Source organism: Lethenteron reissneri, chromosome 21, assembly GCF_015708825.2.
Source record: "Lethenteron reissneri isolate LAM-NWPU_2019-01 chromosome 21, ASM1570882v1, whole genome shotgun sequence".
Taxonomy (NCBI): Eukaryota; Metazoa; Chordata; class Hyperoartia; order Petromyzontiformes; family Petromyzontidae; genus Lethenteron; species Lethenteron reissneri.
In genome coordinates this window covers 20,029,447-20,083,429 of record NC_083799.1, presented here as the reverse complement: position 1 = coordinate 20,083,429, position 53,983 = coordinate 20,029,447, and the positions used below count along the sequence as shown (strand labels likewise).

General features: G+C 43.2%; 1 protein-coding gene across 3 annotated transcripts; it reads right to left on the bottom strand.

The window, feature by feature from the left end:
* Nucleotides 1-7,565: 7,565 nt before the first annotated feature.
* On the bottom strand, nucleotides 7,566-33,945 carry WAC (WW domain containing adaptor with coiled-coil). Of its 3 annotated transcripts, none has more exons than XM_061556062.1 (15): nucleotides 33,693-33,945; nucleotides 33,376-33,409; nucleotides 32,079-32,253; nucleotides 30,778-30,875; nucleotides 30,375-30,440; nucleotides 29,771-29,886; nucleotides 29,230-29,351; nucleotides 23,459-23,806; nucleotides 21,321-21,518; nucleotides 15,449-15,529; nucleotides 14,707-14,861; nucleotides 13,308-13,444; nucleotides 12,332-12,521; nucleotides 11,522-11,649; nucleotides 7,566-10,563 (listed from the first exon to the last, which is right to left on the bottom strand). In XM_061556062.1, exons 1-15 carry the CDS (start codon nucleotides 33,731-33,733, stop codon nucleotides 10,494-10,496), a joined length of 1,959 nt encoding a protein of 652 aa, XP_061412046.1. In that variant the 5' UTR covers nucleotides 33,734-33,945; the 3' UTR covers nucleotides 7,566-10,493. The 3 variants fall into 3 exon arrangements, with proteins under 3 accessions (XP_061412046.1, XP_061412047.1, XP_061412048.1); XM_061556063.1 differs by having other exon boundaries at nucleotides 23,459-23,803; XM_061556064.1 differs by lacking the exon at nucleotides 30,375-30,440 and having other exon boundaries at nucleotides 33,693-33,944.
* Between the last annotated feature and the right edge of the window lie 20,038 nt (nucleotides 33,946-53,983).

Below are 53,983 nucleotides of genomic sequence, written 5' to 3'. Positions count from 1 at the left end.
CTCAGGGCATGATATAATGGATAAAGTCATGCCTTTCACGATTAAACGTGGGGTTAACATGACATAAGTAACTAGGTGTATACTATATACGTTGCAGATAATCATATTTACATATAACCAAATCATACGGAATGCGCCCTATCTCGTCACATCTCGGAAGATAAGCAGACTTGTACCTGGATAATGTTTGGATGGGCGGCCACCACGCATGACAGACGTTTTCAGTTACTGGGCGACGTTGTTTGCATCAGACGGCAGTGCAACAAAATAAATTGTTGTACTGTATATATATGCGTCAACGTCAGTTTAACACGTAGGCACGTAATCACGTAGAATAATCCACGTATTTTGGATGCTTCCACGTGTTTGCTTCCTGCCTTCAAGCGATCTTCGCGATGAAGCATCGTCAAATAGCCCCCACGGGTGCGCACGCCGGGGGGATGCCGTTCTCATCCAGCAGTGGATTTTATGAAAAGTTGGATTTGCACAACAAACCGCGGAGAGCTGTTGTCAGATTGTGAGTCACAATCGGGTTGCGAGTTTTCATCACGGTCACCATGCTGTCGATCTCCGCTCATTCAAATCGGCATTACATCCATCTATAGTTCTCCCGCCAGCCAGCCAGCAAATCTTAGTTTCAATTGCAGTATTTAAAAAACAACACACACACACATACGTAAAGATACTCATTCGCCAGTCGCTACTTGCCCGCTGCCCGCAAGTGCTCCGTTGCCGACAGCGGCAATTATTTGTGGGCGCGCGTCTGCTGCACCTGTGCACCGCGGAGCGCACACGCGCGTGCATCACCCCCGCAATGCCGGCTGAGTTTTCCGCGTCGCAACAGCAGCATTGTCACACAGAGAGCACTGCAGTCAAATGTGCCTCCCGGGATCATCACACGTGCTCTGGACGGAACATATCACTGTGTTTTGTCGGAGGACGCACGCCAGGGGCCGCACTAAAGGCCACCAGGGGCCGCTAGTGGCCTGCGGGCCTTGCACTGAAGTACACTGCTTTATTTTCCTCCAGGCTAGCGAGTCACTCCACACGGTACGCATTTCCTCCTCCCCCCCCCCCCCGTGTACCTGCCTCTTACACCCGTCTCATCCACACACACACAAAAGAATTCGTTACACGTTGCACGCTCCGACACGTTCTGCGAGAGAGAGCGCACTCATTCAAATTGAGAGGAGCGTTAACAACGTCACGTTGAACACGAAGACCCCCCCCCCCGTGTACTCAACACAGTGGTGGGGCAAGTGCTGATAGCGACGAGCATTTATGAAGGCCGGAACGACACACGAAGGCGTGGGTGTCCAGCACCGCGTCCGGCCGCCTTTGTCTCCCTAGTGGCGATATTTACATTATCGCACAAGCTAATCATTTGAGGCTGAGTCGACCTGCAGAAGGTCCAGGATCGGTTCAGATAATCCTCACTGGTGTTGGTTGTGAGCGAGAATCGAACTCGGGTCGCCGGCTTCGCAGTGCGGTGCGTTAACTGCAACACTACCGCTCCCCCACACACTCCCCAAATACGCAATGTGCGTAATCGTTGCCAGTATCAATGATTCTTATGTGTCTGGATTAGGCACGCAAGTAGTTTTATGCCCAAACCCTTGCCAACATCCTCCTCCACCCGACAATATCGTCGCGTCTACAAAGGCATAATTTGTGCCTGACAATGTACCGAGTCAATTCTCACCTGAGCGTTATTGATTTCATAAGTTCAAGGTGCAGGAGGATTGAGATGGGACGGTCGTGGTGCTGGATTGTCGGGGGGGGGGGGGGGGTGGCGACGGTGTGGGTGGGAGGCCTTCACCCAGGAGTGGATAGACAGATAATGATGACTTACTGCTTGCCTGTCGCTCTGTACAGCTCATACTTTTGCTCGGCCACCCGGGGCGTGACGCCTCGCCTGCAGTTACACACCTGGGCGCGGTGGCGGCGTCACACGAGGCTGCAGCGCCTTGGCATCAACCAACACACGCACACAAAGACACCGTGCCGCCCCACGTCGCCTTAACAGGCTGCTTGGGGACAAGTGCTGTTAGGGAGCACCTATGAAGGCCTGCACGACGTATAGGGCGTTGGTCGTGAGCGGGCATCCAACTCGCGCGGGGCACTAACCATTGCGCTACCGCTCCACACGCGGGACGCTGGGACTCGTTACATCTCGCGGAGGACCGCTGCAATGAACGATATAGTCACCGCGGTTCAGGTCGCATGTGCGAGTTCGCGTTCACAAATCGGATGGTTAAAAAAAACATAAATATCTTATGGTATTCATCTTCTTGGTTATTTCGGTAAAGTCACGTAGAAGGGAAATAATAAAATAATAAAAATAAAACATAATAAAATAATTCTCACGACGTTTCGGCCACAACGCAAGCAGCCGTCCTCAGGTGAAGAACAGGTCTGTCGGGAAGACATTCAGGCGCTGTCTTCCCGACATTATGTTTATTTTTATTATTTTATTATTTCCCTTCTACGTGACTTTACCGAAAGAACCAAGAAGATGAATCCCTGCAGACACGAAAGCTTTAAATCGAAATTTATCTTATGGAAGTTCGTTCATAAGTACGCGTGTTCGTGTCGGGCGTTCGCAAGTCGAGGACTTCCTGTAATTGCAACTGGTCCTGGGGATCGAACTCAGGTCGCCGGGTTTCGTAGCGCAGCGTGCTCACCTCTCCACTGCTGCTTCCAACACAGATCCCCCCGTATAGCCTGAACCAGACTTTTGGGGTAAGGACTGTTTGTAAGCACCTATGGAGGCCGGCACGGCACAAAAAGGCAGTGGGTATCCACACGACGCCCAGACGCTCATTCCTCTCCCCGTGCTGATGTGTACACGCCACACCAGGTACTCATTTGAGGCTGAGTCGACCTATGAGAGGTCCATGACCGGTTCAGATAAGCGCCACTGGTGTTTGCTGTCAGCGGGAATCGAACTCGGGTCACCGGGTTCGTTGCGCAGCTACACGACCACTCACAAACACTCACGCAATGAAACACGCACCTCTTGTCATGAGGCTTTCGCACAGCTGGGAGCTGGGTGCGTGTTAAAATGGGCAAACACACATTTAGAGGATCACAGTTTTACCGCGATGAATATTTAAGTAAATGTACCATTCGGCACAGTTTTTTTTTTTTTACACTGACCGTTTAATTATATTATCGATGGCTCATATAGGCATGCTGGAGATGAAAATTATGGTGGATCTGATTCAACCCTGAATGGGAGCACGATTACTCGAGAAAAATGCCCAAATGGATTAAAGGGTTTCCGAAGACATTGAGACGCAAACGCACGTTTGAAAGCGGTTAAAATCCATGCTGTATGCACGCTTTTTCTTTCATTGTTAACCAATCCTTTGCTGAATGAGGAGTATCGTAGTGGCTCCGCATTAGCCAATGATGGAAATTTCACTTTTTAAGGCGGTAGCCAATTAAGCTCATGTAACAATCACTGCCTTAATCGCACAAAGCAGGATCTGTATTAGCAACCCCCGGAATGAGGGTAGGTAAGATTTTACAATGACCAGAATTATGAACTCGCAATATATACTGTGTGCACATTATGCAATAGGCAACTATACAGCAAAGTAGAGAAACACAGTCACCCTCTGTGGTTGCTCCGTAATCCCTACATCGCCAGCATCACGAGGATTTCGTGCAAAAGGAGCGAGAGAAAAGCTAATCGCAATGTTGGGTTTAACAAAAATGCGAGCAATGCGGGCAGGCGCCTGTTTATCAGGCGGTAGGGCCGGCGTCACTCAGTCAAGCGGGCACCCCGCGACGTTAAGCATCGGACACGCAACACACGCACTGCACACAGTCTGTTTATAGTCAGGAGTCAGCATCCGCACGTTCCGGTCCCACTGGTCTCCGTCTACCGTTGTGAACCAGTGCTGGAACTTCAACCTTCCTATGGCCGAGGCTAACACATTTATAGGGTATCCAGCCCCGGAAGAATGACGGAATGATATGACACCAACCCAGGATGTTACCTGGTAACCTTGTGAGACGAGCGCTATTGACATGTCATCAACATCAGCAGCTATGTTCCAACCACTGCTGGATAAATGTTTCCCAACGTCTTTACCATCAGGCGTGATTTGGATTGTGGAATTGCTGTGGACATCATTCAACGGGCCTCTTGAATCAAAATGAGTTGGACTTGTTTACTAAATGTTCACACGGAAATAAAGTGTGCGTATTGTGGAATTCCGGAAACATTCCCATATTCAAAAAGGGAAACATAATTACATAAACATTAGCCTCTTCTCGCACGTATATAAACTGTTCATGAAAATCATAAAAAAACTAAATAATGGAAAATGTAGAGGCCAACCTAACACAATGCCAGTTGGTTTTAGAAAGTGTTTCGATCATTGACCACATACATACGGCCAACCACATTCTAGACAAGACAAATACAAACTATACCTATTGCAAATAAGGCATTTGATGCATGACACCGACACAGATATCCAAGCTGTCACAAACGAAAGCCTTATTAGCACGTACTTACTGTAATGCACACTAAAGTAAAACGATCAAAAGTGGAGTCAAACAACGAGATACACCCTCACGAACGCTATTCATTGACGCTAAAACGCATTTTCTAATGATTGTACTGGAGCTATGAAGGCATATACACTGTGATCAAATTCAACTTCTCACATTTGGCCTGAAGGCAGCAATGTTAATGTAGAAATGTGCCTCTGTGTGGTTTAGCATAAGACATCTTACAAACGCTTGTGTAGTCCATTTCACCCTTCCATTCATTGAAAACTTTTGTCTGGTCAGTTCTTGATGCTCGTATAAATTTAGTGATGCACATATGCAAACCAGCGAGTTAGAGGTGAAGATAGCGGATCATGAGAATATTCAGTCATCTAGAGGCACTTCTAGAATATTTTGCAAAAAAATGGGTCTACCCATTCTGTACCGGTACGATTGCTTGCGGCACAATAATTGGGTTTTCTTTACTCTCTAGTGTCCACCCACACGCAGCACACTGCTCAACATGAATTAGACAATTATCACAAAGACCATTCTGCAGACGAGTCTGGAGACTGTGAGCTTGCCTAGGTAAATAACATTACATTGCTTAAAGTTGTCGAGAGGGGCTGTGGCAGAGCGTTCCATTTAGCTCATCACTTATCCGGTGTTAATAATATAAATCGGTCACACCATTTTGTTGGTAGTCAACAGTGATTGTCTTATGAAGTATGGCTCCTTCATACAAATGTGGACAATTCCACCACTGGCGCAGGACTGTAAAGGACAGGAGGCCTGATTGAGACATTTAATTAACTCTTATAGGGTTATTACGCATTATATTCACTTGTCTGTGCAGCGTTAAACCTGTAACTATAATGGTCGTAATAAAGCATCCACTGCTGATACGGGTTAAGAAGCCAGATGAGGTTTATACTGTGTACCGAGACTACACATGCCCAGTGGGTAGACGCACTCTGCACATGGGTGACGGGCTTGGGTTTGCTTGTGGTCGGGAAGGCGGCATCACGAGGAGGGTGCCTGGGGTAACCTGAGAGGCCACAATTACAGTAATTGGAGGTAATGCTGCGCGGGCGCCACCGGTGGATCTGCTTTCCATCACATCAATAGGGCGCATTGAGAGTGCTGCTGTCACCACAACACCGGCTCCAGCCCAGACCATCGACAATGAATTATTCAGTTTGATAAAAACAGACATCCTCTCTGTTGCGGGAGGTTATCATTTTTTTTATTTCCATCTATCCATTCACTCTCAACCAATCCTTCCTTCCCAGCCACATTGTCAGAGCGAAGACAAATGGTGACCTTCCCAAGTGATTTCTGGCCGTTTAGCACATCCCAGGTTTGAAACCCAACGCTCAAATTGGCGTCATTTCAGCTCCAATAACAGGAAGCTTTCTTTGTGAGCGCAGTCGCTATTCATGAAGCTTACCTGTCGTGTACCAACACTGACATTTCAAATTGCATGTGCAGACAGGTCCGGTTATGTGTATGCAAAATGGATGCTTCTGCAATAATGAGAACATTTACATGCTGCTCATGCACTATATTTATAAATGCACACAACCACTTAAGTTAGTTCAAATGCTGGTCGAGAGCGGACAGCTCATTAGCCCTCCGGGATATTTGGATTATAACTGTTGGAAACCAAGAGGGCATACTACCCCTGTAATTGGAATGTGAAAATTTGCTAATGGCCCTGAGCCGCCAATACAGATAATCAATGCCCAATGATAGTATGATTGTGAACTACGTTTCGTTTTGCTTCAAATTCATTCGACACAGCACATTTATTTAAAGACGGCAAGGAAACGTGCATTGTATTGCTGGTTCAAACACGCCTCCTACTGAAAATGAATATGCCCTGCATCCTAATGTTTGAGACTCCTTCGGGTCACTGCGACGGCAGGTGGCTAAAATTCAGTGCACATGCTGGGCGGGGAGAGGGGGGGAAACCGAGCTTGTTAATTTGCGCTATTGTCCAAAGCACTACGACTGCTGAGTAGATGTGACCTCAGAGCGAGCCTCGTGTATACGAGTTGTTTTAAAGCGAGGGTGGAAAAACGAGGGTCGGCATGAAAATAGCTGGCGAGCGCACCAATGTCATCACCTTATATGGCCATCAGCCATAACAACTTGTCAACACCATTTGAGCCTATTGTAAAAGCTATGCTGAGCATGAAGTGGCAAGCTGCTGTGACCCATTGCTTGTTCGAATTTAATGGAATAAAAAAGTTCATCTTCAATGTCAGTCCGGAAATACATCTCTCGAAACTTAAATGTTTGCACAATTGTATTTGACAGGACAATGAACATATCTTCCATGACATTACCTCATTGTTCAAATTCGGATTACTTGAAAACAAAAACTCAACGTCAGGCCAGTCTTCCTCATACGAGCATTGGGGCAACGTTTCTTCGCAGTTAGTGGCCCTGAGCCAGTGGGTGCAATTGCAGAGCATCAACTGTGACTTCTCAACGTTGTACACCTTTTCTAACCTCGATGACTCGAGTCGACACCCCAGATTGGGCTTTGGACCCACAATCTTCTGTGAATCGACGACTGATTCTGTTGCGCAATCTGGAATGTTTTAGGTATTCATAAAATACTTCCATAATTAAAATGTTCGTGCAAAAGGGAGATGCTTAAAAACATTATCTGCTCGATCTCACTTGCTGTACTGCTTTCTACAAGCCACCTCAAGCAGGGTGTTAGACGATCCATTTACTGCATTCCATTTGAAATGCACATTTCTATATTGTAATTCATATCAAACTACGTAATTTTACTTTAGCATTTTTTAAACGTCATTTAACCAGTGAGAGCACACCAATATACTAAGCCGCTTTGGTGATACGCACCTGGTCAACAATACAAAATAAAGCACACTTATTTCCCTCAAATTCTCCGAGTGTAATTACAAGCACGAGTCTTGGATTATGACGGCGCAATGCCCGACTTGTCAAGGTCACTGGGTCTTCAACGTGCACTATACGGTTTGAAAAAAGTCATGTTAAAACACGAACATATTGGCATTAAGTATGGGCTTAGCACGATTTATTATTTTGCCGCAACGAATACACACGGCGACAGTTGAAACATCAGTGATTCATCATCTCCGTGTTTTCACCTCCTGTTGAAAATATGGGTAACTATCGCCCACTCGTGGCTACCTCATGAACTGTGCATGGGTCATGATTACCAACCCGCAAGGATTGCGCTGACAAAGTCCACCATCATAAGGCCCACAAACCTAGGCTGACTGCACTTCCACATACCAGATATGGCAGGCAAGACACGGTACTATTTAAATTGGCTCATATAAACGCCTTGATGCTCTCCATTGAAACGTCATGGGTTCATAACGAGTAAGCATGCAGTCATGCTAGGACGGAGGCAAAATACTCTTTTAACAAGTGCAATAGCCTCATGCTTTGCAGTGGATGCTTGTGAAAAATACAAGGCTCCAACGAAAAATTTAACCAGCACTTGTTCGTAAAATTGGTTTCTCTTGGCAAGCGCTGACGGAATTTCGAGCCGTGCAGTTGGCGACCTCAACTTTATTGGCACACAATCTTTACACTCACCACCTTTAATGAAAACACGAGTTATTTCTTGTCATCCCACCAATAATTCAGCGATGGCATCACCACGATGTCCTACGTAAAAAAAAAATACTAACCAATGATGAAGACCTTACATATTGTGTTAAAGCTTCTAAAGGGCTTGGAAATTAAAATAAACCCAAAAGGCACCACCAGGCGCAAAACTATGGAGGTTTTGGGTGATCAAGATGGAGACCAATAAAATTATGACAATGCATTACACACATTAGGATGTCCTTATGCACATTTCCCAAATTGCACAAAATAAACTCTTCACATATAAGCAAAGAGAAAAAAATCACATTTATCGTGACAATCTAAATTACAAATGAATGAGTTAATTCCCTTCTCATCACTTTGCTGACCCTGTAAAAAAAACAACCCCTCCATCCTACCAAAGCTTTATCATGAATAGATATACTGCACAGCTGCAAGACGTTAAGTGTGTAAACTTGTGTGGGTGAGCAGTTACAGACGTGCTGCCAAGGCTCTAAGGAGATTACCCCTGCAACTTATAAGGTTTTACTATGTCTACAAATTACCAAAGCCAAACCATAGGAATCTACACTTTCTGGAAAAAAAATAACTAACCAGAGCCATAACTTAAATGTTAAAGGTAGTTATGTCCAGAGTAACTGATTGTGAAACACTATTGTATTCCTGCATTGTGTCGTAGCAGCATGGTTATAGGTGGGTATGGATTTAATGAGGGTGCTTGGGTGCATGCTTTTTTGTTAAGATAGCAACAAATTTGGCAGAATATATTAAAAGTCTACAAAAGCATATCCGCACATTATAAATGTATGCTTCGTGACATTGTGTATTAATCATATAATGCTATCTATCGGTGAAGTGTGTTTAATCATTGGCGATTTTAAACAAAATAACAAAAGTGCAACCACAGGATGGGGGTGTGTGAAGGGTCTGCAGGTAAAAAAAAAGAATGTCTTAAAATGTAACGATTGTTAATTTGACTTACGTCGACATCTCAATGAGGGCATCCAAAGCTTAAACAAAAAAATGGTGAGCTTTTTAAAAAGTTTAAATCTACACGTGTCCCATTGCCTGTTGATACCAGCATTACTAATTGTTAGAATTGAAATAATTAACCATAAAATGTTTGGTAAAACAAAACTCTAATTTAAGTGTGGTCATTTTTTTTTTACTATAATGAGCATCAGTGTTACTTATTAAGCCATTACCATATGTAGAACAAAAGATGAGCTTCAAATTGGACACCAAAATGAGTGCACTGCGGATGGGACATGAAACTTGTTGTATTGTCCTTGTGGAGAAACTTTAGTATGTGTAATACGTGGAAAAAAAACTGAATAAATTAATCAACTTCTATGATTACGTGCACATTGCAGCACAAGACACTTCTGGAAATGATACCGACATCTGAAGTCAGCAAAAACAATACCCAAAGCTAACAATAACTTAAAGGTTTAGAAAACTAAAATCCACAAACACAACAAAGGTTAACATGTCTGGACGTCACCCAATCATCTGCACCTCAACATGGACCACAAGCACAGCTCATGAATAGTGCCGCAAATATTTAGCATGCCACCAGTTGGTACATGCAAAACACCTGCTGCGTTTAGCAGTATCTTAATTGCACAAAAGGCAGCCAACAAGTGGTTTTACAAAGCACACCAATTACTCGCTATACACCAATACTGAGCTTAAACCAATGTGATTAATGTTTCTCTACATTCAGCTTTTGTTTTCACGATTCAGAATTCACCATACGTGTTAAGATTTTTTTTTATATTCTCCGCTTACATCCATTACAAATGAACCTGGGAATTCAGTGATGTAAGCCGATTGGTAACACCAAGGCTGATTAATTATCACAAGTCCATGCCATTTGTATGCATTATGCAAGCAGCTTACGGGAAATTATTGAAATGCATTGTCCTTTTTTTCTTTCCTTTTTTTATGAAAAAAATGCAGAATGTGAAACAAAACTTAAGGGAGGAATTTTTTTTTCGTAACACAGGAAAAATGACAAAATACAATTAAAATAATAAACATTTAAAATATTACAACTTGGTGTCGAGTGATGTGATTACTCACAAGGTTAACATCCTAATCAGCTGCTGTATCACCCATCAAGAGTCATCCAGTCTAGAAAACGTTTATATATACAAGTGGACCTGCGCATTCACTTGGGAGAACAAAAGTTCTTGTAGTCCTTTTCCAGCATGTCTCACTCAGCTTTAGAGACAGTCTGTACATGTGAACTGAGGCATATGTATTTTCAAAGCATTTGGCCATATTGGTCGCTCAGAAGTGAAGGAGTAATCGAATCTTCTCAAATAGGCAAACGCGTTTCTTCGTTAATTACTGCGAGATTCTCACATCATGAAGGAATTTTGATTCTTCAGTTTTTCAAGCTCTTTATTCTGCTGCCGCAAGAAGAGTATCCTGTAAGACATCCATTGTTAGCATACCAAACGGTTACCTAATATTAAAAAAAAAATTGCATCATTCCTACATCTGAACAATGCATATTAAGATATTAAGTTACACAGCTTGTGATTTGTTACAATTATACACTGCAGGTATTTCTACAGTATAAGCAAACTGTTAAGCCACTCCGTTTCATCGTAAACAATGTATATCAAGCAACGGGCCTTCCAGATCAATGTCCGAAAATTGCATTTGTTGAAACAAGATAAACTATGAATTCTGTTTTTCTTTCACCGAGGCGCATGGCCTGCATGCTATTCTGAAAATAAATTGGAAGGTCCACTTGGTCATTGGAGAGATGGCTATTAGATTCTGGCAATGAAACTATACCTATCCATTTCTGAAGATAAAATATACCCACGATTTTTTATGGAAGTACAATTGTTTACCATTTTTTTTTGCAGAAGAACCTTGTTTGCCGTTTGTGTTGAGGCATAGTGATGTAGTCATTCATTACCATCAATAGCTTGCAGAACAAAACAACATCTATTGGGGAACAATTCTGGAACAAACCATGACGTTTCTTGCGTGGGTTTGCTGTGTTATACATCTACTTATTTTTAAGAAAACAATCCATTAGAGTTGGTATAATCCAAATAGCAAAACCAAATAAATATATGACAATTTGTATCGGGCGGTATCTGAACCTTTTCACTTGGAGAAATGGAGGCCGTGTGTGTCTCACCACACACAGCCCCATGTAGTGCAAAGCTGACCTTAATAAGTTCGCTTACAGCATGTACCCCATCTTTAAAGTAAAATTGGAATTCATTTTGTCCTTTTCTAAATCACTTATTAACCAACACCTTGCCTTGACAGTAAAATAAGAAAAACAGAGGGGATGTGTTTTGTCATGTTTGGTATAATAACACTGCAGCAGGTGTGTTTGCAACTCCTCAATGCGAGTTGTTACCGTTGCTCCCGTAGTGTGGCTTGGATTTCTGATACCCGCACCAGCGACCTGGCGTTCTTCAGTTCAGTACAAATTTCAGACATTTGTAAGCACCCCAAGCTGTAACTCTCTTCCCGTAATCTTGCTGCCTAAAACAATGACGAAACATTTAGCACCCATTATGTATAGAAACGTATACATAACGATTTAACCATTATGCAAATACGGTGCAATAACAGAGCGCTCGACTTGCAGTAATCAACAAACATTGTGCCAGAGAGTAGCATATGAGAAATTGAAATCATAGTTAGGAGTCTGGAAATATTGGTCGCAAAAGCCTACGTGCTAAACTAAGTAATGACAACTGTCATGTGTTTCTTAAATACAACGAATTAGCACTTAAGTAAAACCAATCAGTTATTAAGGACTGCACAATACATGGGTGGTGTATCTTTTAAAACATCATAAAACATCTAAACTTAAATCCCAATCGTGCTATAATAAAAACTAAATCAGGCAATGTTCCTCAAAAAACATTTAAGTCATTTGAGCCACCTGTTACAAATATTTATATTTTTAAGTTTAGACATTCAAATGTAGTCCATGAGCCAAAGTAGATTTCAGTCCCACCACGACTACCAAGTGGTTTCTGTATGTGACTTACAAAGAGTGGATTATGTGATAACATAATTCATAAGGTCATTGCAAAATTGTCATTGACAAATTTTAAATATTGGTACAAGTTTTCTCAGGTGTACCGACACATTAAATATTTGATATGGGCATATTGACAAATTGAATCCTGCAAATAATAAGGCACACAAGGCAGACCTGTTTCTCCAAGTGTTCAGCTGGCCATCCCTGGACATGCTTGGTGAGGTTCTCGCAGTAATGGGAGGACAGTCCAGGTGACAGGGAGCTGAGGCCAGATAGGGACTGGCACGCATTGCTGTGGGAGCTCACAGAAGGCTGTGCACTTCCAGCATGTGACCCAGACATAGTGCGGGCAGGGCTGGGATGACTGCACACAGCCAGATCGCAAGGAAGAACTTTACAATTCTGGTGCATTTATTATTTTAATCTTTAGGTTTGAAATTACTAATTATATTATGTTTGTGTTAATGCCACCACATTGAGATAACACTTTCTATTTCTAATCTGGCAGCAACCAGTAGCTGGTGTCAGAAAAAAAAACCTGGAATAGGAATATTGAAATTCCTTTAGTAAGCCTCTTATTCACACAGGTGGTATACCCGTATATGTCCGAATAGTATTCTTCACCAATGAGTCAAAGCAAACTAATAATTTCTTGCCAAATTCAATGAAAAACCCATTGTGATAGGTTTTGTTTTGTGCAATGGTGAATGGGCTAAGATCATCCACTCATTACACTTGAGATGATCCACTCATAAGACTTATAATAATGGCTTAATTACATGTGCATGCTGGGATACAATAGCAGAATCACAGTATTACTCTAGCAAAGTTATTTCGAGCCATCTGAGCCACCTCCATCACAATGTAATACAATATAATACCTAACTCAGCTGCAAGTTACCCCAGAAGTCCAAAAATGGGCAACTGTAGCAATTTGCGTGAAAATAATTAATGGTTCAATTACGGAACCCGCCTGCTAATTTCTACTCGGTAAATTGGACGTTAAATATCCTAAGACCAAATTACTAAATAGTAGACCATTGTGTGCTGCTAAAGTTTGAATTTGCTTAAATATAAGATATGTGAAATGTATTGTATGGTTTCCATCAACAAAACAAGCCAAACCAGTGAAGATAATTTAAACACTTACCCTCCTGATGGATGATGCCTGTGGCCTCCGCTGGTAGCAGGAGAACCTGGACTGGTGTAATTGTGCCTCTCTGTGCCACCCGTCTGTTGAGACCCTTGGCTCTGATGGACACCACACTTTACAGACATAGCACTGGCCTGCACAGAAAAAAAAGGAACCATGAAATGAAAGCCATAGCAATGCTGCGATGTTCAATAGTCACACCTTCATGGGAGGCAAACTGCCTAATATGGTTATTTCAAAAGACTGCAAGAATTAACTTATTTGATGAATGTTTAATTATTACAATACGAGCATACATTTTGAGAATGGAGACTCAAAGGACTGTTAAATGTAAATTGCAGTATGCATATCTTAATTCAATCAAAATAATAACATCCTTTGCAGACGGCTAAATCCATATTCTTCAACTTTTCTGCTCCAAAATATTAATGTTTTCTTCTTTTGATCAGAGCACACGCATTGTTATTTGCAGATGTAAAAAAAAATGTCTATGAAAACAACACACTGGCACATTAGGGCTGCAAATAGTTTTTTTGATATTGATCATATCTAAAAACGATATAAAAAAGTATTATTGATTTGCCATACATATGATCATGTCAAATGAGGTCTGCAAAGGATAGAGATTATAAGATAAAAGGTCATGTACAAGTTCAAAAAACAAGTGGAGATACGGCACAGGGACACAATAGGAAAACATGGCAGTATGCATACCTAGGTATACCTTTTTGAAAGCAGACCACGATCAAAATGATGAAATACAAGCAGACCATGGTAGGTTGGAGTGTTTTGGAAAGGTTAATTGGATAATCAAAAACTACCTATCAGATGCAAAGAAAATGTATTTTAAGCAATGCTGTGACTTATGGGTCAGACATATTGACATTAACAAAGAAGTTGAAAACTAAAAAATGTGCCAAGAGGTGAAGTGAGATGCATGCTTTGAATTACACTGACAGATACAGAACATTTATTAGAGAGCATACACAGGTTAAAGATATCAATTTGATTGTTAAAGGGCTTAGGCAGAACACACCACTATTAAGGAATGAAGAGTGCTCCATAACATAACAATTTGTGAAGTTATTTCCATGTATTTTATCCAGAATAGGTGGCACACACATTTATGGCCTGCATAGTGTAAAATGGCAACTGTTGGTTGTATTTTTTTCCTATTATCACCTGTTAGATGTGCAATATTCCTTAAGGACCCTGGTACTCATTCTCTGCAAGATGAAATTAATTTGTCTTTTGTTTTTCTTGCTCCTGTGAATCACGCACCAAATATATCCGTTGTATAATAGCTGGGAAACTGGCTAAACAGAATCATCTATTCATTTGATAGTGCCTCTTGGAGCTCAATGGAAAAACAGTCACAAAGATGCATGTGTCCCACCTTTGACTGCGCAGAGCTGTGACTGTGAGGTGTGGTGGCATGGGCCCTGGTCTGGCTTCCACTCGTCTGAGGTGTTGCCACCCGTGGGGAGATGTGGGAACGAGGAGAGGACACGTCCGATGTTTGGGATGCAGGCGATTGGCTCTGCTGGTGAGCTGAATACGAGGGACAGGGCATCGGAGCAAGGAAATAATGATTAACATCACAAGGAAACTAGCCTTACAGGATGGGCATTATATTTGACATTCCATTTAATAAGCTGGATATTTCACCAATTGTGCTATCGATATCATCGTATGAGATGGAGACATACCCACTCTGTTAAATAACTACAGGTAAGAGGTTCATGTAGCACACCGGGCAATACCATTGGAAGACACTGGATCACCACTCCCAGAATCTCGTCACGAACCATGATTCACCACAGCCACTCGACAATACTTTGTCATGCTGGGCAGGGTGACAATACATGTAAATCGTAAAGTTCTAATCTGTAAGCTCCAGAAACCCTATTTTTGATCTTAATAGAGGGTGATAAATCTAGAGAAGTATCATTTTATTCAAGCAATAACATACCTATTGAAATACAGCTGCAGATAACAACATGCGCACACCAGTACACTCTACAAACAGGAACATCGCTTTCTGGCCGACAAATGTTCGATAATATAAAGAAAACAAACGCAATTTATTTCATATGGTATCATTACACTGAGACAGAATAACTTTTCAGTTGGTTTACCTTGGTGTGCTGCCTGCACTGCTTGGGGTAGTAGCGTTGGGGCTGCTGCAAGCAGGATTTTGGAAAGTGTTTGAGTGAAAGCTGTAAAATATGGGAAGGGGGCATAGAACATTACTTTGACTTTCAGACTCATAACTACAGGATATATAATAGATTACATAATCGTTTCCGTTCATATTGATTGTTGTTGTACGCATCCAATTGTTCCTAGCATCCATGTGTGTATGTAATGCATTTTGGAAAATAAATATACAGTAAAACCTTGGATTGTGAGTAACTTGGTCTGCGAGTGTTTTGCAAGACGAGCACACATTTAAAACAAATATTAATTTGATAAACGAGCGAGGTTTTGCAATACGAGTAGTACGTATACGCTGTCTGCCAAGCTTCATGTGATCACAACTGATATACGAGTGCTTTGATAAAGGAGTGCTTTGGATTACAAACATGTTTCCGGAACGAATTATGCTCACAATCCAAGGTTTTACTGTATAAGGGAAATGTGTGAATGTGTGTCTGTTCGAAAAGTTTAACATACTTTCCAACATGCAACAAACTTGAAATTTGGCATGTGGCTAGCTTCCAGACTGTACACAATGCAAAAAGTATAATCCAGATGTACCAACTTTGGTAAAACACCGTCTTACCAACACATACTTCACCTGGAATGGTACATTCTACAAACAAAAGGAGGGAACCACAATGGGTTCTCTCCCTTATCGCCAGTGGTAGCGAATGTTTTCATGGAGAAATTTGAGACAGATGCCATCCAGACATCCACCCTACGTCCTTCCTTGTGGAAGAGACACGTAGATGACACGTTCATCATCTGGCCACATGGCCTGCCAGCACTGAACCAATTTCTCAACCACATCAATTCCATACACCCATCTATCAAATTCTCCATGGAAGCTACCATTCCTGGATATTTTGATCGAGAAGAGACCTGATGGCTCGTTGGGACATTCGGTCTACAGGAAAGCCACCCACACGGATGCCTATCTAAAGCCTGACTCCCACCACCATCCAGCCCAGAAGAATTCCCTCATCAAAACACTACACCATAGGGCCCGTTGTATCTCCGACCAGCACCACCGAGCCAGTGAGTTGGAGCACGTACACCAAGCCCTCAGGATGAACGGATACTCGAACCGTACAATTAGCAAAGCTGTCTCCCCAGCCATGCGGAGACAACCTTCTGAGGATCCAACCAAAACCATCACTTTACCGTACATAGCAGGGGTTACCAAAAAGATTTACAAAATCTTAAACAAACACAAGATCCAGGTTCGTTTCAACACAGTACACAAAATCTGTGATTTAATCCCATCTGTAAAGGATGTGATTCCAGACATGCAATACCCTGGTGTCTACAAACTGAGTTGTGGTTGCGGCAGCAGTTACATTGGGGAAACGAAGCGACATGTCTCGGACCGCAGTTCGTGAACACAAGGCAGATCTGAAACACGGTAGGACTAATACGCCGTTGCCGATCATTGTTTTAACGCTGTGGGCTCGCACGAATTTTTTTTTTCCAAGACGGTGGTACTCTGCAAACCTCCTGGCTCCCTTCAGAGATTTGTTCATGAAGCCATCCAGATATATAAACAGACACAACCTTCAACCGAGAAGATGGGTACAAACTGAGCAATCATTGGAAGGATCCTATTAACCAGGTAAAGTCTTAACTGACTGTGATGCTTCCATCCTACCTGCCTATGTCAGCTGTTATTTCCGACTCTGTGTCTCTCTCTCTCTATGCCTTTCTCTTAGATCTCTCTTGCTCACATGTCCTTTGCATTACACTCTCATGCCTTTGGATTGTACTCTCATGCTCACATGTTCTTTGGATTGCACTCTCATACTCACATGCCCTTTGGATTGCACCCGTTGGGTTGAACTCCCTCGTCGATGAGGCCGCTCTCCTCCTATCTTACAGCTACATACTAATTTCTCACATTAACATCACTAGCCCCGGCCACTTCTTTATGACCCTTGGGCTACACCCATTTCAAACCTTTTAAAACAGTCTGCCTCAGCAGCAGACCATGCTTTCCCACCTGATGACGGAACGCTTGTGTTGCGTCCAAACGTCGTGATTTATTTTATTTTATACCTATGTGACTTTACCGAAAGAACCAAAGACTATGAAAATAGACTTTTATATTTTGGGGGGCGGGGGGAGGCGCAATAATGGATATATTTTGCACGGCAAGTGAGCGGTGACGTCACATCTGTGATGTCACCCGCATGCGGCAGTGTTACGCAGTGTGCCTGCTGACGTCACACATCCCTCCCCACCCTCCACGTCGGCGTGTATTAATCCAAGACAAGAATCCAAGTCTCGGGCAAAGCCGGGAAGTAAAGCTAGTCATACAATAAATGTCAGTTTATTATTACTCTCGTTTTTCCGTATTGTAATAGTGATGTAGCCATTGTATTACTATTGCTCAAAGCATTGTCGCAGTTGATGCACTAAAAAAATGGTATCAGTTGCTGGAATCTGTAGTGCATCCTCATGACATTTGTTACCAGAGGACGTCTAGTTTTGTTGCCTTTGGCGTCATCTTGTCTAACACCGTTTTGAAACTAGGCTAAAAAGAAAGCCGTCTCTGGTGTGGACCAATCAGTTTCAAAGGCAATGCATATATTAACAGAGGACGTTTTTTGTTTGCATTCTGACCACAAGTATTGTGGTTAATGCAGACATGATTCCTTGTAAAAGGTTTCAGTTTGGTGTTTTAACATTTTAACACCTGTTTTGTTGCCGGGAAAAAGGGGAAAACCTATTCCCATATTTTGGTACTGGCAAAGGAGGTCCCATGATGTAGATGCTCACCCAAGCCTTCATTACTCTGATAATGCTTGTCTTTGTGCTGTACGCCTTTTGGCGTCCTCTGGCCTAACAAAGTTCAGTTTGGTGTTTTAACATCTTAACACCTATACTCTTTGGTTCTTTCGGTAAAGTCATGTAGGTAGAAAAATAAAATAAAAATAAAATATATATCACGACGTTTCGATCGCAACACAAGCGGTCGTCCTTAGGCGGAAAAAATAATCCAGCAGTGGAATTGCTGAAACAGCGAGAGAGCTGTTACAAGGTTAGATTTTTGGCGATGGGCAAGCAAGCAGGGTCCGAGAGCTGGAAAGGAATTCCATCCACGGACGCAAGCACGTCAGTTGTGTTAATGGGAGAGATTAGGGAGAGAGATTATCATGAATGAGATTTTGTCGCCGCATAAGAGTATCATCCCCGCATACGCGCACAACAGCAGTGTTAATGAGAGATTAGCACCATGAGAGTGCTATCCAAAGGACATGTGAGCATGAGAGGTGCAATCCAAACGGCATGTGAGCATGAGAGTGCAATCCAAAGGGCATGTGAGCATGAGAGTGCAATCCAAAGGACATGTGAGCATGAGAGTGCAATCCAAAGGACATGTGAGAGATCTAAGAGAGAGGCATAGAGAGAGAGACACACAGCCGGAAATAACAGCTGATATGGCAGGTAGGATGGAAACACTACAGTCAGTTAAGACTTGACCTGGTTAATAACGTCCTTCCAATGATTGCTCAGTTTGTACCCATCTTCTCGGTTGAAGTTGTGTCTGTGTTTATATATCTGGATGGCTTCATGAACAAATCTTTTCTACCTACGTGACTTTACCGAAAGAACCATGTGAGTGCTCGCTTATTCTGTTGAGCGCATACTGGTGTACACTGGGGCTTACAAGTTCTTTATCCATGTTGTACTTTTTCATTCTTAACAAAGATTGTGCATAATGCTTACTAACATAGTATGCATATTATGCTTACTAGCATAGTATGGACTAGTGCTTACTAACTGATCTTACTACATCACTTGCTAATGTTACAAGCAGATTATAAAAATTGATACTTTTACCGTAGTTATTTCTGCTACTTAATACAATAGTTAATGATTACTACAGTGCATACTATTGTGTGCATTTGTGCTTACTACTTCTAATTGCAGTGAGCTAGAGTATCTTAGTGGTATAGACTACTGAATATTTCTGAGAATGGGGTTCATTTATTGCGTACAGGCATGTCTTTTACTTATTAGTATTTTGGGGGAAAAGAACACTGCACACATGCTTCATCATTATGAAATACCCAGCTGCGTATACATGCACTAGCAGGTGATGGCATCATGTGTCATGTCTGCTGCACTGCTACAAGTGGTACCAGGTATTCCACTCTCCAATGTGCACCTCTCCAGGGAGGGATGTGAAGTGCAACTAAAAACGTAGAACCAATTCTTAAAGTTTGCTGCGTAACTTTTGCGGTGTACGCACACATTAGTGGTTTTCATGGTGAACTGGAAAAGGTCATTGGAACAGCACTACCGTGTGTAGAGATTGTGAAGATTATCATTGGGCTCAAATTACATCCTTTAAGATGTCAAAGTTACATAACCAATACACTACACTCTTTGCAGTGTAACCAATACACTACAGCGAAAAAGAGTTGTGTGATCAGCATGCATCATACCTGCCAAAGGGACACTCCAGACATAGCCCAGATAAATTGCAGTTAAAAGACACTTTGAATTGTGTTAATATGCTCATGCTTAACAGCCTAAACTCACGATTGATCAACAACATCCTTGCTAGTTCATATTAATATGTACAGGCCTTTTTGTCGATCCACTGTTCAGCTCATGGGAGATTATTTGATCAAACTTCACCATGCTGGTCAGTGTGGGTTGAAGTCGGGGACCAAGAAGTATAGCAAAATAATTTTCTGAACAGCCCCTCCCCCTAGCACCGTGTAGCCCTGCAGCCCTATGACAAGCTATTTGTGAATGGTGGTCATCCACGCAAACACTATCCAGTGTTAACTCTGCTTAGCTTGCAAGATCTGATGAGATCAGGGTGCATTACATGTGATTTCGTCAAAGGCTTCAATATACGAACAATTAGGGCTGTTAGTCCAGTTTGGGAGTACAACCATCAGGCCAAGTGTGACAATAGAACTGGTTATTTATCAAAGGAAGTGCCGTAAATACCAAACATCTATTTCTTTATCAGTACAGGTGTCCAAAGGTTTGATGTATTTGAAAGAATGTGCTCCAAAACACTGGGCATCCAAACTTTGAAAAGGATGTACTCATTCTATAATTGGCTCTTACAAGGACAAATATAAATATTAATTGAAAAACATGACTTGCAGTGTGGAAACTAGCATTCTTTTCATGGCAGTCGAATATTTACTCAGACTTTACATTTTTATACAATATAGGCTGCTGGTTAACGTGATAGTCATTAAGTCATACAACCTGTGGCCAAAACAGATGATTTGCTTTAAAATGAAAATTAAATATTCAGCTCATGGATTAAAATATATTCTTATACTCATGATAAATGCATCAAATTTAGTGTAAGAATATATATTTGGTTATGTGTATATAGTGCATCGGTGATGTAGTGAGTAGATTGTGCTATGAAGCCTGAGACCCACGTTTCATATTCAGCCACCACCCATATCAGTGGCGAGTGATAACTGAACCAGTTCTACCCCACCCCCTTCACTAACCAGCAATGGACTAGAATAGCGGAGAATGGTCAACCAACTTCCATGACCAATATATTAGGCAAGGCTATTAATGGCCTGGCCTGTCAGCTGTTCTTTTAATGCAGTAAATGATGACCTAGCTGAGACAAATTAACTCACTACAATTGAGTACTAGGATAATTCAAGGGTTGCCCCCTCTGGATTCAAACTCAGGATATTGCCAATGCCGATTCGGTTCACTGACATGAGCATTGTCCTCCAGACGGCCGAGGCTACTACACGTATCACTGATGGATGTCACAGATGTTATGCCGGGCGTACTACATGCTTTGGATACCTTCTTGGAGGCGCTCAAGGCTCGGGTTGATCTGGGGAGAGGTGTGCAGGATCTGTCGCAGCACTGCAGGGTCTTGGCTTGGCAGGGAGGGCATCGTGGCTGAAGTAGGTGTGACAGGCGTCAACCGTGAGGTGGAGGATGTGGAGGGGGAAGGGGTGGCACTGGCTGTTGAGGCCCTGTCTGTGGGAGCGTCTGCACCTACACAGCAGTGCACGCAGGCACAAAGAGAAGGATATGATCAGCAACTGATATCCTAATAAAAATCCTCACATTCCATTCCCCTTTTTTATTTCTTGCATGTAAAACTGATCTATTACCAACAACTCAAACAATGGTTACACTAACCAAACTGTAAAGTAAAAATTATAAGCCAATCACTCAAAGGCAAAATTATGTACTGCTCACCTGAATGGCCCAGTGGTCATCTCCTGTTCTCTGCTCTAAGCCAGTTGTGTAAATTACACATTACTATAGTAGGGGTGATTATATCCAGAGAACAACCAATGCCAAACTCCCATAGAGTTTCTCATGTTATTGACGAGTAAAATGCAGGGAGCATTAACTTACAAATCAGATATAAACATACAACTTCCTGCTTGCAAGCTGCATATTCTAACCAATGTGTAATCCAGAATAATAATAAAGTATTGGGAGTTTTAGTTTACTTTTGATTTTTGAACTTCCTCTTCAACTTTTAATATCCATTTCCTATATTCTTTTTTTATTGGTGTTATCAATCTTCATGTCCCTGCTGGCTGTGAATTCTTATATATGCTTGCAGTGACATTTCTTATAAAAATTCTAAACCTTCCAATCATCCTCTTGTACTAGTCACCCATTATGTTAGTGTTCTGTCATCAATTAGAGATTGGTTAATGTCATAACACTGGTCAACAAAAACAATTCTGGCCTGGACTTTTGCAGCTGTTATAGACAAATTTCAGGGTGCTGATTCCAAATCTGATCTCAGATTTGCTCCATCACATCTCATTTTTATGCTATCGGCATACCCCATTTTCATTGATTTTACCCGAAATTAACTCTGACACTTATGATTGCAAGTTGTTGCGAGTCAGTGACTGCTTTAGTGTTAAAATATGGTGCTGTATTTTTAGGATAGTGTTTATATAATTTTAAGTAGATATCCACATTTATTTAATATTTTTCTTCTGCAGTTTTTATTGAAAATGCAATATTTGATATCTCAAAAACCTGATGTGATAGACATAACCTGATGCCAGATTTGGAATCAGCACCCCAAAATTACTTTAAAACCATTGGAATACCTTATGCCAGAAAAAGTGTGTTGACCAGTGTAATTGATCTATTTTCATATCGTCAGGGCTTGTTGTTGGAGTAAATATGTTAGTCTTCAAACTGCAGATGATAGCTTCTAAATGTTAGGTAGAAAATGTATTCAATGATCTCCTGAATCCTGAAACTGTTTTGATTCTCAGCAGGAATAAACATCTCACTCTTTGATAACGAGTCAACTTTCAGAGAGAAAAAGTTGCAAATTTTGTTTAATGTAATAAGTTCTCGCATTACCTTCTGTCCTCAGTCAATGTAATAAATTGTTTCTCAATTCTGTCTCCAGTTCAACAAGGTTTGATTCTTCAGTCTGATCTTAACCAAATTACATAAAATACTAATCTAACTCCTAAGACCAAAAATATCACAGCCATAACTTGCACACAACTTTCGATTTAAAGCTTTCGTGACTGCAGGGATTCATCTTCTTGTTTCTTTCGGTAAAGTCACGTAGAAGGGAAGTAATAAAATAATAAAAATAAAACATAATAAAACAATTCTCACTATATTTACTTCCCTTCTACGTGACTTTACCGAAAGAAACAAGAAGTTGCACACAACTCTAACAAAGAATACAATAGCAGAGATTACGACAAAATATTCCAATAACTTATTGCAAGTCTTTTTACAATTCGTCCAATATTACAGGACTCAACTGTGAAACCGGTTAATGTTAACAAGATAATGATTAAATTTACTGTTCACGTATAATACTTTGAAAATACCTTTTAATGCTTACTTTTTAAACCAGACATTAATCATGCCACAACAATAAATTGCAATACACTAGGTTATGTAGGTTTTTTGCAACGCGCAGTGGACGATACCCTTTTTCTCTGGCCTCTGGCCTGTGGATGAGCCTGCAGGATGTGGCTTTGTGAGAGTGTTGGCTCCATTAGAATCATTCTGCTTCTTGTGGTGCTGCTGATGCTGTTGTTGCTGTTGCTCAGGCAGGTTAAATGGGCTGCTCGGCACAGGACTCGGTGTACAATTGGGAAGCGATGAGCCTGGCTTGACGCCGAGGGATGCTTGCTGCTGGAGTGGAGTGCTGCTTGACGTCCCACTGCCCGGCGCTTCAGTACGGGGCAGCCTGTAGTCCCTGTCGTTGTGTTTGCTCGTCTGTGACAAGACGGTTTGTGCGAGCACGCTGCCCACCTCACTTGAATGCTTGTCTTCTGTGAATAGAGTTCAAGAGAACATCTACACTGAGTGGCTGTTAGAGGAAGCAAAGACTAATTCTGGACACAAGCAACTTTCTTTTTAAAAGTCCAATGCTCCTTCACAAATTGTCTATACAGCAATACCTCTGTTAACGAATGCTCTGAGAACGAAGATCCTTTGTAACAAAATCGGCAATGAAGCGCCAATTCGCTCCCCTATTTTTGCAAAAGAAAAATCTTGAGCAATCATGTTAAACGATTCAAAAGAATAAAAATGTAAACCGCTGCGCACCATGTAAACACAACCAAGTCGGGTTTAGATTTAAAGCTTTCGTGACTGCAGGGATTCATCTTCTTGGTTCTTTCGGTAAAGTCACGTAGAAGGGAAATAATAAAATAATAAAAATAAAACATAACAAAATAAAATTCTCACGACGTTTCGGCTACAACGCAAGCAGCCGTCCTCAGGTGAAGAACAGGACTGTCGGAAAGTTTCGGACACTGTCTTTCCGACAGCCCTGTTTCTTCACCTGAAGACGGCTGCTTGCGTTGTGGCCGAAACATCGTGAGAATTGTATTTTATTATGTTTTATTTGTATTATTTCCCTTCTACGTGACTTTACCAAAAGAACCAAGCAGACAAGTCGGGTTTGTTTACATTATCAGCAGCAATCAGCGAAGAATATCCCTCAATTGGCCCAATGAGAGGCGCGCTACAACAAGTCTTCCCTCTCCTGCATGGCATTGCTCGAGCTCCTCACATCCCACCACTGCCAATTCGGAGCAGGCCTGCAATAGGAGCTAAAGCAGCTGTGGTAACAAAGTGCTAGCCCCGAGAGATGTCAAGGTGAGTGTTATTTTTTTATCTTATTTAATGTACTTCAATAGATATGTATTTGTTAGGCATATTTCATATTTTCACTCACATTTTCACCTTATTTTTGTTGTATTTGTTTTACTATTGTACTGCCCCCTGCTCAGAAGCACTGGAGCCCTTGCGTTGCCATTGAAAAGTCGTAGTTTTTTGTTACTTTCTTTGAACTAATCGATGTGACTATACCGAAAGACCCAAATAATATGAATTCCTGCAGTCACGAAAGCTTTAAGTCAAAATTTAAGCAACGAACCCACTTACTGTACTGCAATATCGTGCTCATTAAACACAAAGTGCTAGCCACAAATGAACCATAATACTTGCTGATCTCGTGAAGGAGCATGAACCATCAGGCAAACTCCGGTCATCCTTGCAGCGGCTTTTGGCTAACCATCGAATAGAAAAACGGTCACTGCATTGTGCGCTTTGAGATGTGCTTCTGCGGCCGTCTGGGATGTTCTTCTTCCAATATTAGGGAGCCACTGGAGCTATATACTTTTAAATCTAAACTGAAAGCCCATTTTTTTAGAACTGCTCTATTTAGTATGTTCTTCCCCCACACCTGATCAGCAAGGTTGGCTACGTGCAGTGCAAAAGAAGTTCACGATTCATACGTACCCAAGTTACTTTTTAACATAACATATGGTAATCTCTCCGTGACTCATCTACCCTGGCACAAATTACATTACAGCCTCTTGTGGACACAAGCGCAATGTGAACAGATACATTCAAATGTCTTAATTTAGACAATTAAGTATTTTAGAACATCTTCTTGGTTCTTTCGGTAAAGTCACGTAGAAGGGAAGTAATAAAATAATACAAATAAAACATAATAAAATAATTCTCACGACGTTTCGGCCACAACGCAAGCAGCCGTCCTCAGGTGAAAACCAGGTCCGTCGAACAGCTTAAGAAATATGTTTATCACGCGTGCTACAATTTCAGTTTCAATTGTGAATTGTTTGTACCACTTTTTGATTTAAAGCTTTTGTGACTGCAGGGATTCATCTTCTTGGTTCTTTCGGTAAAGTCACGTGACATTACCGAAAGAACCAAGAAGATGTTTGTACCACTATTTATAGGATTTTAACATGGGTTTTACTTGCTGAACTTTTTCATGGAGCCTTAGTGAAAATATATTTTACTTTTTAAACAAATTAATGTTGAACTGTGGCCTTCCCCCTGACATAGATCTCACATTAGAAACCAACTAAAACATCAACCCATCAATGTAGCATATGCTCACTCCACAAACATACATCTAAATGGAATAGCATTATAAAACATTATACACAGTTTAACATTTTTTCAAGGTCTTCCATGTCAACATATGCACCATTGTTGTGATTACTTATATGTTACATTAAATTAATATACTTATGGCTCATGTGCTTTTTATCAATTAAATTCACATGAAACATTTCTAATTCCATAGCAGCTTAACATTTGGCGGATCACCAAAGAGCACTCTCCTGTAATGCAAAAAAGTAATATCAATGAATGTTACTTGAAAAACTGTTTGATTATTGGACATCAGCATCAAGTCTGCATTAACCACACGCACTTGTGTTTGCCTTTTGGCGTTCTCTGGTCTGACAATGGTGAGACTAGGCCCTAAAGAAGGCTGTCTCTGGTGGAGACCAATCAGTTTCAAACAATGCATATATTATCAAAGCATGTTTGTTTAAATGTTCACCACAAGTAGTGTGATGAATGCAGATTTTATTCCTTCAAAAAAGGTATCTATTTGGTGTTCTAACATCTTGATACCTGTTGTATTGCCCGAAAGGGTAAAACCTATTATTTTCATACTTTGATAATGGCAAAAAAGGTCCCACAATATCATCAATGTTTATCCACTGTTGGATGAACGCCTCCGCACACTATTGCTATTCCTCATGGTCCAGTGATGCCAAATGCATCTCACTCATGTAAATTAACAGATCCCATCACATCACCTGCAGTGGTCAATCTTAGGCCTATTCACGATTTTCACTGCCATTCCATCAACCGTCTCATCCATTGCCATCATCTCTTCTGTGCTGCCCAAACCCACTTAACATTTCTTAACAGACAGTATCATGATCGATTTGCATTTTTCTCCTAATCCATGCGCTCCTTTGATGTCGACAAATATCATTTTCATCTCGATTTAAAGCATTCATGACTTCAGGAATCCATACTCTTTGATTCTTTCGGTAAAGTAACGTAGGCAGAAAAATAATAAGAAATCACGACGTTTCGATCGCAACACGAACAATCGTCATCAGGTAGAAAGATACAGCAGTAGAACTGCTGAACAAGAAGTATATAATTTTGTAAATGTATCGCTCCATGATTCTTTGCACACGTTTTAGTGTTGTCAGTTGCCACATTTCTGACGTATGTCACAACTGGAAATATACTCCGATTGAATGCATTATTCTTCAGGCACATTAGTATGTTGTATTTTATTAACGCATTCAAATTTCCAAATGTGTTTTATCTTGCTCTTCTTCACTACTTAATATCAATATTTTTATCATGTGGTATCAATAATTGCCCTTGCAATACATTTTGATGTTCTCAAGCTGTCCAACATTTTATTTTATTTGGCACCTTTGCAGACCCTGAATTTTGCTTTGCTCATATGGTTGTCAAACTTTGCAGCCTTCTTTTAGAATTTTCAATTATTTCCTGTAAGTTGTTTATGCTTCTATATAAAAATGTGTTTTATAAAGTATCTTATCTTATGTTGCTTTGAATAATCTTAGTGAGACCAGAAAAATCTACAATAGTGATACTGCATGAAGATGGCACGAAAATACACAGCATATTAACTGTCCCCATGTTACCATAGCTATCCCAAAAAATTGTAAAATAGACAAATCACAACATTGTACTGTCATCTCATTATAAGTAGCTTCGTACAGAATTTCTATACAAAATATACTCTGCATAACATGTTTCTGTGTATTTTTTGTGTGCAACCTCTGGTTTTAAATATTTTAATCAGAACTTCACAAGATAATTTCACATGCACATTAAAACATGACAGCAATCTCACCCAGACAAGATCCGTGCCCATTTATGAAAGTTTCACCAGGGGCTCAATTACAGGATCTAAAGAGAAACTGACTCGGTACTTTAAAATGGGTGTAAATCCCACCAGCCATGGAGCATAATTTGCCATTTCACACTTTACTGCTGAGAATCGTCCTCCTTTTTCTCAAATCCCCCTTTGGAAATCAGATTTGAAACTACGATCACCTTGCTAAAAATACAACGCAATTATTACATCGATATAGCTCTATAAACAAAACAAAAAAGAGTATTAAAGATTGGAGATCAAAATGCAATGCAAAATGCACTATTGACAGTAACACGTGTACACAATATTGGTTTAAAGAGGGTATATTATTTTGCCTTTATTCATTAGCAGCATAGTGTTGTGTATTATTTATAACATGTTAAAATGACAATTTAAAAGTCAGACCACTCAGCTCATGCCGTTGGGATTCTGGGTTTAAATTCACAGTTATATGATTAAAATTGGCTCTTAACTGTAACAAGGTGATGGTCTCTGATGAGTCACCAATAAAATGCAGAAAAGCACATTACTTTAATATACTTTTTTCCTTAAACTTGGCTGATGCCATGTTGAAAAAAAAACATTGGTTTAATCAGAATGTGATAGAATAATCTTGGCATAAATGGAATATAACAAGGTATGCCCCGAGTGTGGGTAAAAAAGGGTCTATTAAAGAGACTTCAATAGTGTTTCTGTCAAAACATCGGGAGGAGAAATTCTTTGAAAACAGGGTAGTGCCCCAAACAGAGAGTTCTGAATAGAATTTCATCGCCTGATCACATTACATTCATAGTCCAATCAAAGTATAACCGAGGGGTGGGGAGGCAAAAAAGCACAATTTCTACCAGTGTATTACAAATTAATGCTACTCTAATTTGATTTCTGTTAAATGTGCTTGTATTTGCTTTGCAGACATACATTTTTAGACATCTCCTCCTCTCACCTAGTTAAGTATTCATGAACAATAAAGGTGAACGTTACATAGTTCTGCACAAATTATTTGTGCGAATGCATTTGCTTCAAATTAATTAACTTCTTATTTCAAGTGAGCCATTGCCTAATTCTGCACGGAAACTCCTTGTAGCTGCACATACAGGTTTCATCAAAATCTGAGACAAGCAGGCACGGAAGAATGTCCCATGTTGCAAATTATACTACATTTGGGAGGATTGCAATAATGATGGCAACAATGGGCTGTATAGTCTTGTTTGTCCATCGTGTGCTGTGTGGATGTTACACCCAGGGGGATATGGGGCAGGCTAACACATGTATTTAAAAAAAATAACGGTGGGAAATGGTTGAGATAAAATACAAAATTGTACATACCTGTTTGTAACAGAAATACAAAACTTCGTAATCTAAAACTAACTGCAAACTAGTCCCGTTGCTCAGAATTACATGCCACATAATGCATAATGGTACATTTACAGTCAGATTTGCAACGTGTGGCACTCAAGTATTTCAGTTAACGAGCACATCACATGGAATGCTAACCTGCAAAGCGGTTGGAGGAATTGCTCTGCACAGCTGTCTGCATGGCTTCCCTCCTGTAGTCCCTGTCTTTAGGGAAACTGTTTGCAACAATTCGGTTTGCAGCCTCCTTTTGCCGTTGTTCTCTGCGCACCACAGATATATTCGGTTGGACATTACAATACATCAATTCACAGTATATTATCATTCACGCTAATGTAGTAAAATCAAAGAGTAATGTCAGAAAAAACAATGCAGTTTCAAGCTAAAAAGTGAAGGTGTTTACTTCTGATGTAAGATTCATCCTGTTTCTGATAAAATCATTCGTAAATATATGCACTTCAACATAGATACCAAAACATTAAAAAGTGTTTCACATTCTGGTAGAGTAACAATATATTTAACGTTTTAAAAACAAATCATGGCGATAAAGATGCAAAAACAAGTTTGCATTTGTATTAAAATAGTTTACATGTTTGTAAATTACTGCAAATAACCAATACAGGATTACAATAGTTCTGTCAATAACAAATTGCGGATATAAAAAGTGTGAATCTTCACTCACCTTTCCACCCATTCTTTGGGTTTCTCCCACTGAGAGACCTCTGTTCTGCAGTTGTAATAGTACTTTTTCCCAGAAGAGCTAATGTGTTCTGACCAATCATCAGCAGGGTCATGTGGCTGCAAGACAGGATTAAAACAATCACAACATAAATTCGGTGGAGTATGCAAAGATGCTTTAACTTCCTCAAGCACCATTGTTGCGAGTGACTGCCCATTTAAGAATGCCTTACTACTGAAATTAATGGTACATGTAGCAAGTACTTCAGGTTCTACACCAACAAAAGTCAACATTATTATTGCATATTGATCAACTCTACCATTATATTAAACATAATACAAAGCACAGCAAGGCATCTTTGAGCCTATCCATTTAATCACACACATGATATTCCAAGACATAAACTTATTTGCTGTGTATTTAAGTTGAAAGTCAGAAGAATTGCTGAAGAGTGCAAATGTTGCAATGACTTCAACGGTTGGATTGTCAGTAAATGATACATCTATCATGGAATAATTGAATAATAAAGTTCAGTTCAACCAAGGAATGAAACAAATCTGGCAGGATGTCCGAAGAGATGGAGTGCAGGTGCTAGGTGGATTATTACATCGCCGGATCGTGAGAGGTGGCGGCGGCTTGGGGAGGCCTTCATCCAGCCGTGGATTGACCATGGCTGATGATGATGAGAGTTCAGTTAATATACGCTGTTTGTTAATTGTAATAGAACAGTAAAACAGTCAAGATAGCCTGCCTTATGCATACTGAGCTACACATGTAACATAGATAAAGACATAGTTTAAAACGGAATATGTTGTCAATTGCAAACCAAGTATTTAACCAACATTTATAATGATTTAATGCCACTGTGTTATGTTGTGGAATGTATAATGGACTCACTTAATTGAAGGTGAATGGCCTTAAAATTGTTAGTGGCTCGAATGTAAACATGTGGAGTTGGATTGTTCCTCTAATATTACTGGCAGCTCTGACAGTGACAAATCAACACTTACTTGTGTAGCTGGGTTCTTATGTTGTTCAGAACCATGTGAATTTGATATAGGGCGAGCAGAATGGTTTTGAGAGCTTCCATCAACAGCATCACCAGATACTAGCAGCACAACATAGGAACAAAAAACAGCATTGCCAAATGTGAACACTGGTCTAAAATTTGTTATATTCAGTGCACCTCATTAAGAACACACAATACAACTCTATGTCACAGTATATTCCTGCTGGAAAGTATTGTAAAATGTTACACTGTACTGCACTTAAGAACAATGTAGTGAAAATCACGTGATGTAAATTTTTTCTTAATATTTTCAGAAACATTACACGTCTTCATATACCTAATGTAACTTTCCACCAGTTTATCTTGCGCCATATGTAACTATCTGTAGATCTAACAGTAGGACATGCATGCAGGTGCAGGCTGTCCTGGAAGTTACAGAATAATTAAAGCGAATTTAAGTACTGTTCCTGAAAAAAGTATAGGCTTTACCTTTTCTGGCAAAATACAGGTGTTAAGATCATCAAACACCAAATAGACACCTATTGCAAGGCATTAAGTCTGCATTGACCACAAATGGTCCCATAAATACTACATGAATCTTGCAGATTCATGGAAAGCAGTAGTGAACATTATATCCTGATCACAAACAACCGCTTAACCTTTTCTGAAAAAGACGAGGCATTCCTTAATATATCAACTGAAACCCAAGTCTATGAAGAGATGTGAGTATGGTCTGATTGGATACAACTGCCGAAAACAGTGGCAGACTCCGTTTCTGTCCTGGCATCTGCAGGGATAGTAGTGACTTACATGCATGTTAGTTTTTTAAAGGGTAGTGAAATACAGATTAAAATACACTTTTAATGAAAAGGAAATAATGTTTAAGTTGTCCAACAAGACAACTGTACATGTACAAATCTTGTAATTAAATTATGAATGCATACTTGTACGCTTTCATAAACATATTTAATGTGGTCAGTTAGGAATGAGTCCACCTATATCTGGAACATGAATTTCAGACCAACATTTTTAAATGACAGAAAATCCGTGTCATGACTTGTACTGACAGCATTTATTTTTGTTGCCCCTCAACCTCACTCTCCAAACATTTTCAAGAGGGTCTTGCTTTTTGATGTTTGGTAATTCAAAATGAGTGTTTTTACGTGGATAACTCTGTGTGGTTCACAACCCCACCTCCATTGTGCTCGGCTACAAGCATGCATTGGCCGCAAGACATTTTGATGACTGTTAGTGGTTCTTGCTTAGAAATGAGCAAAAAACACAGCAGTAATGTGGGCACACCTCTGCACTTGTCTTTGGGCTTTGACTGCAGGGAGTTGGTCTTCTGCTCCCGGACATCAGGACTGCTTGACTTGCGAGGAATCTTGCTTGCTGGAGATGCATCTCTTGAGTCCCGCATTTTGTCATTACGACTGTCACCGTCACCCTCAGTCTTTGCTGGGTACTTATTGACACTCTGCAATTATAAACACAATTTTGTGGAAAATTAGCTGCATGCCAGCATGTAATAAAGAGATGTAAAACATTTCAACAATGTAAATTGGTGAAAACTGTAAAATGTTAAGGCAAATGAATACACTTTGCAGTCATAGCAGAGCACAAAGTGATAAGGTGAGGAAAAGCAAAACAAATATTTTCTACGTGTAAATTTGCAAATAAATTATATGTGATAAAAACGTGAATGTGAGAATAAGAGTGAATTAGTCATTCATTCACCAAGGGGCTATGGATATGGTAATTTAAATGTTAACCAAAGTATGTAACTTAAATGTAGGCTCTATTAGATGTAAATGTTATGGTATACCATGGACGCTTCAACCTTTACATTTTATAGCCATAACTAATTTAGATTGTTTTTACTTTACAGTAACAAGTTTGCGTAATCAACGATTGATTTTAGGGGTTTGCTTATACATTCGGAAATTCGTCTATTTTGAGGTTAGCCGGTTGTGCGTATATACCCCGAGCAATTATATGTGCTATAGCCACTGCGTGGTGGTAATTCCGCAATATTAAGATTGGATCCAAGTGCTTTATGACTTGTTGACTTCTTACCAAGTGGTGCAGCCAGTGTGTCGTGGAAGGATTTGAACCAATGGGAGTCATGCTGCTGCTCTACCAACTGCGCATTTATCCAAGTTGTGCTCAAATTAAAACTGCACGTCCACAAATGTATTGTCCTTAATGACTGCAATGCAATGTCAGATGTAAAATAAGAAAACTGTACTGTGAATCAGTGTCCATCTACTTAAACGAACTCGGATGATCGTCTATTGCCTGTCAACTGAGCAAATTTGTGAAAGTACCATTCTTATGAGGGGGATTTTTTTTGGTTAAATACAAATCTACAGATTCCCTATTGCCTTACAATGTGTTGCATCGTGCATTAACACGAGCAATAACGCGAATTTGCATCCGCCGCAATATGCAGCGGGGATAGTGCGCACTTGGGACTGCGTGCGTGGCTTTAACGAAGCACGACTCTAACAAAAACGCGTGGCCCTTAAAGCAGAAATGGACAGATGAGCGCTGGGCCCCAGAGAACCATTCTCTGTCGGCGAGGAGCCGCACTATATACCTGCTGCGGGTGGGTTTGTCTTCTTTCATGATACCTGCAACACAAACACACACACACGACACGGCGAATCAAGGGGCCATCGAACCCAGCGGAGCGCGCACATTCAACAATCGCAACACAACCCATTGCGGACGACGGTTAACGTCAACGGTCGCGACGCGATGTTTACCATCGAACAAACATAAAGAAAAGAGGTGTAAACAGGGCGCGTTCGTACCAATATTTTGATTGAGGGTGAAAGTGTTGGTAGGTGGTGGTGGGGGGGGGGGGAGGGCAAACAAAAAATGGCGTCCGGGAAGAATGGGAAGAATGTTTACCCATCATTGAGCCTCGGCTGTTTCCTCGTATACATTACCATCAATGCCGCAGTGTGTGGAGGGAGTGCAGTGAGGTGCGAGTGAACTAATGCCGACGCCGCCAGGGCCGCGTTCGAATTCTCGGTGTGTGTGTGGTGTGTGTGTGGCGGTGGTGAGGGAATCAACGCTCGGCGCAGAGACGAGGAGCAACAGCAGCGGCCGCCATGACGAGAGCTGGGCCGGGAACCGGATCCGGACACGGAGAGGAACCGGGTCCCGCTGTGGAGTTGGATCCGGAAGGAGAAACCGGATATAGAAGGGGGAAGGGGGAGGAGCGTTGAGGGGGGTTGGGGGGGAGGGGTTGGGGGGGGAGATGGGGGGAGGGGTTGGGGGGAGGGGTTGGGGGGGGGAGATGGGGGGAGGGGTTGGGGGGGAGGGGTTGGGGGGGGAGATGGGGGAGGGGTTGGGGGGAGGGGTTGGGGGGGGAGATGGGGGAGGGTTTGGGGGGAGGGGTTGGGGGGAGGGGTTGGGGGGGGAGATGGGGGAGGGGTTGGGGGGGGAAGATGGGGGGAGGGGTTGGGGGGGTTGGGGGGAGGGGTTGAGATGGAGGAGAGGGGTTTGGGGAGGAGACGGGTTGAGGAGATGGGGGAGAGGGGTTGGAGGGGTTGGGTGGGAGGGGTTGGGGGGAGGGGTTGGGTGGGAGGGGTTGAGGAGATGGGGGGAGGGGTTGGGGGGAGGGGTTGGGTGGGAGGGGTTGAGGAGATGGGGAGAGGGGTTGGAGGGGTTGGGTGGGAGGGGTTGGGGGAGGGGTGGGTGGGAGGGGTTGAGGAGATGGGGGAGGGGTTGGGTGGGAGGGGTTGAGGAGATGGGGGAGAGGGGTTGGAGGGGTTGGGTGGGAGGGGTTGGGGGAGGGGTTGGGTGGGAGGGGTTGAGGAGATGGGGGAGGGGTTGGGGGAGGAGAGGGGGAGGGGTTGGGGGGGGGGATGAAGAAGAGGGGTTTGGTGGGAGAGGGAGATGGAGGAGAGGGTGATGGAGGTGAGGGGTTGGGGGAGGAGAGGGGGAGGGGTTGGGGGGGGGGAGATGGGGGGGAGGGGTTGGGGGGGGGAGATGGGGGGGAGGGGTTGGGGGGAGGAGTTGAGATGGAGGAGAGGGGTTTGGGGAGGAGACGGGGTTTGGGGAGGGGTTGAGGAGATGGGGGAGAGGGGTTGGGGGGGGGATGAAGAAGAGGGGTTGGGTGGGAGAGGGAGATGGGGGAGAGGGGTTGGGGGAGGAGACGGGCAGGGGTTGACAAGGTCTGTGATATCCCCAACCTGACTACGGCTTGGGAGACTTTCAGGTACACGTTTCTCCAAATTCTTAACAAACATGCTCCGTTGGTTAGATTTAAAACTAAAGGCAACCGCCCACCATGGTTTGATCCTTTGATTACTCAGCTCATGAAAACTAGGGACAAGGCTTGGGCATGTGCTCAGAAAAGTAATTTGGTCAATGACTGGCTAGAGAACAGGATTTTAAGGAATAGATGTGTCAAAAAAATACGGCATGCAAAACATGCCTACTTTTCCTCAACTCTCCTGGAATCACATGGAAATGACAGGATTTTCTGGAAAACATTCAAATGTATCGAAAAGGCATCCAAAACAGATAATCTGCCCGTTGAGCTTAACCGAAATGGGGAATATTTTTCAGATCCCTAAAAATTAGTTGGCAATTTTAACCTTCATTTTCTGAAGCTGGCAACCTTTTTGATAATGTATTGGAGGGGACCCCTGCTCATGCAATGTCCTACACCCCTGTCCAAACATTAAAATAATTTAGTTTCCAGGCAATCCACGAAAGTAATGTTCTGGAACAACTGTCCTACCTCAAAGGGTCCTCCTCTACCGGAGCAGATAGTATTCCTGTCTTTGCTCTACTAACTGTTGGTCACCTAATATACAAACCTATAGCCCATATTTTCAACCTGTTCATCAAAGAAGCATCAGTTCCTCTAGAATGGAAACATTCCTATTTTCGTCCACGTCACAAAGGGGGCCCTAAAGATGATCCAAATAACTACCGACCTATCTCAATTTTGTCCCCATTGATGAAAATTTTTGAAAAATTATGAAACTACCAAATTATCAGTTTCCTGTCCGCCAACAATCTATTACATCTAAAATAATCTGGGTTCCGAAAAAAATTCAGCACCATATCTGCTCGTTAGACTCTCTGAATCACATTTACAGTAGCCTTGATAATAAGCAATACTGCACCTGTCTTTTTCTTGACTTGTCCAAATCTTTTGATACAGTAGACCACAACACCCTGCTTAGTAAACTAATTTGCCTCGGTTTTTCCGAAAACGCAGTAAAATGGTTAAAAAATTACCTCTTTTCCTTCACCCAAACGGTATTCACAGATGGTTGGAGGTCAAACAGTGTTAAGATAACAAAAGGGGTTCCACAGGGTTCCATCCTTGGCCCCCTCTTGTTCTCTCTCTATGTCAATGACTTTGGCACTGAACTGGATCATTCCAGCGTAAATCTTTTTGCAGATGACACCATACTGATTACTGCTGGCTGCTCTCCGGATGACGTGATTGCTAAGCTCCAGGGTGATTTCAACAAACAACAACATCAGCTAGTTGCTCTTAAACTAGTCCTGAATACCTCCAAAACCAAGGTGCTATGCTTCTCACCAGGACTAAAGCAGGAAGTTATTTTCCCCCAATTACATTCCTTAAATAATTATCAAATAGAGCAAGTCAAGATCTATAAGTATCTTGGGGTCATCCTGGATTCAAAACTGAATTTTGAAGATCACATTGATTATATTGGTAAAAAGACAAAAATAAAAATGGGTTTTTTGTACTGCTTCCCCCCTATGTTCCGTGTGAAATTGATAAAAGCTACTGTAATGAAGGACTCCTTCACACACGATGTCACTCTCCATTGGTCCTTTATTTAGATTCTTCTCCTCCACACCCCGCTGGCCTCCTCCTCGGACCAGCGTCTCCTCTCGCGTGCCACGCACGCCCTGCTAGCCCCTCCGCTAGCCCCGTGCACGCCGCATGCTCCGCTAGCCACTCCGCTAGCCCCGTGTGCCTGGCTGACGGGGTCCCAAGCCCTATCAGCCACGTGGCTGATGGCGTGGCGGCCACCCAACGTGGTCCCGCCTCTTCACTCCATCGACTGGCCCTGATCTCTTCCGGGCTCCCTCCTATAACCTCTCTCCCACGTGACCCTGACTCCTCCCTCTCGGATCGTCACATCCGGCCTTCCCATTTACGCTCGCATTACACTACCATACTGCCTCTACTTGATTACTGTGACATCGTGTATAAATCAGCCCCAAGTACTGTACTGAAGAAGCTTGACTCAATTTATCACTCGGCCTTAAGATTTGCATTGAACTGCCCATATAGGACTCACCACTGTGATCTCTACATTGGGTCAAACTTAACATCTCTTAATGTTCGACGGCTTGTGCACCAGATCTTATTTATTCACGATGTACTTACAAAAAAATCCGCAGACTACCTTCTGGATCTCCTCTCTGTTTCAAAGAACAAATTGGACATAAGGTCTTCACTCATTTACCAGCTTCACATTCCCTATTTCCCTACAAATACTGGAGGAAGGGCCTTTGCTATTGATGCCCCCAGGGTCTGGAATGCTATTGCCAATAAACTGCAACTTGAATCACTACTTATGAGATCTTCACTCAAAACTGCTCTAGAGGAGTTGTACACCCCTAGCTGCCACTGCTATTCAGTGGCCTAAAATAAAAGAAAATGTTTCGTTCCGGATGACCACTGCAAAGTATAGTCTGTTTTTTTATTTAGTGTGCTGATCTTAAAGGTGCATTGAAAAATTTGATACTCCGACTGATGCTCCTGATGTTGTGGAGTGACTCATGCAGCCAGCTATGTCTGCAAGATTTGGTGGTGCATGTTGTTTATGTCGTTTATTGTTCAAATTTGGCCACAGTTCCTATGATCACTGTTACATTGCTTTTATGGCTTTATTTTGGTGATTTCGAAAACGTGTTTTGGTTTGGCCATGTTTGTTTGTTGTAGTATGGAGTTAGACTGATGACCTTAATCTAAGTTGTCTTGTGGTTGTTGTTGTTGTTTGACTTGCATCCCACTGGGATTTTGGCACACAGCGTTGGTGTACGGTGCTTTTGTCTGGAATTTTTGCTGTTTTGTTTTTTCTGGATTTTTTGTTTGCCATTAGTCACATAGTCACTTTAAGATGTTTCCTTGTTCATGTTTTTGTTTGTTGCGGTTGCACCCGATTCAAGAGCCAAATGGCTCACAGGGCTATACCTAATAAATGAAACTAATACAAAAACTAATAATAAAAATAAAGATGGGGGAGAGGGGTTGGGGGGCAGATGGACCAAGTGTCAAGTTGGTCATGACGGCATACGCCGACAACATCCTCCTCATCCTTCGTTCCCTGGATGATGTCGCCCTTCTGCACGAGTGTCAGGAGGTCTTTTCGAAGGCCTCCTCATCCAAAATGAACTGGCAAAAGTGCAGCGGCCTGCTGGTTGGAGCGTGGGACATGACCCAGTGTCCCGAGAAGGCAAAAACCATCAATTGGAGCACAACATCGCTGCACCACCTGGGGTGTTCCTCGGACCAGAGGAGGAACCACCGCAAAGGAACTGGGTCGAGCTGAAGGTGAAGGCACCTGGAGTCGCCTGTGCAAGTTCCTCACCTTCAGGACAAAGACGTTGGTGGTGAACCAGCTGGTGACATCCATGCTGTGGCACCGACTCTTCTCCCTGCACCCCTCCATGAGCCTCATCAACACGCTTCAGAAGCGAGTCCTCGACTTCTTCTGGTCGGGCGGAGGACACTGGGTCGCGGCTGGAGTCCTGTCCCTGCCACTGGACGAGGGCGGTCACGGGCTGGTGTGCGTGCGGAGTCAGCTGGCCACCTTCCGACTGCAGGCCGCACGAAAGTTCCTGCACGCCGCCCCTGCACCAGCCTGGAGCGTCACGGCCTCCTTCCTCCTGAAACAGCTGGGGGGTCTGCAGTGCTCCAAACAACTATTCTACTTGGACCTGCAGGGCCTCCCACTGGGACAGCTGCCACCTTTCTACAGGAGCGTCATGCAGACATGGAGCTCCCTCGCCGTCAGGAGGCTGAACCAACCGCGATCGGCCGAAGATCTGGTGTTCGAACCGATCCTCAGGAACCCACAGACAAAGCTGCCATCCACCACCGCCACCCCCGGCATGGAGAGGCGCCTCACCAATGCGCGGCTTTCCAGGATGGGAGATCTGGTGGAGCCTGGAACACGGGGCCGGTGGCTCGGACCAGCAGACATGGCCGCAAAGACAGGGCTGCAGTCGCTCCGGGTGGCTGCCCGGATCCTGGCCGAAGCCAAGGGAGCCTTCTCGGCGGCAGCGGGGAGAACGCCCCCCATCGGCGTTGGGGATGATGAGGCCCCTCTCGGTCCCCCTCCACCGGAGCTCTCCGTCGTGCCACTGCATCGCCAATGCCGACAAGCGAAGGCGGATCACAACCTGTGCCGGCTGGAAAACCTACCGGAGGTGGTCTTCGCAAATGTAAAGAGGAAGGTGCTCTACTCCTACATAGTCCGGTTTCACCAACAGGACACCCTGAGGAACCACAAGGACCATGCCTGGAGGAAAGCCCTGCCCTGCATCTCTCCGGAGAGGCCTCGCTGGAGGCAACTCTACTCCAGCCCGACGTACAACCGCATCGGTGACCTCAGCTGGAGCATCGCCCACGGCACCGTCACCACCAATGCCTTCCCTGGCGCGCTTCACCGACACGTCCCCGGAGTGCCGGTTCTGCGGTAAAGTGAAGACGGTGGCGCACCAATACGTGGAGTGCAAGAGCCTGGACTTGTTGTTCAAGGTCCTCAAAAACATCCTCCTAAGGTTCAGCCTCCACTTCTCCCCGACGGTCCTCATCTTTGGATACCAAAAGGGCGACGAACCCCAACATCTTCAGGAGCTGGTCAACGTGCTCGTCGGCTATGCCAAGCTCGCCATTTACAGGGCGAGGAAGGTGGCCCTGGAGGGGAAACGTCCGGCCAGCAGCCTGGGCATCTTCCGCGCTCTGGTCGAAGCCAGGGTGTGGCTGGAGTTCCGCCATGCGCGGCTGACCCACGCCGTGCCAGCCTTCAAGGAGCAGTGGGCGATGGAGGAGGCCGTGTGCTCGGTGGCAGATGACAGGGAGCTCTGCATGCAGTTATGAGCTACCCGTCGGAGGCCGTTGGACTGCGAGAAGGGCTGCGTGCAGAACGAGAGAGAGCGAGAGTGTGACCGAGAGAGTGACCGAGAAAGTGAGCGAGAGAGTGAGCGAGAGGTGGGGGTTTACATACAGCAAAGTTATTTTTAAAAAAAATTACGAAATGATGAACGAAGCAAAGTGCCGACTACACCGAGCATCTTCTTGTTTCCACTGATCGTAAAAAAAAGGAGAGGGGTTGGGGAGGGGAGATGGGATGGGAGAGAGGGATTGGGGGGAGATGTGGGAGGGGAGAGATGGGATGTGGGAGAGGAGGCATGGAGGTGAGGGGAGACGGGGAAGATCGGGATGGAAAAAATCACAATCTTTATTTTCGAGTCTAAATCTGTATTTAGAAGGGATGAATCCGATTCACAATGAGGCTCTTTTTCACACATGTCAAGCAGGACAGTAGATGAGGGACACGGGCGTGAGGGGATAGAGGGGTTGAGGGAAGGGGAGAGGGGAAAGTGGGTGAGAGGAGAGGGAGTGAGGAGAGGGAGTGAGGAGGAAAGGGTGAGGAACCACAGAGTGGTGTCCGTACGATAGATTATTTTTCTACAATTGTTTATCTAACTTTTCCATGTCGGGAGGTGAGGTTAAAGGGCTGGTGAGGAGGAGTTCGAGACGAGTTTCAAGTTTCTCTTATTAGGTATAGCCCAGTGAGCCATGCGGCTCTTGAGTCGGGTGTAACCGCAACAAACAAAATATGAACAGAGAACATCTTAAAGCGATGACATGCAACAGAAACATCCTGGATAAACCAGCAAATCTTACAGAAAAAAACCGCACCATATTACAACGCTGTGTGCAAAATCCCAGTGTGATGCAAGACAAACAATAACAACAATAAGACAATTTAGATTCAAGCCATCAGGCCAACATGTACGACCAAACTTTCAGCCATATCTGGCAGCATGACACTCCCAGTGTATGATGTGTGAGTGAGTCAGTGGTAGTGTGAGTGAGTGTATGATGTGTGAGTGAGTCAGCGTATTATGAGTGAGTGTATGATGAGTGAATCAGTGTATGACGAGTGAATGGGTCAGTGGTTGTGTGAGTGTATGATGTGTGAGTGAGTCAGTGTAAGATGAGTGAGTGTATCACGGCATCCTCCACGCCATCGCGGCCTCCACGCCATGATGGTGTGGAGGAGGCTGTGCGCGCTAACTCGGGATGGCGCTGCGGTGGTGAGCGGTGAGGAACTTAGAGGGAGGATCGGTTTCCCGTCGTGTATTAAACATCAACATGGCATTGACGTTAACTTAAGCCCAGGATGTGTAGCAACTTCCACGATGATGATTCCGTAGCAACATCATAGCTGGTTTCAAGGGTGGCCTGGGTTCTGGGTCCACTGGCTCACATTAAAAACAAGCACGGCTGTGCACATCGGTCAGGTCATCCCGCTAAGGTGGGATGACCTGACGAGCAAATCATCTGGGAACAGTGAAATGCCCTTGATTAGAGAGACCAAGTGACCTGAGTTACGTACTGCTGAGGTAGTCTTGCCTGTGAATGAAAGCAAGGTATCAGACAGAAAACGTGCCAGTTTGTAGGTAGGTGAGTTGATCGTGGAAACGATGGGCCGAAGTGGAGTACCTTTATAGATTTTTGGAAGACCATAGCATCTGGGTGGTCTAGTAGCAGACATTTTTAGGGAGAGCCGTTTGAATGGTTCGATTAGAGATGTCGAACTGGTAATGATATTGTTGGTTTTTGTAGCCAGGCGGTTGGTAGGATCTTTGTTGATTTTGGTTTAACTGCCATTATGAAGAAAGTGCTGGATATTGTTGTTGTATGTGGTTTTATCCATGATGACAGTAGCATTGCCCTTGTCGGCTGAGAGGATGACTATGTCATCTCTCTTTTTCAATTTGGTGAGTTCAGAGCGCTCGTCTTTGCTAATGTTACTAATGGGGTTCTTAGCATTCCTAAGGATGGTGGCAATTTCAGATCTTGCCACGTCTGTCGGGATGTGTCCCAAGCCTTTGAGGGCTACATCTACCTGGGCAATTAAATCATCAACTGCACCCACCCCTCTCTCTCCCCCTTTGCCCCTTCCCCATTGCATTAATGTTCCATTTAAGTATATATTTGCTTCTGTCTTGGTAATGTCCTGTAATATTGTCGTTTTATATTAAATCACGTGTTCTGTAATGATTTCATGACGCAGGTGTCCCTTGAAAGAGAGGCTTTCATTCTCAATAGACTGTCATCTGATGTTAAGGAGAAATTTAAACTGATGTGAAGAGCACCCACATGCGCATGTCAGGGAGGCAGGAGTCTGCAGAGTGTTTGCGCGTGTTTGACTCACGGTGGCAGATGTAATTGCGGCCATTGTGAATGTCACGTTTGTAAAATGACTCTTTACAATCAATATTTACGTTCAACTCCATAGCGTGGGAGTGTCGGTTGCTAGAGTGGCTGACTCTTACCCGTTTTTTGTACAATCGTACTGCACATAAAAATATGCACACCTGGGTGAAACAGAAATACAGATTGCATGCCTTGGAGTTTAGAATCTGCATTTGCAGGTATCTGAAGATAAATTACTTATTCGTGTGGCAACAACTGCAGATGAGCGTTATCTTCAGGCAGACGAAGCCAATGGCAGAAGGAAAGAGGATCACAGGCACACCACCAATGATGGCTGCCTCTAAAATGCCTACAAGTGTTAACTTTTATTTAAACAAATCAATACACGTGTAATGTAGCACCCAGAGATGCTGTCTTGCTTAAGTTATATATATATTATATATTACAGTCCACCCGACTAGATGACATGTTATCAGGGAGGCACAGGTTGACTATATACAACTGGGAGACTATGTAGCTGCTACACGACGTTCGCTGTATAACTGACTGTATAGGATCCATCGATGTAGTAGCCACGGCGAAGATATATAACTTCTTCCCTAGCCGTCCAAGACGATGAGGGCGATCCACCATGATGACAGCGACGAGGGTCCGGACCCCGAATCCCCACAGCAGCCCCGAGCCTCTTTCCGCGCTTCCTTTTATTTCCTCTTGGCTCTGCCACGCCCCTTTTCCGGAACTCTCTCCTTTGCCTCACTATAACACCCCAGGTGTTCCATCTTTACACCCGCGCTGACTCCTCACCCAGTTACCTCACTTGACCCTGCCTGTCCTCATCACTGCAATCATTATTTATGGCCACTAGGCTGTGTACTGTCCTTACACACGTACAAAGGCACATACAGTACACATGTGTACATACGATAATATATAGCATAAAAAAATCTGTCCGCACAACTTGAACATGTTTGATCAACAACTCTGACACACATTATCCAGACTCCTGATCCAGAGTCATGAGTACATTATCTGCAGACAGGTGTCTGGAATAAAAAAAAGTTGTCCAAATATCACAATGTAGAAACCTCATGAAAAAGTCATCTTCTTGGTTCTTTCGTAGAAGGGAAATAATAAAATTATAAAAATAAAACAATAAAATACAATTCTCACGACGTTTCGGCCACAACGCAAGCAGCCGTCCTCAGGTGAAGAACAGGACTGTCGGAAAGACAGCGTCCGAATGACGCTGTCTTTCGAAATCATGAAAAATTATTGAGAACAAGTTTTATTTATAAAACTCATCATCAATATCACCGTCATTAACATTATCATTAATATCATCATCACCATTATAATCCTCATCATCGTCACCATCATCGTAATAAAAATAACCAAGAACCATGTTCGTCTTCATCATAACCTTAATCTTGTGTGTGTTTACATCGATCATGATCATCTGCATTCAAATTATGCACAAAGTTGCAGACTTTTCCTCCAAAAATGTTTCCAATGGGTAATGGGTCGCCACCCCAATTCACAGTTGCTTTTCTCTGTCCATTCTGAGCTTCATGATAAGTTCAGAATGAGGAGCGGTGGAATTCAGTCCACTAATTGCGGAGTTGCTCCTAAATGAATTACAAATGGCAGCATGGGCTGAATAACCACAAAACAAATTTCCATTATTCCAACAAAAATGCTACATAAATAGGGCCCCACATGCTTCTGATTGTGAATAAACTTTTATTTTAAAGCATACCGATTAACAAATGCCAATGTTAAAGCGCACCAAAACGATGATGACAAAATAAAATTATGCACATACAACGCAGTTCTTTCTTTGTGCTACACTGCCCCCTGGTGGAAGATATACTAATTGCGAATTCGCCACGGGCTATGCTATAACAAGTAAAACCGTTGAAAACACGGTAATTTTAATTTGTATTTTCACGAGTTCAGTAGACATTTCTCAGGAATTTGGACATGTTAGACTCTATGAATCGCTCGCAATGAAACCAAAGCTACGTGAACCCTTATCCTTGTTAATAACTGTGTTTTATCTTTATTTAATGATTTAAAATAGTTTAAAGTTGAGCAGCATTCATAGCACTCCGGAACGAATGTAAAACTGGCTCACAAGGCGATACTCCCAGTAGTTCTAAAACATTACCTTGTGGTTTAGCTAAAAAAGTTTTCCAAAAATATGAATATACACGTATTCACATGTTCAATCATATCCTGAGGGATATGTAAATAAATATGTAAGTACTGGTAAATGTTTTTACGATCACACAATCAGAAAATATATTTAGCCCAATAAACCACATTTACAGCAATTTCTATGTTATACTTTGAAGAGGTATGGCATTTGATGTTTTCACGTGGCATTTTTTTCAAATGCATGTTTTAGAGAATGTAATGTATGTTGTCTCGGCCTCGTTGTGCGCTGCGTTGCACCACTATCCGAGTAGTTAACCTTGCATTCAATGAATCACGATGTTTCGGGCGCAACACAAGCGTCCGTCACCTGATGACGCTTGTGTTGCGCCCGAAACGTCGTGATTTATTTTATTTTATACCTACATGACTTTACCGAAAGAACCAAAGAGCGTGGATGAGATACTTCTTCATCCTTGCTCTCAAGATCGCATTAAAGTTACATGGGTGCAAATCTGGCTCGACTTATCCAACTTCACATAACATTCACAATAATGCAAGTGACAGGCTTCGTTGTTAACTAGGCCTCATATTTATCCTAACAATTTAACAGCATTATAAAGGCATTTACAGCATTCCTAGAGGGAAGTACCTGGCGTTGCCTGGGCGAAAAAGACAGACACACACATGGACTTACACACACTTACAGACATTGACCCACACACACAAACACATCGACTTACACACATATGGATTCACACACACAGACATCAATTTTACATACACAAACATGGAGTTACACACACACATCGACCTACACACATACAGCGACTGACACACACATCGACCTACACACACATATGGACTTACACGCACACATATTTACTAAGACACACACATGGACTTACACACACACATGGACCCACGCACACACATCAACTTACACACACACATACATTGACTCACACAACACACACATATGGACTGACACGCACAGCTATCGACTTTAGATACACACACATGGAGTTACACACACACATGAACTTACACACACACATCGACTGACACACAGACAACACATATCGACTTACACACACACAGCGACTCACAAACACACATAGACTGACACACAAACATGGACCCAACACACACACACACATATCGACTTACACACATACATCGACCCACATACACCGACTTTAGATATACACACATGGAGTTACACATATGGACGTACACACATACAGCAACTAACACACACACACATCGACCTACACACACATATGGACTTACACACACACATATCAACTAAGACACACACACGGACCCACGCACACATACACATTGACAACAACAACCGCCATTCGCCACTAAGTGGCGGTGACGTCACCACGACGCTTGTGCCAGGCCACACATTGACGTACAACAACAACCGCCATTCGCCACTAAGTGGCGGTGACGTCACCACAACGCTTGTGCCAGGCCATGTGCACCTTGAGGCCACGTGAAGTGTCGAACGCCCGCTGGCAGGAGGTCACGGGTCAGACCCAGGTGACACAGGTCGACTGACTGAGATGACTGAAACGACTGGCTGATGCACACACATACATAGACTCACACACACATCGATCTACACGCACACACATATGGACTTATTCACACATATTGGAACTTTTAGAGCAGGTTGGCAGCAAATGAGTAACTTTGGCACGAAACAAAGAACACCATCAGGCTGGTATCTTGTGAAGCCAGGGCCTGTTGTTGGTCATTTCCTTTAGAGAAGTAGATGCGTTGACCATTTTGGAGTTGAACTGGCAAATTGACGACTGTGGGGGAACGCTCATGGATGGGGGAGCCAATAATTATCCAAATGGCATAATTTGCTGCTGATGTATCTTCCTTGGACGAAAAGTTTAACCTCATCCACACTTTGCCCCTCTTTTTGTAAGGCAAAGACATGCATGCCAGAGCCGTTGTTGATGTATTTGCAAACATTTGATGGCTTGCACAGAATTGCAGAATTCTACATTAATGTGGGGTTCGAAGATATTGCACAGAAGAAGGCAGTAGGGAACGATCCACTGGTTGTCAACTTTCATGTCAGAGTAGTGGCAGGTCTGAGCGTTGTTTCAAATCCACCATGCTCAGTATTTCTGCGACGATATGGAAGATAGGCATCATGACCTGAGTGTCTTTCAAGAAGTTGCGTGGATACTTCTTGGTACACCTGCGGTCTTGCATACATGGCGAAATAGGATTGAACTGCCCACATGGGCCATGGGCCATGGACCATTTGCTTGCAGACCACATCAAATAGGGCAGGGTCTTGATGGGGGTTAGGTAGCTCAGCACTGACAAATGTGTCAATGTCACTTGCATTAATTATTTCCGTCATCCATAGCAAAATGTGAGCATGAGAAAGAGCACGTTTTTGCCACTCAATGGTGTGCAAGTTACATGTTGTCTTTCCAAAGACACCACCTTCCTTAGTCATAATAAGCCTCATTAGTTCATCAACTTTGAGTTTGAAAACCCTTGCAATGATTTTCGATTTAAAGCTTTCGTGACTGCAGGGATTCATCTTCTTGTTTCTTTCGGTAAAGTCACGTAGAAGGGAAGTAATAAAATAATAAAAATAAAACATAATAAAACAATTCTCACGACGTTTCGGCTACAACGCAAGCAGCCGTCTTCAGGTGAAGAATGAGACACTACCAAACTAGGAGCTTATATATAAGCTGCATTGGGGGTTGAAGAGCGCCTTAACAAAAAGAATGTGCAATGATGTCATGTGTGTCTGTTGCCTTTTGGTTTGGAGAAAGCTCAACCTGGATCTCCTTCCATTTAGGATTGCAAGTGAAGGTGATAAAGAGATGGGGCCTGCCATATTGCCTGATGTGCGTCATTGCATCCCGAGTCTTCTCATGCATATATATTGGTCCACCTGTGAAGGACGAAGGCAAAATAACGAATCTGCCCACATTCTGAGTGTTTGCACATACGTCAACATTGATAGTGTCCCTGAGATGAGTATACTATTCTATATGCAGGCGTTTTTTATTAAGTTGAATGTAAAGAAGGCGCTCACTCTCAATTTTGGCAAACTCATCAACAACATACTTAGTTGAAGTGGTTGGCGCACCGTAATATGTGGTTTCCTCCTTCTGTGTCCATGATCATGAAGGAATATAAGACTTTAGAGGAGACAGTTTTGTGAGGATGTGTTTGTCATGCATACTGTGGTGGTATCTGCTTTCACTACAGCAGTGCATCCTGGCTGTGGTGGTACCTGCTATGATTAAAGCAGTACATACTGACTGTGGTGGCACCTGCTATCACTACAGTAGTACATGCTGACTCTATAGCACAAACTATTAACCTGACAAAGTGGCGTGGTGAGGCCTAGTCCCGTGCAGAGCCCCCCGCCTCGCCTAGATTGCCCAGATTGCACAGCCGGCCGATGTGGCACCTTGGCAGGCTGGGGGCTGGGCCGTTACGCCCGCCCCCCCCCACCATCCCCCCGCACGCACTACAATCATACTAAGCTCTATACTATTAGTATCTACCGATCCTATAGTAGTAAGTGCACATATTGAGGTGGGGGGGGGGGTGAGAAGAAGACATTACACTTTGATGAATTTACCTCAGCGAATGAGAAATCGACCCACCTGCACCGATGACACGTGTGCATTGCCAGGGGCAACCCCCGTGCAGCTTTAGCGGCGCGAGGAAATAATTTAATAATAAATAGCACTACATTTTTATTTAACTACTTTAAAGTTGACGGATGGGAAAACGGAATAGCGCTGGCTCACCACGGGGCTTATGGCATGGTACCTGGCTACTTTTTTTAAAGCATAAACCCCACGGTTTGTGAGCCAAATCCTTCACAATTTCGTGTACACACAGACAGACAAACGGACAGACGGACAGACAAAAAATGACGTTTTTCGGTAAGAAAACGGCAATCCTAATATTATAACAGCATTCCCAGTATTATAAAAACATAAACAAACTTACAGAGAATGCTTCTTAAAGTCCCACAATGAACAGACCCTGCCTCATGGCTTAGAGAATCTTAAATCGTAACTTCTTGGTCACGTGACCAAACTCAACACTATGTCAGGAAGTTCCTGTGTAATCAACACTCCGATACCTGCCATGGGGCAGAACATATGTTTACATGATTTATGATAAATACATACAAATTTACTAATACTGGTATTAATCGGCATACGTGGGTCTATCCACTGCTGGATGAAGGCTTCCACACGCTGTTATTGATGTCCCTTCGTACATAACCTGGTTATGTAGAAAACATCATTGTTGATTAAAAAAAAAATTTGTACTTTGGCTCACTTAAACTAGACTGCCGTTACACTTTATAATACAATGTTTCTTATTTAGTAAAAATACCCAATGCAGGCTGACTAAAATAGACCAACGTTATACTTTACATAAACTATTTCAGTTTGTTACTTTAAAAAAAAAATCCATATCGGGTCTTGCCTGTTTTCCTGCCCAATTAATTTGCACCCTCACCACAAATCGGTCAGCAGGCTGCAGAGGGCGAGGGGAGAGAGAGAAGTGACCTTCCCGTGGAGACTGCGAGGGGGAGGACAGAAAGCAATGAGAGACCGCCCAGCTCGTGAGGACCGATTCGACCAGCCTTGGCAGGGCTCTGGCAAGCTCTCTTTAATTTCCAAGACACTTGGAAGCTAACCAATGTGGTCTGTAAACTGGGTAAGCGCGCTCTGCTCGGATTCACCACTGTAGCCTTAATGGGATTGCTCAAGTATGGAATTTGCAGGACATTTCAGCAACAGGAAATACGCTGTTGAAATGTAGTGACTAAGGTTATGCTACCGTGTGCTATCTTACGAAATAAAATTCAAGTCCATTATGATGATGGAGTGACAAATTCATTTTCAAGGAAACCTACAGTTAAGTGTGAAATTGTGCGACAAAAATGAAGACGTGATTGATAGCATGACTGATGACTGATGTAGATCACAGATTTTAGGGCACACACTCCAACTAGTCCTGGCATGGCTTTACTCGCACACCACAGCAATTCTTGCTCACTGGAATGATACCAACACCCATAGCCCCTTCATGCTCATCACAATATGGTCTGTACACTGGCCCATCATTATTACTGTTTGTATATCTTTAACTGTATACATTTTATGGAAACGTTTGAATCCTCCAACATGGAACTACGGAATGACGAGACGCAAAGGCTAAGGCATTTTAAATGTGGTGCTGCAGGAGAAAAGTCCGCTGGTATTGGTGTCACAAGATAAGGAATGAAGAGGTGCTGAGAGGGAATTATGCAAGCAGGAATTTACGAGAAATGTGATGAGAAAAGGTGGTATATGTGCGAGAACCAGCAGAAGAAATTACATAGATGATCCTAACGGGAAGTGGAAGGAAAAATGGTAACTGGAAGAAACAAGACCAGTTGGTGGAATACAGTGCGGTGGTGCAGTGGCTAGCGCACTGCACTACAAACATGGCAACCGGAGTTGATTCCCGTTCATGACTAATAAACAATAACGAATATTGGAACCGATCCTAGGACTTCTCTAGGTTTAATCAGCTTCAAATGAGTACCTGGTGTGTGTGTGTAAACATCACCACTGGGGACGGTGGAATAGGGAATACAACCCAGACCTGTGCTTTGTACAGGTCCGGATTAATAAGAATGGCAAGCCTTTTCCCACAACACGCAAAGTCCTGCCTCACTTCCCGCACTTCCAGCACAAGTCCGTGGTCATCCACGTTAGAAATCCCAATAATCACCAGCACAGCAAGACCCCGCTGGAACTTCGGACGAGCAAATTGGCCTGGTTTTATGGCTGCCGTGGAAAAGAATATCCATCACATCGCCACGAACCTTGAAAATGCTCGTGAAGAAGGCCACCAGGGAGATGATTCCACGCAGCTACCAGAGGTCCTACACCCCCAGCTGGACTGCGAAAAGCGACAACCTTCGAGAATATTAAAGCACTGGCGACCCTAGAGGGTTGCTGTGGAAGCTTGGTGGAGAGGGACTCTCAGAACACTGGACCCCAAAGTCAACTGCTAATTGGAAAGTGGCGCAGCTTCTCAGAAATGCAAAAATAATCGGAAGTCGAAAACAAAAATTCAGAATAAAACAAGCCGCAAAAGATACTCTCCACCAGTGTCAAAAACTCTTCTCTATCTGCAACTCTACTTCCAGAAGAAATAGATGCCGCGCTGGCGGTAACACAAGTGGGATTTATCCGGAATTTCTAAAATATCTACAAATTACTGGAGCGAATACTGCTATCCCGACTCTCTCCTCGATTGGAAGCCGCCATACCACCTAACCAGGTAGGTTATAATCAGCCACAACGAATCTGTTGTGACCAGGTCCTCGCCTTGACATCACACGTCGAAGCCAGCTTTCAGCATAAACAGAAAATCGCGACTGTTTCCATAGACTTGTCCTCTGCATATGACATGGTCTTGCGCCGAAGAATCCTCTTTAAACTCACCAAACACCATCAAGTGTGGACAAACGGTTTGCCTCAATGCCAGTGTGCTCAGCGATCGACAATTTTACGTCTATCTCAGAAACCAGGTCAGCCACCCACGAACTCTATAAAATGGCCTACCCCAGGGGTCGGTATAGCACCAGCCCTGTTTAACATTTACACCAATAACATGCCGACCACATTAAGACGCAAGTTCATTTACTCAGACGATCGAGCACTGGAAAGCCAAGCAACGACTATCAGCGCAGCTCAAGACATCTTGAACACCCACCTGAATAAATTCGATAATAAGATAATTTCTATTTAAAGCTTTCGTGACTGCAGGGATTCATCTTCTTGGTTCTTTCGGTAAAGTCACGTAGAAGGGAAGTAATAAAATAATAAAAATAAAACATAATAAAATAAAATAATTCTCACGACGTTTCGGCTACAACGCAACCTGAAGACGGCTGCTTGCGTTGTAGCCGAAACGTCGTGAGAATTATTTTATATTATTATGTTTTATTTTTATTATTTTATTACTTCCCTTCTACGTGACTTTACCGAAAGAACCAAGAAGAAAGATAATTTCTACTCCTGAGACTTACACCAAACCCAACCAAGACAGTGTCCGCAGCATTCCACATCAACAACGTGGAGGCAAAAAGTATGCTAAGATCGAGTATTGTGGTAAAACCATCACCCTCGACCGACTCCCGAGAAACCTTGGAGTGGTGCTCGATCAACGTCTCATTTCAGGCAACACATTAAGCAGTTGAGCAACAAGATAAAAACCCGCACGAACATTGTCCATAAACTGGTGGGAACCAGTTCGGGCTGTGATGTGCGAAGACTACTGGCTTCCATGCTCACCTTCGTGTATTTTATGGGAGAGTATTGCTCGCCTGTGTGGGGATGCTGCGCTCACACTCGAGTTATTGACACACACACCTGAACATCGCAATGCGTGGCCATCTCAGGTACGCTGAAGTTGACGCCAACCCAGCAGCTGCCAGTGCAAATCCGTCGTGAAGCAGCGGCCATCCGGGAATGCTAAAACAAATGATCGTCAACCCCTTCACCTTCCGATACATCGGGACATGAACCCAGTGCCGCCTGTTCGCCCGAAATCACGCCACCCCTTCTGGATCACATCAGCCTCACTCCCACGCCCCAAATACAAATTAATGCGACAGACGAAAGTAAGTCTGGACTGCGGCCGTCGTCAAAAACCAAACATCTCGTACAGGACCCTACCGGCAAGCCTCCTGGTTTCAACTTTCCACGCCGCTAATGGCCCACCATCAACCGACTCAGGACCGGGCAAGGCCAACGCGGCCAACTGATACGCAAATGGTGCATCAAAAGAGTGCAGCCACGAACCCCAAACCATCGACCACATTGCAAACACTCCGCTGCTGTCTTCACTTCTTTAAAGGTAGATTAAACGAGATCCACTCTACATCTGCTGCAATTAATCAATACGAAAGAAGAAGACCACTGCGGAGACAAAGGCGGCCGGGCGTTGTGTTGGCCACCCACCCTATTGTGTGCCGTGCCGGCCTTTATATGTGCTCGCTAACAGCACTTGCCCCAACAGTCTGTTAAGGCTATATGGGGATATTTGTATTTGTAGTTAGATGCGGTTCTGCATGAGATACCAAGGATCACAAAAAAGTAAAGCATGTTATGGGCATCATGCCTCAGTTGTAAGGGTAAGGGTAACGCAAGTTACATCGTGCATGAGCTATTGAATAAATACATAGCAAATATCTCAATGACCGGAGGATGAGTAATTTTAGAAAATATATAAAATGGACTGTTAGATTCATTCACATTTACAAATGACATTTCACACTATTCACGTGACGAAACATGAGAATATACCCAGTTATTTTTTAGTGTGTTTAGTTTATTGTCCTTTCCCTGCATCTCCGATTAGCATGGTTGGCTACGTACGGTGCGAAATAAATTTAACATTCATACATATACAGCATTTTTGTTTTGAACATGGGACAGGCAACCCCTTCAAGCTTATGCAACCCGGAAACTAATCTCTTAACTGCAGCATGCGAGAGGCTATTGAGAAGATTTAGTATCATTGCAAGGGAGATTTGGGTAACGGTAGTCACACGAACACAAGTATTTTTTTTTATATTTCTGTACATCCTATAACAGGTAATTCCCATTCAAAACCGCGTATTTGGGTCAGTAAGGAAGGTGACGGCGTGGGATTCTAGACAGGAAACACGCAGTGATCTTGTTGCCTTGAGCACAGACAGCCATGAGATGGCGCCATTGTGGCGTATCTTGGTTTTCAAAGTACGTTTGTTTGCACTGTTGTTAAATTGCGCTGTTGTTCTCAGCTGGACCCCCCGCCGTATGACAGCATGTGGTGGATTTTGTGCAATTGTACTACATGTATCATATCCAGTTGATTCCAAAGCGAATGAAATGGAATCAGAGGCTTGCAAGGTGAAGCTGCATGAATGGCTGTTAGGAGAAGACGCCAACATGATGATGTGACCATCGTGAACTCTGGATTCACTGAAGCTGTGCAAGCATCCTGCTGGGAGCCGATTTTAGTTGCATTTCCAAAGATTACGACGAGACTTGTGTTGTATTTCCTTGTTTCATTGAAATCTGTGGTTGCACAAAAATGATGCATATTCGCTGTATGATAGTGGAATGACATTGAATAAGTCACTGTAGCGCGTGCCGCGGGGAGATTGGTAGACAATGCAATTAGGGGTAACAGCCCGTTCTACCAGTTGGACCTGTGGGCAAGGCATGGAGCCCTCTGGGGGATCCAGAGGGGTGCGGGGCCAAGGGGCAGGATATAAGATGAGCTCCGACTCACAGTCGGGGCTGCTGCAATCTGGAGTGGAACTAGTCGTGTCGTCATTGTCGTGACTTTTTTTTCTCTTTGTCCTGAGCAGGTGCAGACGGTGTGGGAGAGGAGACCCCATTCCTCGTCTTGCCAGCCATGCCTGCCTGCGTGCCTGCCTGCGTGCCTGCGAGGGACCCTGGCTGCCAGGCCAGTGGTCGCCTTGCAAATCCCGAGTAGGCGATGGAGACCTGCT

Excerpts from the sequence above, each read along its gene's own strand:
- WAC (XM_061556062.1), bottom strand. The coding sequence starts at position 33,733 with ATGGTAATGTATACGAGGAAACAGCCGAGGCTCAATGATGG. Across the intron at positions 33,410-33,692 it reads CAGCCGAGGCTCAATGATGG|GTATCATGAAAGAAGACAAA; the intron begins GTAAACATTCTT and ends TTTGTGTTGCAG. Across the intron at positions 21,519-23,458 it reads CCAGAGGCCAGAGAAAAAGG|GTGCAGACGCTCCCACAGAC; the intron begins GTATCGTCCACT and ends ACTGCTGTGTAG.